This window comes from Silene latifolia, chromosome Y, assembly GCF_048544455.1.
Source record: "Silene latifolia isolate original U9 population chromosome Y, ASM4854445v1, whole genome shotgun sequence".
Classification (NCBI taxonomy): domain Eukaryota; kingdom Viridiplantae; phylum Streptophyta; class Magnoliopsida; order Caryophyllales; family Caryophyllaceae; genus Silene; species Silene latifolia.
Genome location: NC_133538.1, coordinates 99,497,122 through 99,569,210, shown reverse-complemented (window position 1 = coordinate 99,569,210; position 72,089 = coordinate 99,497,122). Strand labels below are relative to the sequence as shown.

At 37.7% G+C, this 72,089-nt stretch overlaps 2 protein-coding genes and 1 non-coding gene across 3 annotated transcripts; all 3 read left to right on the top strand.

Moving 5' to 3' along the window:
• The first annotated feature begins 28,448 nt into the window (after nucleotides 1-28,448).
• On the top strand, nucleotides 28,449-28,982 carry LOC141628597 (putative mitochondrial protein AtMg00860). The gene has a single exon (XM_074441716.1). It carries the CDS (start codon nucleotides 28,449-28,451, stop codon nucleotides 28,980-28,982), a length of 534 nt encoding a protein of 177 aa, XP_074297817.1.
• A 1,422-nt stretch (nucleotides 28,983-30,404) lies between these two features.
• Nucleotides 30,405-30,993, top strand: LOC141628596 (uncharacterized). Its single transcript, XM_074441715.1, has 2 exons — nucleotides 30,405-30,751; nucleotides 30,897-30,993. Exons 1-2 carry the CDS (start codon nucleotides 30,405-30,407, stop codon nucleotides 30,991-30,993), a joined length of 444 nt encoding a protein of 147 aa, XP_074297816.1.
• Nucleotides 30,994-55,625: 24,632 nt separating this feature from the next.
• On the top strand, nucleotides 55,626-55,732 carry LOC141637117 (small nucleolar RNA R71). The gene has a single exon (XR_012541679.1). It is a non-coding gene; the product is annotated as a small nucleolar RNA R71 (small nucleolar RNA).
• The last annotated feature ends 16,357 nt before the right edge of the window (nucleotides 55,733-72,089 follow it).

The window sequence follows — 72,089 nt, the reverse complement described above, 5'->3', positions numbered from 1 at the left end:
TCTTCATGAGATTCATTTTTGCTTGTTGAAACAAAAAGGAATGTAAAAGCGAGTGGGAGTTGAGAAGAAGCAACTTTAGATGTATGCGATAGGACAAAGTTGAAGGAGACATCTACTCAAAGGATAGGCTAATTCCACTATCTTGGTATGAGATACCAAGTATGGGTCATTTCTTTGTAAATAAGTTTACATGAATTGATAAAACGTAAGACGTCTAGCATAGGACATTTTTGTATCGAAATAAAGCTAGAGTAGCAATGATCTCGATAGGAAAAAATGTACCTAAATTTGGTTTTAAAAGAATGTAATCATCTATGTTTATACATAGAAGGCATCACTCATGTGATTTAAAACAAAAGCTTGTACCTACTCCTATGATAACTTAGTGGTTGGTTTAGACCACATAAGTTAGAGGTATTTTACATTCTTCACAAAAACTAAATATTATACTATCTTGTAGATTTTAAAGTCTCTAATCCGGTGAACCCAATTAATCAAGCCTCAAGTAAATTCGTTTAAAATGAGTAAACGATAAGCACATCAAACAACAATTTGATTATGAATCTTATGGTATGTGTGCACATATTATGTTTTCTTTTGCAGAAAAGAAACACAATAGTGAGGTGATTGACCATATACATACGGATGTGTAAGGCCGATAATTGGTTATATATATACTTTGTTACTTTTACCGTAATGTTATGTAGATATGAAAACCTCGTATCTATTTAATAAGACATAAAAGTGATTTTTGAAACGTGGAATATTTTCAAAATGAAGTAGTAAACCAAAAGTACGACAAGTTCAAAAATGTTGATCGGAAATTTCAAAGTAATGACTTAGAAGATTAAATGGGTAATATCAAGTAATGACCTTGATCATCACTAAGAAGATTGTGAATCATAGAGTATGGTGTAGTCAAGAAGATAAACCGAACTTTATGAGATATAGTTTGAGGTTTTTCGCAATTTTGTAAGCTATTTTCTCACTAAAACTTTAAAACCCGACTATAATAGCCTAAATGACTCCATATGAGATATGGAAAGGGAGGGTCCCTAACTTGTCATTTTTATACATTTGGGACCATAAATGTTTATGTTCAAAACCAATTTATGTATTTGTGAGGGTTATCCAAATTTTAACCATTTGGTTTTTACTCCTCCAAAATAAGAACAAAGAGTTTGTGATTCGTAATGTTGTCTTTTTAGAAAGATTTTCATTTTCTGAAAGACAGAGTGGGAGAAATTTTGAACTTACGGAAGTCCAAGACCCACAAGCTGAGTACAATGCAAGAAGACGCTCTTTATTGAGGCTCAGTGGTTATAAGGAGATAATTTTGCGATAAGATTGCGTTACTTTTCGGAAGTGACGAATCATCAACCCTCATCAAAGGCTTTTCTGTAGTATGAACTCTATGTGATGGCATGTCACCATGCAATTCGAATTGGTCTTCTTGCACAAGATGCGATAAGGAAGGAAACATGAGATGTTTTCGAGACTTGATTTGGGGCGATAACTTTGCAACAAATTAGGTTACCTTGATCTTGTCATAAAGGTTACATAAGATGTTTAAATTTTGGGTTCGTTACAGAGAGTTTGTGACAACCCAAATGCCTTTATCAATTCGAATGTTCTTAGCAATATAGCCTCTCATGAGGATGAGATTAGGCAAAAGGATAACGAAACTTTCTCCTTGAATGTAACTCATGAAGAGAGACGTTTTGTTGATCTTGTCAATGCTAAGAAGCTTAGCATGCTTAAAAGATCCCTTTTGTGATCTTACATACGTCAAAGAGTTGGAACATTGGGTTCAATCATGTAGTCTATCAAAATGGTATTACTCGTGTGTCGAGGTACCATGATGATACATGGAGTTTAGTGGGAGCTAAAGTTATGTGCTTGACATTGACTAGAAATGTAGCTAAGGTGATGTTTCTTAGTCTAAATATGTGTTTGACATATTAGTGACTAGAAATATTCTCGGGTGAATAATTGAGAGTAGCATGGCGCATCTTAAACATCCGGATCTAATGAGATAGATCTCCATGGATATTAGCATTATAGTCAAGAGACTTATGTCATAAAATTCTTGACTCGTTCAAGTTGTTGAATTATTAATATGATCTCTTGTGGTTCCGCTGAAGGATCTATTAAATATGCTAAAAGCTTCTCTCGTCGGGACTTATCATGTTGAGAATATGAGAAGTCATTACCAATCATTTCCTAGTGAGTGTCACTATATGATTATCAAGCGCATCCTTGAGTACTTGAGAAGCACTAAGGATTTACTCTTGTAGTTTGGAGGAATTAATGAATTTCGTGTAAAAGGGTTACACGATTACATTCCTATGCTTATAAGATGTTATGGGCCTAGTTAAGGAATGATTAGCATGTGAAAGGGTTATGTGAATAAATAATAACATGTATAAGTGTGGACATAGCCACCTATACGCCAGGCCAATCTGCGGACGTATAGCGGTCTTTTTGAAAGGCACGCTCGGCGGCGTAAAAATGCTTTCGACCGGATCGTTTTAGATCGGTCGGTTTCATCTCGGTAAGGGTCTCGAAACGATTAGAGATGTTCGGAGTCGCCACCAAGCATTTGTGGGATGCCTGGAACCCGTTCGAAATCCACTTTATGCCTCGGTCAAATCAAAGCACAAAGCAGCGTTTGACATAGGTACTAAATATAAGGAAATCGTCCCTCTTTAGCATCCTATCTCTAGAATGACTCTCGTACGCCCTGGATAAGGTTTTCCACTATCCAAAGTTTCTTAGTAAGAGGTGAAGGTATGTATTGGGAAGCCCTTTAATCAGACACCTAATACCGCCCGCGTTTAGCGGCCTCTACTGTTCGATCTTGGTTGGTTGAATGCAAAAGTTGATAAAACAGTTTAAATGCATGAATGCGCATCCAATGATTTAAACCTAACATGTGAGAGCTTTCTAAGTCCGTTGATTTAATCCAAGTATCCAGTATAAGATGTCGAGTTGGATTAATGATTGATTTTCCTGCAAGACGAAAATTAAACATCCATTTACCGTATTAGGTTTAGGGTGCATAACATGATCCATATGTCTTAATAAGGAATTTTGCAAATATGGTTTGAATAGTCATCTGATCCGTCGTATATCCGGGTTAATCGGAGTCGGGATCGTCCTAGACTAATCTTTGGAAGGAACAGCCCTGTACAGGGACGGCTATATGAGGCGCGAGCCAGCCGGTGGTGAAAGGGGCCTCCCTTGGGTTTTGAAAATGAGAAATGGGGAGCCTGTTTAGGCGCGGGTTAGCCCACGGTTTATGTGCCGTGTTCTGACCTTTTAGAAAACGTTATAAAACGTGTTGAAAATGGGTGTTTGAACCCGGTTTAATTTGAAGGGGTCGTTTAGACTGCATTTGTTGATTTGAAGAACTAGACTCGAATAATCATCATTATTTGATAATATCCGGTGTCGGGTTCGATTTGTCAAACTTGACATGAATAGTTTTGAAAATGATTATGGACTAATTGTTTTAAGTCCATTTGAATGTAATTAGTCGATACTCGTCATCGTACCCGGGTTAAAATCCGGCATGGTATGTAGAACCAAGGATGATTTTGTGTTGGTGACTAATATGTTTCTTTGAAAATGTAAAGAAATGAAATAAACGTCTTTAAAATACCTTTTAAATGTCATTAACCAAATATTATCACCGAAACACAGATTTAACCGTCATGGTATGAGGAACCAAGGGTGAAAAATGTTTTATGGTTAAAACATGTGAAATAAAACAACAAAGGTTCGAAAATACTTGAAATGGTGAAAACCGATTACAAATATGAAAAATGGATTAAGGGAAATGACGAGAACAAACACGGTTGATCTCTGGTCTGAGCACCCCATTTAGGCGCGGGCCAGTTGGCGACCTAAGGGGCTTCTGCCTCGGACCAAAAACCAGTTTTGGCTCGTTTATTCCATGTTTTGGTTCATGTTATGCATGTTTTAGCAAGTTATAGTCATGAAACAAATGAAAACATAATAAAAGAGGATTTTTACACCCTCATACTTACATGTTTGGTTATGGCGAGTGACCGACGTAAGTGTAACAACTCGTTTGATCAGAAAAAACTCGGTTTAAAACCGTTTTGGTAAGTAAAAAGAGTGTTTTAAAAGTTTAGTGATGGTGTAGTGGTCGAAATGGTCGGTCAAGTGATTTAATGCACGATGACGGTACCAAAAAATGTGTAAGGCTCGTGTTTACGATCGGTAGGTCGTAAATACGTGTCGGATTGTGACTTTAGAAGTCGAGTCGAGAATTTTAAGGGAGAAAAGAGGGGGCAGACACTCGCGTAAATCTCAAATGGGTTGCATTTGAGGGGTATTTATAGGAGAATGAGTGGTTGTGTGAGTTATGAGCGACGTGGCCAACTGGGCTGCTCAAAGAGGCACGAGCCACGTCGCGGGCCTTCGAGCTGTGTTGTCACTTTCACAACAAACGCAATCATGATTTGTTCTATCCTAGGTTTTGTAGTCACATGTTTGGTACTTGACCAACATGAATCCGGGAAAACTTAAGGTAGAAGGTTTGAAATGTTTGTTTTTTTGTGGTTGACTCGGTTTGACTCGTTGTTGTAGTCGTGATTTGAATTTTTGAGTCGGTTTTTGTTCCGGTGCCGGTTGTGACTCTAGTTAGTGTCATTGCGACCCTGTCGTCGTGTATTAAACACTCCAGGTATTTTTGAAATGTTTTGAAATTCGAAATCGTTTTAAGTTTTCGGACGTAAAGTTGTACACAAACTGTCGATCAAACGCCGCGATTCCAAAACATGTTGTAGGCCGATAATCATCGGGTGTTTGTTGGAGTCTCAGCAGATACTGGGTATCTACAGAGCCCCCACTTTGACTGAGGCTTGGACATGGCGAAAGTCAAAGTAGAGCCCCCAGGTCAATCGAATATTACAACCTGGAGACCCAAGCGACGTCGAGGCGGCTCGAAAGGATTCGGGCCAAGGACCTTCCGTCGGGAAGGGCGATGCCAAGGCGACTCGAGGGTATGAGTCAAGGACCTGTCGTCGAGAACATTTTACACTCTGACGACTATCCGTGCGGGTCGTTTAAAGTCCATTAGACTACGTACAAAGACTCGCCAGCCATAGGAAGGAGTCATACCTGAGGCATCTTCGGATATGTCCTTGCACGTTTGCGGATAAAGGCTCGCCAGCCATGATAAGGAAATGTACCCGAGGCATCTTCAGGATGTGTCCTTGAAAGGTTTGCGGACAAAGGCTCGCCAGTCAATGGTAAGGAAATGTACCCGAGGCATCTTCGGGATGTGTCCTTGAAAGGTTTGCGGACAAAGGCTCGCCAGCCAAGATAAGGAAATGTACCCGAGGCATCTTTGGGATCTGTCCTTGAAAGGTTGCGGACAAAGGCTCGCCAGCCATGGTACGGAAATGTACCCGAGTCATCTTAGGAATCTATCTTAAAAGGTTGCGGACAAAGGCTCGCCAGCCATGATAAGGAAATGCACCCGAGGCATCTTCGGGATCTGTCCTTGAATGCTTGCGGACAAAGGCTCGCCAGCCAATGGTAAGGAAATGTACCCGAGGCATCTTCGGGATATGTCCTTGAATGCTTGCGGACAAAGGCTCGCCAACCATGGGTAAGGAAATGTACCCGAGGCATCTTCGGGATCTGTCCTTGAAAGGTTGCGGACAAAGGCACGCCAGCCGATGGTAAGGAAATGTACCCGAGGCATCTTCGGGATCTGTCCTTGAAAGGTTGCGGACAAACGCTCGCCAGCCAATGGTACGGAAATGTACCCGAGGCATCTTCGGGATCTGTTCTTGAAAGGTTGCGGACAAAGGCTTGCAAGCCATGATAAGGAAATGTACCCGAGGCATCTTCGGGATCTGTCCTTGAATGCTTGCAGACAAAGGTTCGCCAGCCAATGGTAAGGAAATGTACGCGAGGCATCTTCGAGATCTGTCCTTGAATGCTTGCGGACAAAGGCTCGCCAGCCAATGGTAAGGAAATGTACCTGAGGCATCTTCGGGATGTGTCCTTGAATGGTTGCGGATAAAGGCTCGCCAGCCAATGGTAAGGTCGATTAATGGACCATGGGAGCAGCCGTGTCGAATGAGCTTGTTTTGAAAGTAGCGAACTCGTGATGCCGCTGTGGGAATAGTGAGTATGGATTTTCACTATCACTGTTTTTGGAATGAGCGGGTTCCGCGAGGAAGCCCCCTGCTGGTATTTGAAATAATTGTGAATTTGGCATCTTCACCGTTCGTCGTTCTTTTTTGAACTTGAAGTGGCGGTTTTGATCGCCGTTTGTTTTAATTTTGAAGGACAATAGCAAATTTTGAGTTTGCTATTGTGTTTGAAGTGACGGTTTATATGCCGCCGTTGACATTTGACTGAAATAGTGAATTAGGAATCTTCAATATTGATTGAAGTGACGGTTTATGTGCCGCCGTTGACATTTGATGGAAATAGTGAATTTGGAATCTTCACTATTAGTTGAAGTGACGGTTTATGTGCCGCCGTTGACATTTGACGGAAATAGTGAATTTGGAATCTTCACTATTGATCGAAGTGACGGTTTATGTGCAGCCGTTGACATGCGTGGTGAAAATAGTGGAGTTCATTTCCAACTATTATTTTGAAAATGACGGTTTTAATTGCCGTCGCTTAAAATTTGGAGAAATAGCGGTTTTTGAATTTTCGCCATTATTTTTGAAATTTTGAAGGGTAATGGTGAATTTTGATTTCACCATTATTTCTGAAATTGGCGGTTTTGATCGCCGTTTGCTTGAAAATTCCCGAAAATAGTGAATTTAAATTTTCACTATTCGATTAGAGGGACGGTTTATGTGCCATCGTTTAAAGCTTTCGAAAATAGAGAATTTGAATTTTCACTATTTGTTTTTGAGAAAAATGATGACCTTTAATATCGTCAAATGAAAATTTGAAGTTTGTCACGGGAAATTGGGCTAAAGCCTAATATCCGCTGAAAGAGCAAGGGGGAGGCCGAGTTTAGGCGCGAGCCACCTGGCGAACCAAAGGGGCTTCTCTATTTTTCTGTAAAAGACGCGAGTTTAGGCCGCATACCATTCATCATCTCGTCTTCTTTCTCTTCGACAAAACAAAGCCAAATCCGCCATTGTTGGTCCTTCTTGCTTGTTCGAATTCTTGCCTTCATCAACAATGTCATCTCAAGGTAAGTATTTCCTCTTGAATCCATTCAAATTTGTTGATCTTTAGCTTGATTGAATTAGGGCGAATTTTGCCCTAAAAATCGAATTGGGCGTTTTTGATTGAGCCCATTTCGAGTGAAATTGATGCTTGCATTAGGTTAGAAACCTGTTTAGGAGTATAGGGGTGCTTTTAGTTTGTATTTTGGTCCCCGTTCCCGCTCCCTATGCTCGAAAAACGTGAGTGAGGCGAGAAACCGTCTCATTTCACAATGCCAAGTTTACTTTCTTGGGTAGTGGGTCCCACTAGGTTGCATTGTAGTTGGGGAAACCCGTATTTTCCATTTAAGGACCTTCGTTGGATGTTTGTGGGCAAAATTGGATTTTCTCCCTTTGCGACGGTCTTACGTCTGACCAAATAAGCGCCTGTTTGGGCTTGAATTGAGTCAGTTTGCCTTGAAATGGACCTCATTGGTATTTTAGGTCGTTTTGAGGCGTGATAAAATCACGTTCACCTTTTGTGATCGTTTTCGAATTTTTGACCGGTTTGGGCTCAAATTAGCGTATGAATTGCCTTTTTGAGTCGCAGAAAAATACCCCATTGTGTCGGGAATGTATTTTGGTTTGTAGGCGGACCTTGTATGGGTCTTGAAATGCCGTTTTTATGGTTTTGACTCGTCTTTTGCTTGAAAAGAGGGGCGAGTCGTTTTTGTGTTTTTTTGTGAACCGTTTTGTTTGGTTGGATTTTAGGCGGGATTGCCCTTGTTTTTGCATTGCAGGTTGTGTTTTTTTTTGTTTTTTGGATTTATCCATTTCATGCCGTCGTAATGCCGAAATTCCGACTGACGTTTTTTGTTTGTAGGAGAGTGTTTGGGGCAGGCCGAGTTCATGGCTGCGACTCTTGAGGAGTTGTTCGGGACGGGCCTGGTTAGCACTCCGGTTAGCGCGCCCGCCGTGGTTGTGGAGGATGTCACTGAGGAGGAGACACCTCCTGAGCAGACTGTTGGGGCCTCAGGGGCCGTCGAGGAGCGTCAGTTACGCTTACCGGAGCCCGCGGCGGCCGAGGTGACCGATGTCGGCATGGAGTGGAGGTTGATTGTTCTGAGGGTGAGTTCCTGACTTGAACACTTTCTCCAATTATACTTTGCCTTACATTGTATTGAAGGACATTTTTGTTTTGTAGGTGACGACTGTTAGTCACCAGAACTTGTGGCGGATGGCTAACCGCTGGAAGGCGCTTGCTGGTGACCTGGCTACGAGGGAGGCTCGGCTTTCTCAGGTACGTTTTGTGTGTTGTTTTTGTGTATTTGGTGTTGTATTTCACATTTTTAGATCTTGAGGATCTGTTATGGTGTTTTGTAGGGCACGGCGGATCCGACGGAGCTTGCTCGGGTCTGTGCTGAGTTGGAGGCAGCCAGGTCGACGATCGCGGGCCAGGAGCTGGGGATCATCCGTCGGGACCAGGACTTGAGGCGTCATGAGGACGAGCTGCGGAGTCGAGACGCGGAGATTGCCTCCCTCACGGCTCAGTTGGCTGCGGCGGAGGAGGTTCGCGTCGTGATGGAGGAGGAGACGCTGGAGAGTTCTCCGGAGAGGGAGCCCGAGCAGGTGGTGGTGTCCGCGTTGGCGGCGACTCCTAGTGAGACCAGGACTGGTCCGACGGGAGACGTCGAGTAGTTGTTGTAGTTTGTCCGTGTCTTGGACTCTTGTCTGTACATATTTACATTTTGCGTGAGGCGGTTTGTATATATGTGTTTTTGGATTGTGGTTTATTTTGTGATTTTTGGCCTTTTGTGTTGTGTTTCGGAGGAGCGCTGTCGGCTGTTTGATTCTCCTTTTGCTTTGCACCAGTTCCTGCATCGTTAGTGTATAAAACAGGCAACAGATTTATTGCGATAACTGGAATACAAAACAAGGAAACAATTAAATTTTATTAATAAATATCAAAAGTACGTGTACAATCTCTAATGTATCCTCTGATTCTAATATGCCGTAAGGGGTACGTGTACGGGGTACACGTGAGGGGTACGCGTGTAGACAAATTTAATTGCTCTACGCGCGATGTAAATTTGATTTCTTGAGAGGGTCGCGATGACTTGAATCTCTCTTGAAGGTTTGAACTTGTGATTGAATCTTCAACGCAGGCGGCACGATTTGATGTGCTTGTTGACTGCTTGCAATGATTTTGACAAAGAGGATTTGTAGGAATTTGTACCTTGTTCTCTCTAGCTCCTTTGCAATTATGAATTTCCAACCCTTTGCATGAATGAGGAGAGCTCTATTTATAGAGTTTCAAATCTTCTTGTTGGACTTTGGTGGTCACAGGCCCATTTGTGGGTTTATTAGCAACCTTGGCCCAAATTTGATTCTTTCTGGGTTTATTGATCCGAACAACTCCTTTGTAATCCGAATCGGCCCATATTTCATTTAATCGGGACCAAATAATTAAATTAAGTTAAAATTTTGTATTAACTCAAAATAATTAATCTATTTTATTTATTCGGCACATTAATAAATTTTCCGTGCCTACAAATTGCCCCCTCGGGACCTTGTCACGTGCACCTCCCGGTGTCTTGACGTGGCGGGGTCTCGATTTTGCTTTGACTTGGAAGTCGATGATGACCGCCCTTACTTGTCGCGAAGGGCTCCTTCACTTGGCTTGACCTGGAAGTCGATATTGAGCACCCTAACTTGTCGTAAGGATAACCCATTTTTTGTCACCCTGGCATTATCTAACTTGGCGGGTGAATTTTTATTTGACTTGGAAGTCGAGTAGCGTACCCGACCTCTTCGTAAGGGTAGTAGCTTCTGGAATTTTTTGACGTCACCCTGTCATTCTTTTTAGACTTGGCGGATAACGCATTTCTTTTTGACTTGTCTGACTTGAAAGTCATTAGGTACCCGAACTTATCGTAAGGATGACCAATTTTTTTTAAACGTCTTCGTTAGTATCTAACTTGACGAGGGACCCACAGACGGATCCCTTAATCCAAATTGTGTACACATTAACCATACCATCTAATTCCCAACAGAATTACACTATACAATTTTTAGGAAAGTCCCGTGTCTGCCGAAACTTTCCACTTTAGGTAGAATTTAGGGAACCCAAAACTTATATATATATATATATACTAATATTCCGTCTGTCCGTCCCAACATTAATCAGTGCAAGCCTTTGTTTTTTAAGGTATTTTCTTTCTTCTGCAACCTATTGCGTGCTTTCTTCTTTTTTTTTTGTCAATATCTTTGTAGCACACATCACCATACTCTTAACTTCTTTGCCTTTCTTTATATATATGACACAGTTCCATTGTTATCGAACATCGTCTTGCATTAAATCCTCCGTGTTCATCTTCATCGTGTGACAAATCCGACTGCTTTCGGTAAGTTTTTATTGCCTTTTCTTCTTCCCTGCTCTTGGTCTTGCTGTTTTTTTTTAATTTCCTCTCTGAACATGATTTCATTAAAGGTCACTCTTCCATCTGTTTTGAAATACGCACCACATCGTCCCCTGATTTCGTGAAAAACAGAGCGCGTGGACAGCCCCTGTTGTCGACCAATTTTACATCATGGAGAATGATCTTTGACCCTAAAGCTTCCCATATTCACAAAATTTGTAGTCCCACGATTCCGAAACATCGAATAACTCGGATTTTCGTTATCGTTTGACCCCCCAACGACCTCAGCAAAGACCGTCTGAAACAATCACCCTTTATTTTGTATGCGTCATGTAGCTTTAGTTTGCCATGTATGTGCATAATTTTACAACATATTGACGATTCTTTCGATTGAATTCAATTCCTTAACGCAGATAACTATTTCTTCTGAGTTTTCAACTTTTGCGACGATCCGAACTAAAGAGCCGCTGAGGTATGTGCATCTCGTCCTTCTCGCCTTTCAATTCAGCAACATGTTCTTGTCATCTCACAGCCTTACTCCATGATGATTTGTTTTGTTTCCTCTTATTACCCTTGATGGCTACATGGCTTTTTTATTAATTAGTTGTCTTAACTCCACCTTTACTTTCTTCTGTTTCTTTTGCAGGTCATTATTTCATTGCCATCGAACATCGCTTCGTCTTGATTTCTCGCGTTCAACTGAGACCAATAGTTTTAGCATGGAACCTGTAATCGATTTCTAGCCAAATTACCCAACCTTTGTCGGAAAATTTCGAAACTGATTTGTTGTTTTTGGTATAACAAACTCCAAGTAAGCCATCTTTCTTGTTTACCCAAAACTCTAAACTTGTTCAGTAGTTTAGCAGTAGAATTCAACTTCAGGCTTGAATTTCTGTTCGGATTTCTGAACAGAATTTAGTTACGATTTTTTTTCGAAGTTAATTTTTTTCACCCGGAAACTTTGAACTTCACTGCAGATTCAAAGTTGGTCTGATTTTTTCGTCCGGAGCTGCTGCAGGAACAATCAGAACCACCCACATCATGTTACAATAACGAGATCAACATTGTAGCTTTTGTATTCTTTCACGGCAATGACGATCTTATTAGCGTTGGAGAGCGGAGATTATGAGCCTTATTGTTGGCTGTCATGGTTCCGTGGAAAGCTCAATTTTTATCTTCTATCTTGATGAAGACAGGAAGCTTTAGTGAAAAAAATTCATAAGGTTGTTTCCTTTTTTGGCAGGGAAAGACAAATTTGATACATAAATGGTTATGGGAATGCCATTCATTCTCATTGAATTTTCATTTTGTCTTTTATAGTCCTAGTTATTGAATGCCATTTACCACGTTTTATTTCATGTTTTGTTAGCTTTGCAGCAATAATTTAACACTTTGCCATTAGCTTGTGAGTGGTCATCTCGAAGTAACTACGGGTAAAATAACATTCACATCTCCTTTTTTGCTTGTATATACAAACATTATTTGAATAACGGTCTATATTACGCCTTCTTTACTTGTATGTCCGTGCGTCCATGATTTCATGCAGCAGGGATTACATATTCCGTCTTGTCAGCCAATTTCAACTTGTCGATATTTTCATGCGAGGCAGTCTTATTTGTCTATCGTTGAAGGCTTATTACTTGTCAGGGTGAACCCATTTTGGGTCATCGCGATGGGCGAAGACTTATTACCTGTCAGGGTGAACCCATTTTTGGGTCATCGCGACAGGTTGTGTCAGGGTGAACCCATTTGGGTCATCGCGACACAGTTTTGAAGACTTATTGCCTGTTAGGGTGAACCCATTTTTGGGTCATCGCGACAGGTTGTGTCAGGGTGAACCTATTTTTGGGTCATCGCGACGGGTTGTGTCAGGGTGAACCCATCGGGTCATCGTGACACAGTTTTGAAGACTTATTGCATGTTAGGGTGAACCCATTTTTGGGTCATCTTGGGTTCCCTTTGGAGTTACCATGCAATGAACCTGCTCGTTGATTGTAAGGAAGTTCCAAGCCTTGATGTGCCAGATTGCTACACCATTTCATTACCCTTATGCGATGTGTCCCCCTCTTTTTTTAAGAGCCATCCAAGGTTAATCGTAAAGCAAAGAGTGTGAAAACCAAGCTCAAGCGGAACTCACCATCAATTAACATGGTCTTGGTCTTTTACAAACTTGGTTGACGATTGACTGTTATTTTAGCCGTACACAGTTTAAGCTCTTGCGGGCTAGGAGCAATTATTTTGCTGTAATTTTTTTGGTTTTTTTTTTGGTGTGGCTGCACTTGAACAAAGTATTTGCTCAAACTGCCTACGTACTCGCAAAGCTACCAAGATGACAACTTGCAAGATCAAGCCAACGTAGTTCAAGATATGGATTTTTTTTTTTTTTGTGGTGTGGCTGCACTTGAGCTACATGTTCACCCAAGCTGCCTACGTACCTGTGAAGCACAAAATGTATTTCACAAGATCAAGCCGACGTAGTTCATAAAGGAAGGAGTATTTTTTTTTTTTTTTTTTTGGAGATTCTATTTTTGTTTGTTTGTTTTTTTTTTTTTTTTGTATACAGTTTAACCTCTTTCTTAGGAGCTTGGATTTGCAGTTTACGCTCTTGCTTAGGAGCTTTCACTGTTGGGATTTAAGAATAGTAACGCTTCAAAAACTTCCCATTGATTGGGCCTATCCGAATGTCGTCTTCATCCACGATTTTGTAAGCACCATTTGTATAGACCTGCTGTACCACGTATGGACCATCCCACTTAGAGGTGAACTTGCCAACTGGCTTGTGAGAGGTGATGATTGGTCTTCGTACTGCAAGGACGAGGTCTCCTACTTGGAAAGAACGAGGGCGCGCCTTTTTGTTGAATGCGCGTGACAACCTTACTTGATAACACTGGAGCTTTTGTTGAGCCTCTAATCTCTTTTCATCGAGAGCTTCCAACTCTGCTAATCACAATTTGTCATTCTCATCATCTGTGAGTCCCTCCTGAATAGCAATGCGTAAGGAAGGGATCTGCAACTCCAAAGGCAACACGACCTCCACTCCATACACCAACGCGTACGGGGTTGCCTGAGTAGGTGTTTTGTATGTGGTACGATATGCCCACAACGCCTCACCAATTCTTTCATGCCAATCTCGCTTTGACTTTGCTACTACTTTTCTCAACAAGTTGCAAAGAGTTTTATTAAAGGCTTGACCAAACCATTTCGAGAGGCATTGTACATGGATGACTTGTATTGTTTGAACTTGAATTTTTCTCCCGGACTTGTCATCGATGGTTGAAAAATTGTTTCCCATTGTCAGTTGTGATACGTTGAGGTACACCATATCTGTAGATGATTTGGGTTCTAATGAAGTCCACAACATTTTCTTTCTTCACTTCCCGTAGTGTGATGGCTTCTGCCCATTTTGAGAAGTAGTCAGTGGCAGCGAGGATATACTCGTGTCCATTTGAGGCCTTTGGAGTAAGAGGTCCCACAACATCGAGTCCCCAAGCTTCAAAGGGCCATGAAGAAACAGTAGGATGCAACGGCTCCGGCGGTTGGTGTATGAAGTTTGCGTAGAACTGACAAGGTTCACATTTTTTCGCAAAGTCCATACAATCTTGCACCATGGTTGGCCAGTAATACCCCATTCTCTTTACACGATCATGAAGTTTAGGCCCAGATTGATGAGCACCACAAATGCCAGAATGAGCTTCATGAATTGCTTGATAGCTTTCGTCCTTGCTTAGACACCTCAACCATTGGCCGAGAAAGAACATCGTAGAGTGTCCCTTTATAGTGAATGAACTTTGGAGCACGTCGACGTATTTCTACCTTGTGTCTGGGATCATCGGGTAGTTTTTGGTGGTCCAAAAATCAATGATAGGTTGACGCCTTGATCATCTTCATCAACTGTGTAGACGCATATCATGTTGGTTGTATCTACATTTTCCTCTCCTTCAAGCAATGATACTACCCAACGATTGCAGATTGGGACTTGCATAGACTCTTCGCCCCAATTGCCAAAGTGGCCGCAAGATTAGCAAGCGCGTCAGCCAACTTATTGGCACTCCTTGGCACATGACCAACATGGATGTCGTCAAGTTGATTCAGCAGTTGTAATGCCTGTTGATGGTAGGGAATCAAGTCTTCCTTTTTCACTTCATATTCACCAAGGACTTGGTTGACCACCAGCTTTGAGTCTCCATATATGTCCATATCTCTGACACCTATTTCGATCGCCATTTGAAGACCGAGTATGAGAGCTTGGTATTCTGCCATATTAATTGTACACAACCGAGTGAGCGTAAAGAAGTATGGCATGAGATGCTTTTGTGGAGTTACGAATACAACTCCGGCTCCAGCTCCGTCCTTCCTTGCAGCACCGTCAAAGTACATTTGCCATGGAGGTAAGACGTCCACATAGAAAATTTCTTCTCCTGGGAGGTCATCTGAAATTTCCCACTCTGCCGGCACCGAATGATCGCAAAGAAGTCGGTGATAGCTTGACCTTTTTGACCTTTTGAGGCACGAACACCAAGTCATACTGCTTAAGTAACATTGCCCATTTCGCAAGTCTTCCAGACAAGACTGGTCTTGAGAGTATGTACTTGATTGGATCAGCTTTTGAGACCACATGTATGGTATGCGCCTGCATGTAGTGCCTCAACTTCTGGATGGCGAACACCAAAGCATGACATATCTTCTCTATGGGCAAGTAATTCAACTCAGCTCCAACCAAGGTACGACTCAAGTAATAGAGTGCTTTCTCCTTACGGTCTTCAATTTCTTGAGCACACATTCCCCGGTGAGCGTTCTTGTCTTTGCGATGTAGAGGACAAGTGGCTTTCTGGAATTGGTGCCCCAAAGACCTTTGGTGCTTTGGCCAAGTACTTCTTGATGCTATCAAAAGCATTTTTGCATTTTTCATCCCATTGGAATGGAGCATCCTTTTTCATGAGATGGCTGAATGGTTGGTAACGTCCTGCTAGATTAGATATGAACCTTCGAATGTATGCCAAACGTCCTTGCAATCCGCGCAACTCTTTTAACGTCTTTGGTTCCGGCTTTTCATTGATGGCTTTAATTTTTGTTTGGTCAATTTCAATGCCTCTATGCCTAACCACAAACCCCAAGAACTTCCCAGATGTGACACCGAACGCACACTTGAGTGGATTCATCTTGAGTTGACATTTTCTAAGTCTTTCAAAGACGGTTCGAAGGTCTTTGATATGGTCTTCTCTTTTCTTTGATTTGACAACCACGTCATCAACATAACACTCTATTATTTTATGCAGCATATCATCAAAGATCTTTTGCATTGCACGTTGGTACGTAGCGCCATCATTCTTCAATCCAAACGGCATGACTGTGTAGCAGAAGATCCCTTTTGGGGTTCGAAAACCTGTTGCTTCTTGATCTTCGGCTGCCATATGTATTTGATTATAACCAACAGTACAATCCATGAATAAGAGGGCTTCATGACCAGTGGTTGCGTCAATCATCAACTCTGTAACTGGCAAAGGGAAGTCATCCTTCGGGCATGCATCATTAAGGTCTCTGAAGTCGACACATATGCGCAGTTGTCCATTCTTTTTTCTGACTGGGACAATGTTTGCTATCCAGGTAGAATATTTGACTTCTCGAATGAAACCTGCTTCAATGAGTTTATTGACTTCCCTTTCAATTTCAGGTACAAGCTCCAGCCTGAAACGACGTTGAGGTTGCTTTTTGGGACTGGTGCCTTTCTTGATTGCTAGACGATGAACTGCAATTTTTGGGCGGAGTCCAGGCATCTCTTTATAGCTCCAAGCGAAGACATCCTTGTACTCGACCAATAACTTGTAGTACTCCTCTTCTTCTTCTTTAGTCAGCAGAGCACTAATATAAATGGGTCGAGGATCTTCCGTAGTTCCCAAGTTGAGCTCCTTGAGTTCATCCACAGTCGATTGCCCCCCCGTCTTCAAGTGTTTCCGGGGCCTCATCGGCCTCAACTTCTTCAGTCTCATCAGGTACCTCTTCTACTATGATGTGATATGACGACGTTGTAACTTCTAAATCTCTTGGCTTGTTTACACCAGAAGGTCGTGAAGATGAAGGAATAGGCTCAGCATTTTTTGACTGGCCTGTGAGAACTAGTACGCGTCTCCTTGCTTTGAGTGGCTCATGCTGGATGATATCCACTACTTGCATACGCTTCATGCGAGATGGTATTGCGCTTCTCAGGTCATCGCTTACTCTTACTTCTTCTTCATTTTGTGTTGCAGAAGTTGAGAGAGGATGACCCTTGCCACTATTCTTCTTGGGAGCCCCTAGTCGACTGAAGACTTTTTTTGATGGACCGCCCAAGCGTTCATGTATTGCACCCTTCTTGTTTATGCGCAACGAAGGTGTTGACACTTTGACTTTACTTTCTCCTTGATTGCCAAGCCTGGTAAAGACATAAATGTGTTTGGTTGAAACACTTGGTCTCCCTAGCCTTGTAAATATAGAAGGACGACACTTCTCTGCAGGTGGACTTATTCGATCGAAGACTGAAGATGGATGCATCTTTTCCTCTCCTTCATTTTCTTCGACCTCTTCTACTGTGATGTGCTGAGAAGACGCAGTAGCCCCTTTTCTCTGAGGCACCAATCTTCACAGCGCAGAGACTCATATCCGAGCCCGGCCCTGGTCACCATGAAGCTCCCATCTTTCTTGAACACTTCATGTTGCGCTTTGTTCAGACCGTACGGCTCAACTTCTATAACTTTGCCGAGAGGAGTCGGATTTGTAAAGTCATATCCAGCCTTTTCCAGTAGCTTGTAAGCATTGGAATCAAATATCCCCTTGTTTCCCTCACTTGACGATTGACTGGATGAACAGACAAAACCATTCGGAGGAGGTCTCACAATCTTCGTTTGAGATGAACTTGGTAGAGGTGTAACGACTTTGGCCACCCATTCCTGCTTGAACATCAGACTTGACTTTTTATCCTTAGGCTATGTCTTTGGTGTTAGACACTCTGCAAAAGGACTCTCCCCATCTTTGCGGCGAGACTTCGGGATGTAGCGTAGTACTGGTGGTGTAGTTTTCTGCGTCGTCTCTTGCTTCTTGGGTGATGCGGCAGGAGTAGCTGTTTTGCTGGCCTTGTCTACATCTTTCTTAACATCATTTTCTTTAGCAGGATTTGCAGCACTATCTTCTTTGATGATGTTCTTTTCCCGCTTACCCTCTTTTCCTGTTGAAGAGATGGTGGTTGGCATGAACTCACTAGAAGTACCATTCTCTTCAAAGAATTTTGCATCAGCGAAGAAAGAGTCGACCTTAGAGAAAGGTTTGGCATCTCCGTCTATCTTTCTTTCACCACCACGATAATATTTCAAGCATTGATGGAGGGTTGAGGCGACAACTCCATTCTCATGCTTCCAAGGTCGTCCCAGCAATAGTTTGAACGATGTCTTGCCATCCATGACATGGAACAATGTGTCGGAAGAAAGATCACCCATGGTAAGGTTCACGCGGATCATGCCAACTGCGCGCTCCCCATTCAAGGTGAAACCATGAATCATTGTTCGACTACTGGAGAGTTCGTCCATCGTGATCCCTAATTCGTTCATGGTTGCTTTTGACTCCTGATCCTCCATCTATTAAGATGCGCTTGACCTTTTGCCCCCGGATGTATCCGGATGTATCCGGACACATAAAGTGGCCTGTTGTGAGGCTTGGATCCAAGAAGTAAATCCTCATCTGAAAAACTCAAGGCTGCATTGCATGAGACACATCTAGTTGATTGCTCAAGAGGCTCAATTTTTTCTTTCATCTTGCCCGCATACAACTCGGGCTTCTCAAGTCCTTGAATTATCAGCTGACGCTTCTCTTTAGGTAGATGAAAGATTTGCTTCCATCCCATGTTTGTAGGAAGGGCGTCAAGAGCAGCCACTATTTCGTTCTCCTTTTCAGAATGCAACTGTTGTGGCAATACTGCATCATCTGGGCCTCCTTCCTCTATCTTCTTTTTATCATCACCACCTTCCGTAGCTGAGACGGTGCACACGGTAACCTTGTTTAAGAAGTCTTGTGGGAAGAATTCTTTTAAGGTGACGGGACTCGGTGGTTCTTGCTCAAGTACATCGATAGGCAAGACATGTGGTTTGATCACTGTTTTGGGCTTTTTCTTTCCCTTCGTCTTACGAGGTTTAGTCTTCTTTGATTGTTTTTTTCGACGGTGAACAGGTTGCGCTATCTGTCTTGTTTGTTTCTTTGACTTCTTGCGCGTAACCAAAGTCCAACCTTCATCGTCATCTTCATGCTTCTTTTCCTCATTCTTATTCTGAGGAGGTAGTTTTTCTTCCAATGACATTGGAGGTAGCGACGGCAATGACCCTTGGATCTGTAATGCCACAGGCTCAAAACTTCCGAACTGCAACATATACACACATTGTCCTTGCCGTATAATTGGCTCGTCAAGTTGTTCAGGACTACGTAGTTTGATTTGTGGTTCTTGTGTCCTCCAAGTCAAGAATAATCTTCCCTTCCTTGGAGAGCTGCATGATCTTCTCCTTGAGTGTTATACACTTTTCAATAGGATGACTCACCAGCCTATGATAACGACAGTAATTAGGATCGTTTGTCTTGTTTGCTTGCTCAGGGCGCTTGGACTCTGGCAATTGTATAACCTTCTTTTCCAAGAGGTCATCAAGCATTCCGGACAAGTCAGAATCTGGGAATGGATATTTCTTAGCCTGCAACTCTTTCAATGTAGGCTTGTCTCGTTGGTAGTTGTAAGAGAATGACTCTTTCTTCTTTTCATACTTAGGCTTTGACGAGATTTTGACAGGTGCACTGCTGGTTTCGACGACCATTGTTTCCTTTGTCGACGATTTGGAGTTCTTATCAGTTTTATTGAACTCCTTCTTTTCACTTGGCACCTTAGAAGAACTTGGTCGAGCACTACCATGTTCTTTGATTGTGATCTCCATGTCATGGGCGCGGGTAGCCAGGTCTTAGAAGCTCTTTGGCATGATCCCTTTCAGGATGTAAAGAATGTCCCATTTCATCCCGTTGACGCACATTTCAACTGCTGACACTTCACTTAAGCGATCCTTGCATTCCAGACTCAGCGCACGCCACCTGTTGATGTAATCGACGACAGGTTCATCTTGCCATTGAGTTGCTTTCGTCAACTCGCTCATGCCGACTACGCGCCTGGTGCTGTAGAATCTGTTGAGGAATTCATCTTCCATGTGACCCCAGCTGTCAATTGACTCAGAGTCTAGATCTGTGTACCAGTCGAATGCGATCCCTTTGAGCGAACGAACAAACTGCTTCACCAAACGATCACCTTCTGTTCCAGCATTGTTGCATGTCTCGACGAAGTGGGCGATGTGTTGCTTTGGGTTCCCCTTCCCGTCGAACTGTTGAAATTTTGGAGGCCGATAGCCGATGGCATGCGCAGATCGTCAATCCTCTTAGTGTAAGGCTTGATGTAGCGTCCACTACTTGTCGAGCTATCATCCAACTGACACTTGATCGTCTTGGCTATTAACTCCTGCAGCTTCTCTTCGGTGAAGTTCCGATCTCATTCTTTGGCTTTTCCCTATCTTCGCCAACTTCTCTATCGCTATCAACATCCCTATCGGTGTCACCATGCTCGCTCTCGGCCTTCCTGTCACGGAGTGCCACCACCTCTTTTTGGAGCTCATCAATTTTTTTGTTCTTTTCTTCATTCTCCTTCATCATCTTCTCAAGGAGTTCATTCATTTTCTGCATTCGATCCTCAAGAGTATCACCACTTATCACCATGACTGAAGCGACGCTAGGAGTTGATGTTTCTTTCTTCTTTGGCGACGCCTTGATTTGCGGGGAAGCCTTTTTGTCACCTTAACATTTCTACCCTCCTCGCGTGAAGGAGATGAGGCAGCCAAGAGTCTTTAGCGGCAGCTATGGAGGCGACAGAGAACTTGCGCGGCCTAGTTGGGACGTGTGCTTGGCGTGAGCGTAGACGGCGGAAGCAAAGATTTGGCCCGACCTTCTTCGCCATTCTTCTTGTGGAGATGCCAACCGATGCGTAGCGAGGGGAGGTAGCGACCATGGGGGTACCCTGCGGGATATCTGCGTAGGTCTTCTTGGATGGACTGGAGGAGGTGCTTTGCTTGGTAGACATCTTCTTGTTTTGGTAGACTTGAATAAAAAAAGAAGAGAGATGAGAGGTAGAGATTTTCACGCGGGTTCACCAAAATTTTAACAAACAAATTTTGTATTGCGATAACTGAAATACAAAACAAGGAAACAATTAAATTTTATTAATAAATATCAAAAGTACGTGTACAATCTCTAATGTATCCTCTGATTCTAATATGTCGTAAGGGGTACGTGTACGGGGTACACGTGAGGGGTACGCGTGTAGACAAATTTAATTGCTCTACGCGCGATGTAAATTTGATTTCTTGAGAGGGTCGCGATGATTTGAATCTCTCTTGAAGGTTTGAACTTGTGATTGAATATTCAACGCAGGCGGCACGATTTGATGTGCTTGTTGACTGCTTGCAATGATTTTGACAGAGAGGATTTGTAGGAATTTGTACCTTGTTCTCTCTAGCTCCTTTGCAATTATGAATTTCCAACCCTTTGCATGAATGAGGAGAGCTCTATTTATAGAGTTTCAAATCTTCTTGTTGGACTTTGGTGGTCACAGGCCCATTTGTGGGTTTATTAGCAACCTTGGCCCAAATTTGATTCTTTCTGGGTTTAGTGATCCGAACAACTCCTTTTGTAATCCGAATCGGGCCATATTTCATTTAATCGGGACAAAATAATTAAATTAAGTTAAAATTTAGTATTAACTCAAAATAATTAATCTATTTTATTTATTCGGCACATTAATAAATTTTCCGTGCCTATATATATATATATATATATATATATATATATATATATAGAGATGGGATCATGTAAGTCCTACTATTTAGGTTGAGTCCATAAGTCCTAATTTAAGCCATTAGATCATACAAAATGGGTGGCTGAGATTAAAAGAAAAAACACAACTCACTATGTAATCATGTGTATCAGTGTAAACTTTTCTCTCTCATAATGCAATTTTCTATGCACTAATTAATCCTCCATCTAACTTTATTATTTATTATTCTCCTAATTATCCAAATCTGAAAACCTAAATATATATTCTTCTCCATGTTCATCCATGTCGACCACAAATTTGAACATTAATTTGTTGCTTATGTCATAGATGATTTGACACCCTCAAATTTGGTAACAATGAAGTGTTGCACGGTAATATTTCTTCCTCTACTATTATTTTCATATGTTCTAGATGATGTTTGAGATCAATTATTTTCACATTTTATCGTTTCTACTCTTTCTTCTGGTTAAAAAATAGTGTTTTTTTTTTCTTTCATCTTTATTATATAAGATGGATATAAATATCGGGCTAAAAAAACTATCAATTTCATCATCTATATAATTAAATCAATTGATTCCTATATACAAAACTTGGGCGTTCTTTTGCGATGTTAATTGATATTGGCTAATTGTTTGGGTTTCATGTATAGTTAGTTAAAATAATCAAGTTGTAATTATTAGTGACTTTTTTTATGACGGTTTTTCAGAAGATAGAGTTGTTGTACGAATTGTTTCACCTGCATATAGTTGCAAGTTATGTTTACCAAACTATGAAGGGCCTAATTTTTCTCTTTTATTTGTTGTTGCAGACTGAAGTTTGCAAACACAACAACAAAATTAACAACGGAAGCAAGGGTTTGAAGAATAGTAACTATCTTTTCGTTTCTAGGATCACATATCTTTTTGTGTGTAATTTTAATTCTCATGTCCTTCGTATAACACATTAGCAGCTATTATTAAAGGGTGTAACTTCGAGTTTATAAGAGTGTAATTTTATATTTTAAAGGGTGTAACTTCAGTGTTAAAGAGTGTAACTTCAAGGATATATAATGTGTAACTTCAGTTGTACAACATGTAATTTTAAAGGTTGGTAAGTGTAAAGTGTGTAATTTCAATTGTTAGAGGGAGTTGCTTTGAAAAATATCTATGTTAAATCCAAGAGGTAATTTATGTTGTTCATATACTTGTATGTCCGTATAACATTATGTACTCCGTATAACACAATAGTAGCTATTAAAAGGTGTAACTTCAAGTTTGTAGGGATGTAACTTTAACTCTTAAAGGGTGTAATTTCATTTTTAAAGGGTGTAATTTCAATTAATAGTGTGTAACTTTAATTCACAATCAGTGTAACTTCAATTTACAATCAGTGTAACTTCAATCACAATTACTGTAACTGTACTACACAATAGTGTAACTTCAATTCACAATTAGTGTAACTTTACTTCACAATCAATGTAACTTCAATACTCAATCGGTGTAACTTCAATACACTATTAGTGTAACTTCAGTCTGCTATGAGGAAACTTCAACTAGATGGATGTAATTTCAAGTATATGGGTAAATTGATTAATTAATTTCAAGTAAATTGAGTTTAATTTCAAAGAGATGGTGTAATTTTAAGCAAAAAGGGTAATAACTTCAAGCAAAAAAAGTTGTAATTTCTCTTAAATAACAGTACTCACAATTTTGAAAACTCAATGGTATACGAAAATATTACCATTGCAACGGGCTCGAAAAAATAATAAATTTAGGATTTTGTTTCACCTAAATCGGAGTCCGAACGAAGATTTACGGAGTCTTTTATAAACCCGATATTATTATACGCGGGTTTGAAATTTGATTTTTAAATCAAATATATTTTAATATTTGAAATATAAAGTACAAGATGTTAATTGAATAAATTAGTTGATAAGAAAGAGAATGTAATGATTAGGTAATTGGGAATTGAAACTATGAGAAAGAAGCATTAATTAGTAGTAGGTGAGTGTGTTTATACTTTAAATCTCATCCATCCATCTTATAGGATCTAATGGTTTATATGAGGACTTAGGGACTCAACCAAATTTGTGGACTCATTTGAACCTATCTCTATATATATATATATATATATATATATATATATATATATATATATATATATATATATGATCATATGAGTTGGGTTTTTTTGGTGAGTTACCCCTCTAAATCTGAACCACTAATCTAATCTAAAGATGGATGGCTGAGATTAGATCTTACTCAACCTACAAATACCCACTTTTCCCTCAATCTCCCCCATTATTAGAAAAAATCACTCTTTCTCCTCCTTCAACCTCTAAAAAACCAGAACAAAAAAAAATAATCGATAAAAATTATGAAATTCAATCTTCATCAATTTTGTTTAAGTTGCAGCTACAAACTCAGTCTTCATCATACTCGTTCAAATCGTCATCAATTAAGGAGATTTGGTCGTCACTTTCGCTTCATCTTCGTATTTCTCTTCAATTTCACAATAGGTAAGTACTACTTTTGTTTTTGTAGATCTGATTTGTGCGTTTTCATTATCGTTCTTATCTAATGTTCGTTTCATTTTCGTTGATTCGTTGTATATTTGCTTGTTCTTATGTCTTTGTTGTTAAATTACTTGTTCTCTCATTGTTTTTGCCAATAATTTATAAGGTTTTGAGTTTGAGATGAGAATTCTAAATTATTTGTGCATTTTCATGTTGTTTGTAAGATGTTTGAGTATGTTTTTTTGTTATTCAATTCTGTTTTTGTATCTTTGATAATATCTCAGATTCTGTGGTTAATCTGTTAATAGCAGTTATTGTATTACTTTAACCGAGTTATTGTATTATTCAAACTCAGTTATCGTTATTTGTATTTACTTCTTGTTTTTATGTTTGAATATATTCTGTTAATAATAGTTATTGTATTGCTTTAACCGAGTTATTGTATTATTCAAACTTAGTTATTGTATTGTTTTAACTTAGTTGTTTTAAATTAGAGTTGTTGTAAGATGGCGTATTCTTATATAATCTGTTTAAGTTGGTTATAATAATATTACACCTCAATTATTGTATTGTTTTAACTTAGTTATTTCAATTTGGAGTTGTTGTAAGATGGCGTATTCATATATAATCTGTTTAACTTGGTTATAATAATATTACACCTCAATTATTGTATTGTTATTGTGGTCTCATATAATATGCTTATAGTCGGTTATAATAATATACTTTACTTCTCTAAAATATCCAGTTATTTTATAGTTGTTTTACGGTTATTTCAATACTTATAGGTGGTTATTGTATATCAGTTGCAAAGTTATTTATAACTTACCCCTTTTTTTATTTCTTTCAGTGAGCTTTTGTTGTCTGCTGGTTCAACCCTCATCAATCGGCAAGACATGGTTCTCGTTGGGAATAAATACTGGTGGAAGAAACGTGGAAACAACAGCAATACACGGTTCTCGTTGGAAGAAATATTTTAGAAGTTGTATTGTAGATAAATAATGTAATATTTGTGATGCTACTATTGTTAGATATATTATTTGAAATGCATAGATGTAATTAAGATGATGCTTAGATATAATTTGTTAAAGATGTTTAAATGTAATGTGTTGGAAACAAAATAGTTATATAATGAAAGTAAGTGGTTTTTTTTACCTTGTTATATATATATTATTTCATTTTTCAGATTTTGCTACTGCATTAACCAATCTCAGTTATTGATTGAATGAAATGACTAGTTATGCAATTAAACAAGATAAACAAACACAAGATATAAATTTGAGTATATTTGAATTTTATCTCAATACAATAACTCGATTTATTCATTACAATAACTGACTTTCTACATTACAATAACTACAAATACCAAAATTTTACATTACAATAATTGAGTTTCTACATTACAATAAATAAGTTTCTACATTGAAATAACTACGAATACTAGAGTTTCTACATTACAATAATTGAGTTTCTACATTACAATAAATACAAATAACAAAGTTTATACATTACAATAAACTCAGTTTTCTACATTACAATAACTATAAATACCAGAAAAGATTATTCTCAGTAAACAACTAAGTTAACTATAAAATAACTACATTCCTTCATTAAAATGACCAAGTATAGACATCAGTTTTTCCATTGAATGTCAATTATCCGCATCTATCTTGATTCCACCTGCAGATCACCAAAAAAGAGACTATAACTTACCATAACACTCATGAATCAACTACAAACTACAATACATGAGTTTTGATGATACAATAACTGAGTTAAAGTAATATAATAATTGAGATATAATGTTACGACAACTAACGAATGAACATGAAATTTGAACATATTTGAGTTTCATCTCAATACAATAACACAATTTATTCATTATAATAACCGAGTTTCTACATTACAAAAACTGGATTATTCAATTAAATAAGATGAAAACTAACAAAAAATGACCAAGTAAATGCATCAATTTTTCCATTGAACGACAATTATCCGCGTCTAACTTGATTCAACCTGCAAATCACCAAAAGGCTAATTATAACTTAACAGATACAATAACTGAGTTTTAATAATACAATAACTGAGTTTATACATTAGAGTAACTATAAATACCAGAGAACATTATTCTCAGTAAACAACTGAGTTAACTATAAAATAACTACGTTTCTTCATTACAATAACCGAGTTTCTACATTAAAATAACTATACATACCAGAAACCTTATTCTCAGTAAACAAGATATTTTATTACAGTAACGTAATTATTCTATCATACAACATCAGTTATTCTATTACATGACTTCAATTATTCCATTAAGCATCAATTGTTCGTGTTCAACGTCATTCCACTTGCAAATCACCCAAAAAAATATACAATTAATCGAAATACTAATGTTATTAATCACGAAAAAAACACATAAATCATAAGAATTTGTTATTTAATTCAAATATTGCAGTTATTCGAGTATTAAATATGAAATCGTAAGAAATATTCATACCTTCGTTTTGATTTGAAGAATTAGGGTTTTCCAAAATTTGAGTATTAAGAAAAAACTGAGAGTTTTAATTGAATTAATCGAAATTGTTAATGAATTTTGTGTAAACCTCTGGAATTTACAAAAGAAAACGTGATGAGTCGATGAGTTTGTTCATCGATTTTGAAGAATTTTTGTGCGATTTTTTTGATCATAATAGCGTAGGAACAATTTTGGTAGTAAAGGAGAGAGAGAGAGAGAGAGAGAGAGAGAGAGAGAGAGAGAGAGAGAGAGAGAGAGAGAGAGAGAGAGAGAGAGAGAGAGGGAGTTTAGTTTATTTTGTGACGTATGATTGTGATTTGTGAGTTATTGGTTTTGTTAGGTCACTTGTATATATATGTAGGGGTAACTCACGAAAAGTGGCAAACTCACTAGGATCTTGCTATATATATATATATATATATATATATATATATATATATATATATATATATATATATATATATATATATATATATATATATATATATATATATATATATATATATATATATATAGTCGGGATCCGGTGAGAACTCCTAAATATTTGAGGATTGAGGATTAGTGAATACAATATCACATGTTCTTCAATACAATATCACGAAAAATTTGACCTTTGCCAAAAAAAAATTTTTTTTTTGGAAAAAAAAAATTTATAATTTTTCTTTTGCACAGGTGTTTTTTTTTTCGTGATATTGTATTGAATAACCTGTGATATTGTATTGAACAACCAGTGATATTGTAACGAAATTCTCAATCCTCAAAAAGATAGTGTATCCTCACATGATCCCATTCCTATATATATATATATATATATATATATATATATATATAGTTGTGTGAGTTTGTTGAGGTCAAGTTTAGAACTCGAGTCAACGCAAGTTTATTATTCAATTATGCGATAATTGACTAATGAAATTTTATCTTATTGTAATGTGATTAAATAAGATTTAATTTAATGATTAAGCGTTAATTTATTAAATTAGTCGAGGTATTGTGTTTTTCCGAGGTAAAGGTAATTGGTTGTTATATTTACACAGAAATTACAAATTAATTTAATTGGGCATTGTAGAACCCATTATATGTTGATATAATGGTAAAATATCACTTAATAAATAAGTGTACATTACTTAATAATTTGTATCATATAAATGTTACATGATCATATTAATACTTAATTATACAAGATAATTAAGCATACGATTTAAAGGTGTTTGTGGGACAAATACGGAAAATAAAAACGGACCTATATAGTGCATAGGTAACCGGTTTTGTGGACCATTAAACACAATGATGTTTTGTTCTTTTCCACATGCACACTATACCATATGATAATGACATGCCAATGCACTTTAATCATGATTAAAGTATCCTACACTCTACCTACTTTTGCATGGAAATAAAATAAGAACAATATTGACCCACTAAGCGGTGGTGGCCGTGTGATATGCTCATTAGAGAGAGCATTTTTGTTGTTCTAATTGTTCAACCAATTTACACATGCAAAAAACTCCATCTTCTCTCTAAAACTCACATGCAAATTAATATTTACCTTATATTACTAGACTAGTAATATTATTAATATTAGTAAGGTCAAGATCTCTTCTTGTTATCTAGTTAATAATAAGTTGAGTATTTGGGTGAAATCTTTGGTGCAACTAAGAGGTGGTGTTCACATTATTGAACATATGGAGTTTTGGAGGATCATCCCATGTTAGTGAGCTCAAGAACAAGCATAGGAAGGTGTCCTTGCTTGTCCCCATTTCCGTCTCATCACCATTGTAAGAAAACCATTTTCTCCTCATTCTTGTTTTAAGTTATGCATGCACTAGATCACATGACATAAATTTTTAGTAATTTATAAAAACTATTAAATAAGTTTAATAGGGGTTTTAAGAAACTTTCATTATGTTGATGACGTGGTTCTCAAATCAAAGAAAAGAGAAGATCATATCAAAGACCTTCGAACCGTCTTTGAGAGAATTAGAAAATGTCAACTCAAGATGAACCACCTGAAGTGTGCGTTCAACGTCATATCTGGGAAGGTTTTAGGGACTGTAGTCAGGATAGAGGCATTGAAATTGACCAAACAAAAATCAAAGCCATCAACGAAATGCCAGAACCAAAGACACTAAAGGAACTGCGCGGATTGCAAGGACGCTTGGCATACATTCGAAGGTTCATCTCTAACCTAGGAGGACGTTGCCAGCCGTTCAGCCATCTCATGAAAAAGGATGCTCTATTTCAATGGGATGAAAAATGCAAGAATGCGTTTGATAGCATCAAGAAGTACTTGGCCAGTGCACCACTGCTGTGGGCACCAATTCCAGGAAAGCCACTTGTCATGTACATCACAGCACAAGAACGATCACTGGGGGTTATGTGTGCTCAAGAAATTGAAGACTGCAAGGAGAGAGAACTCTACTACTTGAGTCGTACCTTGGTGGGAGCTGAATTAAATTACTCTCCCATGGAGAAGATATGTCTTGCCTTGGTGTTTGCCATCCATAAGTTCACGCACTAAATGCAGGCGCATACTATACACGTGGTCTCAAAGGCTGACCTAAATCAAGTACATACTTTCAAGACCAGTTTTATCTGGAAGACTTGCGTAATGGGCAATGTTGCTTAAGCAGTACGACTTGGTGTTCGTGCCTCAAAAGGCTGTGAAAGATCAAGCTTTTGCCGATTTCTTTGCTGATCATCCAGTGCTAGATGAGTGGGAAATTTCAGATGACCTCCCAGGAGAAGAAATCTTCTACGTAGACGTTCTACCTCCATGGCAAATGTACTTTGACGGTGCTGCAAGGCAAGATGGAGCTGGAGTTGAAGTTGTATTCATAACTCCACAAAATCATCTCATGCCATATGCCTTTACACTCACTCAGTTGTGCATAAATAATATGGTAGAATACCAAGCTCTCATACTTGGCCTCCAAATGGTGATCGAAATAGGCGTCAGAGATATGGACATCTACGAAGACTCAAAGCTGGTGGTCAACCAAGTCCTCAATGAATACGAAGTAAAAAAATAAGACTTAATCCCTTACCATCAACGGGCCTTGAAAATGCTTAACCAACTTAACTCCATCAAAATTGGTCATGTGCCAAGGAGTGCCAATAAGTTGGCTGACGCGCTTGCTAATCTTGCGGCCACTTTGGCACTAGGGGCACAAGAGTCTATGCAAGTCCCAGTATGCAACCATTGGGCAGTATCATTGCTTGAAGGAGAAGAAAATGTAGGTACAACCAACATAATATGCGTCTACACAGCTGATGAAGATGACTGGCGTCAACCCATCATTGACTTCTTGGACAACCAAAAACTACCCGACGATCCCAGACTCAAGGTAGAAATACGTTGACGTGCTCCAAAGTTCATTCATTATAAAGGGACACTCTACAGACGTTCTTTCTCAAGCCAATGGTTGAGGTGTCTAAGTAAAGACAAAGCTGCTGAAGTAATGCATGAAGCTCACTCTGGCATTTGTGGTACTCATCAATCTGGGCCTAAACTTCATGATCGTGTAAAGACAATGGGGTATTACTGGCCAAATATGATTCAAGATTGTATGGAATTTGCAAAAAAATGTGAACCTTGCCAGTTTTACGCAAACTTCATACACCAACCGCCAGACCGTTGCACCCTACTGTTTCTTCATGGCCCTTTGAAGCTTGGGGACTTGATGTTGTGGGACCTTTTACTCCAAAGCCCTCAAATGGACACGAGTATATTCTTGCCGTCACTGTCTACTTCTCAAAATGGGTAGAAGCCATCACACTACTGGAAGTGAAGAAAGAAAATGTTGTGGACTTCATTCGAACCCAGATCATCTATAGATATGGTGTACCTTAGCGTATCACAACTGACAATGGGAAACAATTCTTCAACCATCTTATGACAAGTTTGGGATAAAAATTCAAGTTCAAACAATACAAGTCATCCATGTACAATGCTTCTGCAGATGGTTTGAGTGAAGCCTTCAACAAGACCCTTTGCAACTTGTTGAAAAAAGTAGTAGCAAAGTTAAAGCGAGACTGGGATGAAAGAATTGGTGAGGCATTGTGGGCGTATCGTACCACATACAAAACACCTACTAAAGCAACCCCGTATGCGTTGGTGTATGGAGTGGAGGCTGTGTTGCCATTAGAGTTGCAAATCCCTTCCTTGCGCATCGCTATTCAGGAGGGACTCACGGAAGATGAAAATGACAAATTGCGTTTAGCAGAGTTAGAGGCTCTCGATGAAAAAAGATTAGAGGCTCAACAAAAGCTCCAGGGCTATCAAGCAAGGTTGTCACGCGCATTCAAAAAAAAGGTGCGCCCTTGTTCTTTCCAAGTAGGAGACCTTGTCCTTGCGGTATGAAGACCAATCATCACCTCTCACAAAATAGTTGGTAAATTCACCTCTAAGTGGGATGGTCCATATGTGGTGCAGGAGGTCTACAAAAATTTATGCTTACAAAATTTTGGATGAAGACGGCGTTCGATTAGGCCCAATCAATGGGATGTTTTTGAAGCGCTACTATTCTTAAACCCCAACAGTGATGGCTCCTAAGCAAGAGCGTAAACTGCAAGTCAAAGCTCCCAAGCAAGAGGTTAAACTGCATACAAAATAAATAAATAAAATCCTTCCATCTTTTATGAACTACGTCGGCTTGATCTTGTCAAATACATTGTGTGCTCCACAAGTACGTAGGCAGTTTGGGTGAACATGTAACTCAAGTGCAGCCATACCTCCAAACAAAAAACCAAAATCAATTTTTTATGAACTACGTAGGCTTGATCTTGTGAAATACACTTTGTGCTTCACAGTTACGTAGGCAGCTTGGGTGAACATGTAGTTCAAGTGCAGCCACACCTCCAAACAAAAAACCAAAATCAATCTTATTTGAACTACGTTGGCTTGATCTTGCAAGTTGTCACTCTTGGTAGCTTTGGGAGTATGTAGGCAGTTTGACCAAACACTTTATTCAAGTGCAACCATACCCAAAAAAAACAAAAATCATAATATGATTGTATTGTGAGTATTTGCTTGCATAAGTCAAATATGATGGAATAAAACACGCTGAAAGTATGTTATTGCAAAGAAACGATTAAGACAAACAAGCATCTTAGAAGCAATTGGTCCATTAAGCTACAAAAACAAAAAAAAATGAATCAAGGATGAAATCTAGATAATCTGAAAAAAAAAAATCTAAGTGCCTATGGATTAACATCAAAAGTACGCATCTCTTCTAATTCAACCCTCCGCTCTTGAAGTAAGGCTTCCTCTTTAGAGTTCAAAACAGGGATATTGTCAAGCTCGGTTAATTCTGTCTCTGAGTTCTAAAGATCATCTTGCAAGGAGATTAAAGATGTATCCCTAGCTTCTAAATTGCTTTGCAATGTCTTTTCCTTCTCCCGCGCTTGCTTGAGTTTAGCTTCAAGGACATTTATTTCTTCCAGAGTAACAGAAAGTTCCACAACTTGCTCTTTATGCTTTTCTTGCGCCTTATCATGAAGTGATTTGGTATGCTCAATCTTTTGATGCAATTCCAGTTTTGTGTCCTCTAACGATGTAGGGTGATGACACTTTGCTTCCTGCTTCTCGAGTGCAAGGTAAGCATGGACCGCACCCACGTAAGAATCCACTCGTGCCTGTAGTGAAGAATAGTCACCTTTAAGTTACCGAATACTCTCATAACACCCGTTAGACTTCATTGCCACTTGTCCTACATCAGAGAAACTTGCATTTTTTAAATCTCCAAAGAGCTGCAAGCGGATCGCTTCTACTGCTCTGTCAAAAATCCCCTTAAGTGAAGAAGGTGCACGAAATGAGACCCCGGAGCATGTAAGAAGTGTGGTAGGTTTAAATGGTATTCTTATAGGCTTAAACACCTTCCTTCGATCGTCAGGCTTGTGAAGAGGAGAAATATGAGCTGAGGCTGGACTATCCACAACAGTCTTACTACCATCGGCAAACGAGCTGCTAGTCTAGCTCCCCTGAGATGCTGGACTGGAAGGGTTTCCTACGGGTGTTGATTTGTTAAGAATGGCGAGCTCCTTCCCTTTGCCAAGCCTGATCTTTGGCGGACGATGCGGAAGATGATATTTCGGAGCAAGCGAGGCTATCTCCAAGGCACATTCACCTTCCTGAAAGGTATATATATATATATATATATATATATATATATACATATATATATACATATATACATATATATATACATATATACATACATATATACATATATACATATATATATACATATATATATACATATATACATATATATATATATACATATATATATATATACATATATATATATATACATATATATATATATATATGTATATATATATATATATATGTATATATATATATATGTATATATATATATATGTATATATATATATATGTATATATATATATGTATATATATATGTATATATGTATATATATATATGTATATATATATATATATATATATATATATATATATATATATTTAAATGCGACCAAGTAAGTCCACCATATATTGTTGAGTCCATAAGTCCACTTATAGACCCTTAGATCTTGAGAAGGAAGGGCTAGGATAGACTGGGATTAAAACACAAAAATGATGATTAATAATCTGTTTTAACCCTCTTTCTTAATCCACCCTAATTAATTCATATCTATCTAAACCCTCATTCTCATAAACACTCCACACTCTTTAAACCCCCCTCTCTCTAAGCAATTTCCCTAAAAAATCCCTCTATCCTCTCCACTGAGATCTGAGAAAAAAAACTCCTGCCACCCCCCCGCTGTCGTGACGCCAACCGACCACTCACCACCAAAGTCCGTCTCACGTGCCTCCTCCCTCCTTCCTCAACGACCTCCACGACCTAACCACCTTCCACCGACATCTAGATCTGCCGCCAATCAATGCCGCCACCACTTCCTCTTCAACCACCACTGCCGCCACCAAAAAAGCCCTTCTCGCCCCCTCACTCAACTCAGATCTATTTTTTAAATTTCGGTTAGTGGTGGTGGTCGAAGGTTTCGTTTTTTTCATTTTTTTTTTATTTTATGTTCTTTTTTCAGATTTGGTCTTGGTTTTTGTTGTTTGTTGGTGCCTTGGTGGTGGTCGTTGGTTTTTGGGTTTTTAACAGAAAAATAATGTTAGGTTTCGTTTTTTTCAATTTTTTTTATTTTATTTTCTTTTTTCAAATTTGGTGGCGTCGTTTTTATTTTTGGTGTTGGTGGTCGTTGGGTTTTTGGGTTTTTTAACAGAAAAATAATGTTAGATTTATGGTTTTTGTATTTTATTATGTAAAATCTTAATTTCCTTTTATCAAATTTCAGAACTACTAAAAAATACAAGTAATTTCAAAAAACAAATCACATAATGACAACCCTTATGAAATTTCAGGTGGTGTGGCTATTAGGGCTGATGGTGGTGGTGGTAATTGGTTGCGGTGGTTGGTGGCCAGAGGTAGGTTGAGTGGTGAGGTGTGAGGTGCGGTAGTGGTCGGTTGTGGTGGTGGCCGTGAGGGCGTGAAAGGTGAAGTAAGGGAGGCTTGTGGTGGTCTGCGACGGTAAGGGCAGCAAGGTGGTCTGACCGGTTGTGGTGGGGTGCTTGTCATAGGTGCGTGGTGGTCGTGTGTAGGTGGGGTCTTATTTTTTCCCAGATTTATTTATTTATTTATTTATTATATATTTCATCCATTTTTAGATCTACTCAAAAATTGTAATTAATTTCAAAAACTAATAAAATATAATCGATGGTTTGTGATTTAGGATGTCGTTTTGTTATTTTATTTTTCAAATCTCGTCTTATTATATATATATTTTTTTCATATTACGATTTTCAAATCTCGTTTTTCAAATACATCACCACATTTTTCAGTTCTCGTTTTTATTTTGTGTGAACCATTTATTTAATCTTAGATCTATTAAATATATTTCATATAATTTGTTTTAATTTTAGATATATTAAATAAAAGTAGTTTTTTTTAAAATAATCGTATTATCTCGTTAAAAAAATAGTCGTTGTGGTTATTGTTGGTTGTTGATTTGGTGTTACATCCATAAAGTATTAAAGTTACACTCCCATTGAACTGAAGTTACACTCTCATTGGACTGAAGTTACACTCTCATTGGACTGGAATTGGACTGGAATTACTCTCTCAATGAACTGGAGGTACACTCGCAAAAGATGAAAGTTATACTAAATTATTTACTCATTGGACTAAAGTTACTCTCTCAATGTGTTAAAATTACATTGTAATAAAAAATTAGACTATTAGGAATTAAAGTTATACTCATTAAAGACTGATGTTATACTCGTAAAATACCTAAGTTACACTTTAAAAATACTAAAATGCATAAAATTACAAAAAAATCAAAATCAATTTTTATTATAAAGTTACACTATTTAAGTTTAAACTTACACTTGTAAAAGACTAAAGTTATACTTTAAAAATATAAAAGTGTCATAAACTTGTCGTAAAATTACAAAAAATCAAAATAATATAAATCAAAATCAATTTTTAGTATAAAGTTACACTATTTACACTTGTAAAATATTAAAGTTACACTTTAAAAATATTAAAGTGTTGAGAACTTGTCTTAAAATTACAAAAAAATCAAAATAATATAAGTCAAAATCACTTTTTAATATAAAGTTACACTATTCACCTTTAAAGTTACACTCGTAAAAGACTAAAGTTACACTTTTAAAATACTAAAATGTCATAAACTTGTCTTAAAATAATAAAAAAAATACGGATAGTTTACGCGGTACCCCTGAAGTAGGCCACTTTGCACAAAATACCCAAATTTTTTATCCGAAAAACATAAAGAGGCCATAACTCGTGTTTACAAACTCAGAAAGTGAAGAATTTTTTTTTCAAATCGATCATCTTTCCGAGTACTACGATTTGAAAAAAAAATTGACGAGTTTGGAACACGTGCCCAGGAGATATGCTCACTCAAAATTTGTTCGGTTGAAAAAACTTTGACGCGCAATAACTCCTAGTAGCGAAATCCAAATGCGACAATTTTTTTTTCAAATTGTAGTTCTCGGAAAGATGAGCGATTTGGAAATAAAATTCGTCACCTTTGGAACTCGTAAACACGAGTTATGACCTCTTTAAGATTTTCGAATCAAAAATTTGGGTATTTTTTGCAAAGTGGCAAACCTTAGGGGTACCGCATGAATTATCCAAAAAAATATATATAATTTAAATCACTTTTTAGTATAAAGTTACACTATTCAGCTTTAAAGTTACACTTTTAAAATGCTAAAATGTCATAAACTTGTTTTAAAATTATAAAAAAATATATATATAATTTAAAATCACTTTTTAATATAAAGTTACACTTTTCAAGTTTAAAGTTACACTCGTAAAAGATTGAAGTTACACTTGTAAAATAGTACACTCCAAAAACATAAAAGTTACACTCTAGAAATATTAAAATGTCATAAACTTAACTATGAGAGAGAAAGATAATTAATTAGTGCATAGGTACTTTAATTAGGTGGGTGTGTGCTTTTTGTTTTTAATCTCATCCGTCCACCTAGTTTGATATAATGGCCTCTAAGAGGACTTATGGACTCAATATATATGGTGGACTCATTAGATCTCATCTCTTTCTCTCTCTCTCTCTACATATATATATATATATATATATATATATATATATATATATATATATATATATATATATATATATATATATATATATATATATATATATATATATATATATATATATATCTCTCTATATATATATATATATATATATATATATATATATATATATATATATATATATATATATATATATATATATATATATATACGATTAAGTAAAAAAAAAGACGGTGGTCACAAAAGAAAAGAAGCTAACCAGTGTTTGCGAAGGCATTCTTGATGCACTTGACACCCCCTCAAAAATATGGGCCTCTAGTCTGATGTCATCTGCATCCAAGACAAACACTTTTCTCTTGCCACGACGATCATGTTTAGGGTCAACTCAGAATCTGCATCGCTGTGATGGTTGTCCTCAACATGGCCTTTCGCCTTCGGGATAACAACTTTGGATTTCACGGGCACTGCTCGCTCTCGAGGTTGATTTCTAGTATCCCCGTGATGATCACGCTTTTTAGTCTTGTGGTCACTTCCGGTACTATGCACGAGGAAGTCGACATTCTTTCTCAGATCCGTCGGGTAGAATTCTTTCCACCATTTAGTAAAACCAGGAGTGATATTCTCATGCCATCTGAACGAAGGACTGGGAAGGTAAACGCGAGACATGCTACTTATAAACAAAAACACTTGCCAATATTTCAATGCCTTAAAGCATGTGACGTCACGTTTGTCAGAACCACGACTCAATACGCCGGGAATGTCTTCACAAAAACCAAATTGTCTACTAAACCGATGTGGATTATAAGGTTCAAGGTGAAACCCATTACTCAGACGTAAACATAAATAGGAGGAATGAAAGGATGCAAGATAGTGAAGCCCCAGGTTATCAAGGTCACCATTGTCTAACAAGACATCTACTATGTGTTTATTCAACATAAAACGCTTTTCATCAAATTCTCATCCCTAATGCAAAAGTTTTCGAGCCTCTTCGGGTTTTCCATTCCTCGCTCCAACAGGACCTGAATACTTAGTCATATGGGGACCTGTCGGTGATGGATTTATAGAATGAGAAGTGTCAAAGTAATTTGGAATCCACCCGTATAAGTAATACGCCGGGAAGAATGACCTGGAGTATCCGGGGTTCGTAGACAAGGCTAACCCGTTCAAACCTTTATAAATGCTAGCTAATACAGGAATAGCCAGACTAAAAACTCGACCTTCTGCCATCATACTTGCAATCTCGAAGGTAGCTAGTCTAATTAATCTGTCGTTATCTTCTGGCAAAACGAATACGCAAAGCCAGCATGATAAATGTGCAGCTAAATAAACCTTTGCCCGGCGAGAATCATCACAATCCAACCTTGCAAATAAGGAGTGTTCCTCCTATGCCCATTCATCAGGTGTTCGAGGCTCAATATCACCACTTGGGTCTTGGGTTGACACTGAAGGATTTTTGGTGGACCTTCGTCCTTTGACAGGAGGAGGATATACAACTGGTCTTTTGCACCACAAATAAATCCATTGTTGGGCAGAAACTTCACCCTTGTCCTTTAATTTCTTCGCAAGGTGGTGGAACGCAGTAAACAGGAAAGTGCACGTAGCCGGGACAGTTAAGTTCTTTTCTTCAGTCGTTGACTTTAGGATGCTAAGCTGAGACACCGTTTCATCATAAATCTCTCCCACAACAGGGAGACCTCCAAGTTTCTTTAGATCCCACAAGGAGATAGAAAATTCACCTTCTACAGTATGAAAGGTATTGGTACCAGGACACCATCCTTCGAAGAAAGCACGCATGATATGTGCGTCCTTATCATAAGAGTATAAGGAAGCATAGATTGGTGAACGGATAGAAGCAGTCGAAAGAATGTCACTAAAGCGAGCAAGTACGTCTTCAGTCCACTCCCAATACTTTGGCATGTAGATCGATTCCCCGTAAATTTTCAGATTGAAGGATCCCCATCTAACTTCTCCTAAAATGATTCTACGTCCAAGTAACTCATAAGTATAATTTGTACCAGGCTTCACTTTAAGGTTATTTTTTAAAAGGTAGCGTGAGCAAGAATCTGGTTCCCGAGTGTCAAGCTTCATGGACATTTCAGTTAGAAAAGAATCTCTCGTTAGATTGGCTGCTCCACCTTCCAGCGTATGAAGCGATTTACTTGTGAGAAAGTAAGTTCCAGATGCAACATCTTGATCCTTGCGGTCAACTACAGAGAGATATACGTCTCTCCCCTCGCGAAACTTCTTCAGGTACACCATTGCAGCCCTGCAAAAAGGACAAATACAAGTAAATATAAAGAATATGAGGAAATATTTTACAAGTAGGAGGGACATCAAATCAAGAAGTGTATTCATCCGGCAGGTCTCATGGGGATAGGGTAAGTTGGAGGTGTGATGAAATAATAATCTTCATAAAGAGGTTCATTGTATGGTTCTTCAAAAGTGCGCCGCGATGACCTGAACGGGTTCACCCTGACAAATAATAAGTCTTCACGCACCCTGTCGCGATGACCCAAAATGGGTTCACCCTGACAACTCGACTGGAGGCTGAAATATCTTGTCTGAAGTAACAAATCTTCCGCGGTGGATAAATTAGATTGTAGTGCGCGAAAATAATAAATTGAAATTGCTTGGCTAAAAGAAAGACGGAACATAATCTCTGCGGGTCATCAAGAAAACATACAAACAACAGAAGAGGGGCAAAATATGTGTAGTCATTCAGTTACGAATACGAACTTTCTTAAAAAAATACATATTACCTTTATAGGCAGTGCAAAGCTTGAGGAGGACAATTATGTTCGTGGCATTCAACCTTGAACCTGGAGAATGATAAAACAAAAAAAAGTTATTTAAAAAAAAAAAACAGAAAGAAATCATTCAACAAATATCCAGCAAATCAAAGAATGGTAGTATGCTTTGCACGAACACGTCCATTTCCCCTTCTGCTCTCATCAACTATCTCTTCTTAATCCAAATTACCTACAGCTTTCAAGCACCTATAAGGTCACCATCCTATATTCCTATATCGAAGTTCGTCCTTATTTACACTAGCAACGTTGAGTCGCCAGGCCTGGGATTCAGCGGTTTCTCGATAAATTTAAGGCAACCGATAGGCGAGATATGGGGACAACTTGGGGAAATTTGGCCACAATTCAGTTAAATTAAAGAAAAGAAACTCAGGCTCGAAGGCGAAGACGTCATTGTACTGTGACTACGGTCTATATGCATGGTATGAGGACTGGCTAAATATTATAGAGTAAAAAAAAAATAATGGGCAACAAAGAGACGTGCGAGCAGAAGGAAAATTGGTTGTCAGTATGAAGCAAGTAGAGCATGGGCCACAATGATAACCAAACAAACAAGATTAAAGTAATAGGGAGATGTCTTAGTACAGCTAAAATAGAACAAAGAAAGCTTCTCATTCCCATGATACTATGGACTACTACGAGATATTTTTCTAATTCGTCATGACAACAAGAGCGATTCTTCACCTAAATTCTCCATCTAATTAAATTGATGGTGGCCTACATTCAACATCGTTGATACTCATATTCGACGCCTGGTTTTAGACCAAGTTGGGGATTTCCAAGCGAAATTATTGATCTAGGCTTGAATCATGGAAACATAATTTCTGGGCAAGACTCAGGTCAATCTAAGTCAAGTGCAAGACAAACTTACAACGGAAAAGTAGACGAAATTCAGGTTTATGCTTGTCAAAACTCAAGCAGCAGTTCAATTCAAATTTTGAGTGAGTAATTTGACAAGGAACAGGAAAAGCAATAAAAACTTAACCGAATCAGTCGGATCTGTCGCACAATGAAGGTGAACGCGAGAAATCGAAGCAAAACGATATTCGGTAACAGTGACGCTGTGTTGCCACACGTTAAAAAAAGAAAAAGAAAAAGGTCAATATGTTGTGTGCTTGAAAGTCACGGACAAACAAGAGAGCAATGCAAGCAAGAAATTAAAGGAGAAAGAACATACCATCAAGAAGAAGATTGCACTGATAACCTGTGCTCACGGTTGACAGAATTGACGTGTTCCGTGTATATATATAGGTTATGGGGTCCCTCAAATCCTACCTGAGTGAAAGAGTTTTAGAAAGGTACTACTTTACTAAACTTGAGAATAATCGGATAGAGTTTTGGTTTCACAAAATAAGCCAATTACTCAATTCGTATTTTTATTAGCTGAAACCTGAAAATGTACCTGAAAACTGAAAAGCTAACTGAAATCTGAAAAGGTAGCTGATAAGGTAGCTGATAATTAGGAGATGATAAGGTAACTGATTGTAAAAAAAATGTTTGAAAAACTAACTGAAAAGATAGCTTATTTTGGTGAAATGACGTAAAAGGATATGATAATTATTTAATATTATAGATTGAAAGGGTAAAAATGGAATAAAAATTAAGATCAGGTACCTGAAATCTCAAATGCTACCGATGCTATACTACCCTGAGTAGCATTTCATTTCAGGTAGCTTATTTGTGCAAATAAGCTACTTGCCAAACACTTCAAAAAAAAATAAGCTGCCTGAATTTTTTTTCAAAAAAGCTACTTCAGTCAGAAAAGGTACCTGATATGTCGTGTCAAACCGAGCCTTAAGCAATATGACAAAGTGTGTGGGCACAAATTTTAAAGAGTCTATTGATTCGAAATACTCAAGAGGGGGGGGGGGGGGGGGGTAATTGAGTATTAAAACTTTAGCCCACTTTTTTTTAATTCCGTATGAGCGTGACTTAATAATTAATTACCTAAAGTTTATTAATTAAATTTTAACTAATTAACTAAACAAAGTTAAAACGTAAAGAAACGAACAATAAAAAACGAGTGACACACGTGACTTAAAGTGGTTCAGTTTCACAAGTCAAAACCTACGTCCACTACTCTCGATTAATAATTTTAGTACCTTTCTACGGATTACAAAATTACTAACCCACTCGTAAACCTAACTCTAGTTGTAACTCAATTGACTACCGTTAAATACTCTGTTTTTGTCTAACTTAACGTTAATAAGAAAGCACTTGATTGTTCTTCTAAGTGTTCACACGATTGAACGAGTAAGAAACAATATTTAAGTACTATTATCTTATGGAATAATAAGCAAATTGAAGGATGACTTTTCGTAAAGCTTTTCGAATTGCAAAAAAAAAAAAACTTTATTAAGAATATATTTGACTCGATTTATTTGCAAAGAAATTTTAATATCACGAAAAGTTGATTTGAAATAATGAAGCACATGTGTGTGTATATATAGTAGAGGAGACAACTAGGGTTTGATTGAACCCCTAGTAGTGCCGTGAGGTATGATGAATTGTTTCATAAGAAGCAAATCTTATCTTCCCTAAATTTAATCCATAAAATATTTCCATGAAGTAAATAGGATAAATCTAAATAATTGTTTAAGATATAAAAATATTTTATGACAATCTATTCTAGATTTAACCTAGTAGATTACTTGTGCAATGAGTATACTCGATATGAGAGATGGCTCATACGCCCAACTCATTCGATACCCCTAGTCGAAATAAAGAATATGGGTTAGGGTTTATGTTTAGATAATTTAGCAAATCCTAGGTAGCATGACGACCCATAAGTCGTTTTACTAACACTACGCCAAATAAGAGCTTCAATAACGGTCAAATAATGCAATTACCGTTTTTAAATAGAAACACGGGACCGTTATTGCAACGATAGTTGTTAAATATATACCACGGTTGTACAAATAACACGCGACCGTTATATAACATCAAGAACCGTTATAAAATCTTTTAAGAAATCGTTATTAAATCTTAAGAACGGTTTCAAATCCATTGTCGTAGTTTACTATTGACAACGTCTTATCGTTCCAAAACTGTTGTTAAATATTATATATGATAATGGTTCATTTCTTTATCTTATTTAATTGAATGTCAAAATTTAACAACGGCTTTATTGCGTGCAAAACCGTTGTTATATTCATCTGTTGACAACGGTTATTGCTTAAATAAACCGTTGTAAAAGTTTTGAACTCGACAACGGTTATTGTTCGTTATCTTATATTTTTGACGGTTTGAATGGGAGGGAAAAGATGTCGACGGTTATTTATCTAAAAAACCCGTTGTCAAATAATTGTTTGCAACGGGTTGTTTTTAACCGTTATCGTTTTTTTTTTAAAAGATTTTAGCTTGTTCTAGCAAATTCTGAATGCTTATTTTTTAGCGTTTGTAGCAAAATTTCTTTGAAATGCTATTTTTTCAATTTGCCATCGAAAAATAGCATTCCAAAGAAATGTGCAAAGTGCAAAAATTCAATCCCGCATCAAAATATTACACCCCGTGATCAATTAAACCCACTTTAAAAACATTACAAACAGGATGATCAAAAGCCAAAACACAACTTCCTCAGAAAAACAAAAGAAGCCAATACACAATGGCTCTATATATATACACACTCGTACATTAAGCAAGTGAAAACTATTGAGACTCCGCTAATGAAACAAAATAACTGGCCCACATATTTCTGAACTAGGTGATGTCCTCTGGCGAATATTCTGGGGCATTGTTGAGTATTAGTGGAAACTACAATTCAAAATTTCATGTTAATCAATCTATAACCACCTCGGAAGCCGTAAAAGACGGTCTTTTTCTTTGAAATGTTCGCCTTGTTCCTTTCATTCATAGCCTTCATCAAATAAATTGTATCAAGAAACGTAAGCATGACCAAACACTAAACTAAGTATACTCCTTTACTTATTATTATTAAGTTACCTTAAACTTGTCAGACTCCCTATAAGCGATATAGCTATCCCAATGGTCTTGACTGACATACGGATACTTGTTTGTTGGTGGTTTCTTGTTCATCTCCCCAGTTCCCTTGTTGAACAAGTGCTTCTCAGCAATCTTTAACTTCCAAGAACTGAGGGCTTCCCCTGTCTTTTTTAGGTACTTATCTCACTTTTCGGGGACAACGTAAGCCACATGCATATATGATGAGCATAGTTGGTATAAGTGTTTCGGCTAATACACATATCAAATAGTAACTTAATTTCAGCTAAAATATTTATTATTGTATATACATACTTTTATTCTGTTTATTAGCATGGTGTTCCGTATTTTACTCAGTTCACTGATACGTGGCGTACCGAGAGGCACATACTGTCTTACACAACAATCAATCCAACTCGCAAAATACCCGGCATTCTCACCATATGGCAACCCCGTATCTTTATCCCATTGTAAAGGATTAGGTATCTTTGAATTTATTGTTTCTAGGGAAACCCTGTGGCGCATTCGACTCGCAGTGTGTTGCAAATTATTCTCATCACCTGAGTCGTCGCCTGACGCATTTTCATCGTTTCTTTTCCGCTTTTCGACCATATCTAAAGCATAAATTAATAAACAAATAATAACAGTGCATACTTATAATAACAAACAAATCTCTACAGAGGAGGGTTTATTACTTCTTTAAAGAGGAGAAGTCGGATTGATCTGGCGGCGGCAATGGCGATGATGGCGATGAATGCGACGACGATGGGGTAGGCTGGTGGTTGAGGGGAAGCTCAGTATTTGAGGATATTATGTGGGGGAGGGGAAGCTCAGAGTATATATGTGTGATACAACATTTGCAAGACCTTGTTTATTGGAAAGTAATAAACACGGTATAAGAAAAACCGATATATTTTGTTTCCAAACAGACAATGGTTTTGTTTGAAACCGTAATTGATTAGGATTATCTACAATGGGTTAGAAATCACCATTGTCTTAAAGATTTTCATTTTGTTTGATTTTCCCGCCAAGAAATAAAGCATCATTTTTATATACATAACAACGGCCTGAAACGTTATAACTGTATACGTCCTAAACAACGGTTTAGATATAATCGTTTTATTTTATATTTTATTATGTTTGATTTTACCGCCAAGAAATAAAGCATCATTTGGTATATACCAGCTAATTACAAGGCATGCATTAGTCAAATCAATACCGTTGTGTTTTTAGTCATTGGACAACGGTTATTTGATAACCGTTTTGTTTTTCTAATTGGACAACGGTTTTTTGATAAGCGTTGTACCGTTTCAACTTTCCAATTCTTAACTTGTTAAGTTTCCAATTCTTATCCTATTATTATACCGTTTCCAATACAACCCAAACTCATTATAAGTAGAATTATAATTTCACAATCTTAACTTGTACCGTTTGCACTTTCCAATTTTTAACTTGTTAAGTCCTCCATTAATTTTCCACATCGATTATGTCATCAAGTTCATCAACTTATAGTGGTTCATATTATTCATCCGCTGATGATGATGATGATGAAGCATCATATAAACCTCTTGAAGGACCCCCAAGTAGATTTATGTACGCTAAACCCTTTACGTGTATCATTCACAATCTCTCGTATACAGAGGACGGGCATGAAAACGCTATACTCTCGTATAGCCTTGACTGGTTAATAGGTTTGATTCAGTTAGCCGGATTGAATTTGGTTCAAACTATCTACCCGGACAATGATGCATATGATGGCTTCGGGCGGTGCGCCCTCATCGAGTTTGGCGGGGGTGAGGAGCGGGAATGCTTTTGTCAGGCTCGTAAACTTGAGCGGGCATTCTATAACAATGACTCTTCGAGACTCTGGTTTGACTGCGATGATCAGCGGGTAAGCACATATTTATGGGTTGCGAATGAATCTGACCGTCTCCTACTACTTTCGATTCTGCACCGCTAAGGTCACATTGCCGAGCATGGGACAGTGTCGTTGCAATGGGAAAATGACTGTGTGGATTGGGTTGAAGGTGAAAGAGACATATATGGTGATATTGTCTCTGAATTCCAGAGGATGGAGTAACAAAAAACATACTCCCTCCATTCACCACACTACACATTTGTTTTTTCATGTTTGTCAAGGCTTGTTTTATGCGATAAATATCTTTAGCTAGATATTTTAATGTACTCCTAAAAACCTAAGTCATTATAATAAAAGTTAGATATTTTTCTGGTGATATTGTCTCTGAATTCAAGAGGATGAGGTAAAAAAAAAAAAAAAAAAACCTTTAATTTAAACCACTACCATAATCCAAATACAACTTACAATGACAGATAATAATGAAAGACTTAATTATTAGAATCTGATGAAGTATTAGGATACTCATCATGAATTTCGGTATAGAGCAAGTCGTAGATCGGCCCTTCATTATCACCGGGAAGCGCAGGTGGAATGGCCTCTTTCTCCCATGACATAGGCACGGTGGGAAGAACGTGATGCTTTCTGCAATGTTTTAACAGATGATGATCAAGATGGGTCACAACCCATAGATAAGGGCCTTGTTGTTTATCATCCAAATAGAAGTCCTATTCCCCCGCATTTTCCCCCGCAAATCAAGCCCCTAATTTTCTTGCTTGACGGCAGTTGGCTTCGTCAAACACGATAAAAGCGAAGACTATAAAACCTTGCTTGTTTGTAGACACAGGGTACACTTTTTTAACCGCGGTGAAACCGCAGTCATGAAGTATTTACGTCAACCACCCAAAATTAGGGTTTAAACCCTTTCCATTCACACCATAATGAACCGGGAGATTATGGAGAATGCCAGTAAAACGCTGTGCGTAACGAGAATGTGATTGTAGCTCCGATACACCAGCCATATTTTTTTTAGAGAGAAATGAAAGAGTAAATGTTTGATAATTTAGAATTTGATCTAAAATATTATGAAGACATATTTATAGAATTATTTTGGTCAAATTGAATATTATTGGTCAAATTGAATATTATTGGTCAAATTGAATATTTATTAAAGTTCTGATAAAGTTTTGAATGCAGTAGTCAAACTGAAATATCTAATCAAATACTGACAACGGTTGAACTGAAAAAACCGTTATTTCATAATAGAAAATAATAACGGTTATAAAAACTCCGTAGCTATAACATAACAACGGGTAAAAAAAACCGTCGTTGGTGTTAATTTAGTAACGGTTTTCGAAATGCCGATTTTATAAACTAGTAACGGTTTTCTAATAACCGTTGATAAGAGTGATTCTATAATGAGTTATTGGAAACCATTAAACGTTTTTGACAATGGTTTGTTAAGCAGCCGTTGTCAAATTATAATAACAACGGTTTTCGAGGGAAACCGTTATTCCTATTAGCGCGGTCTAGGTTTCCGCCAATATTTGGAAAACAATAATATAAGTGTCATTATTAAATGCATTAAACCGTTGTGATACGCTCCTTATTGATTGCCAGATTTGGCGTACTGTAACCAATAGGATAGATGTAAATTATTCAACCTAATTAAACCCTTATCTCATCTCAATCTTATACACACAAATTTTCAAGAATATATAAATGATTTGAGCTTTCGAAAATTGATTTTAAAATCCTAGATTTCGTGCCTTCAAATTGCAACCTTAAGTTATAGAACAAATGACTATGACATTAAGCTTGGTAATTAAAGTTATAGATGAAATAGCTATAACTTTACCGTCCCAATATTACTTCCAAAGATACCGTTATTAGATGATGTCCTATACTAGCTAATCTTCCTGGAGATCTTCAGTAGTAGGATCATATCTTCATCTTGATCACAAGCTCTTCATTTTGAGCTTCTTATAGACTTGATCATGTCTTTTGCTTTAATGATCATCATACTTGTGATTGAAGTAGCCACAATGATGCTTTAAGAATCTTCAATGTTATAGCTCAAGCAGCTATAACATTACTTCAATGATGCTCCACAAATCTTCAAAGTTATAGCCATGGATGCTATAACACTGCTTGCTACTATTGTAACCTTTATAAAACCTAATAAAGATTAACAACCGATTACGAGCAAAGAGTATATACATTATAAAGCATACTTATCATTATCAAAACAAATCATATAACTATATGGTCCAACAAATTCCCCCTTTTTGATGAAAACAAGTCTCAGACGATTTGTGACTAAGTATGAGTTCCCCCTCAACATAATACTGTAAACAACATAGTCAGTTGATGCGGTCCCGCTAAGTGTTCACAAATTAAGATGTGGTCATTGGTGACGGTCGAATCAAAACACAATTTATAGCTCCACAAACAACTCTTTAATTAGTAAAGAGGTAAGTAAAGGTCGGATCCCAAGGGACGGGAGTTGAAATGAGATTTCTATTGTAACTAGTGGTGTCTAAGGGGTTTCACAAATTGGGTTGATGTAGAAGGTTACTAAACTAAAATAACAATGAAAATAATCAAGCAAGATGAATTAAAGGGGTGTAAACAATTGATTAAAGGCACTAGGGTGTCATGGGATCATAGGGGAATCATGGGATATGACCATACAAACATGTTCTCAAATTATAAGCAAGCAATTATTGTTGTGATGGATTGAGTTGGGTTATTTCTTACAATCCTAGGAAAGTTTGGGTCCCGGAGCCGAATCGATTAGATTGTACAACACCTACAAGTCGACTTAATCTTCCCTACTCAACAACATGCATGGTCTAATGAGACTCGAGTTGGGTTATGTCTTACAAGTCTCATTGAAAAGATAGAAGATGATAGTAAATGCAAGGATTCATAGGCTTAGCATTTCATCAAATATAACATGTGCATGAGTTGAGATCAAAACAAGCAAGCAAATAAAACATGAAAGCATATTAATTTAAGCATGAATCATTCCCCATGTTGGTTTCCCCTAATCACCCATTAACCCTAGCTAAGAGACTACTCACTCATTATCATGTTGATCATGCTAGCAAGGTTGTCAATCATACCAACAATATGAAACATGATGAATAAATGAAAATAATTAACAATAATTAAAGAGGGATTAAGAGATTATACCTACTAATGATTCCAATAATAAAGCAAAGATAAAAGAAGTACTTGAATGATTGATTGAGAGGTTGTCAATCTCCCAACAATAACCCAAATAATCTTCAATTATCCAAAATAAAGGATGAACAAAAGAGAGATTAAAGAACTAAAACTTGGATTAAAACTTGATTAATACTTGATTACAATATTAAAGAGAGATTTGATTGATATTAACTACACTAATTATTGATAAGAAGAACATGCTCCTCTAATTAGACTAATGGGGTATTTATAGTGGAAATTAGGGAGGATGCATTAGGGTTAACTAAGGGCTAAACTAGTAATTACACTTTTTAAGTTGAGCAAGGAGGAGCCGGTATTTTCTGAGAGAAGGGCTTCTTTCTTCGTAGCTTGGAGAAGACAATCCGTGCTGTGCTAGAATCCGGGCGGAATAGGGTCGGGACGGGCGGATTCTGGCGTTGGAATCCGAGCGGATTCAGGGTAATCCGGGCGGATTGTGGAGGGGGAATCCGAGCGGATTGTGGCAAAGCCGCTCGGATTGTGCTGCTGCGGGACGGACGGATTGGTGACAATCCGCTCGGATTGTCAGTCAGCAACAAATCTTCTTCTTTTCTTCCCTTTTCTTCATAAATTCCTTGGGGATTTCCTTGGGGACTCAAGGATCTTTTCTCAACATTGCTCTTCTACTATAATATGTACAAAGGCCTTCTAATCTTGTCTCTCCTTGATGCTTGGTCATTGAATTCGATCAATTTAGTCTCGTTTTGCCATGAAAATGCAAGATTCTTACTCCTTTCCTACCAAGGGATCAAAATCTCAAAGAATATGCAAAACAAAGAACTAAAGATAAGAAATGACCCAAATAAGCACTAAAAAGCATGGAAACAAGGCTAATTCGGGGGCTAAATATGCGCCAATTATGGTCACATCAAATATCCCCAAACCGAACCTTTCCTCGTCCAGAGTAAAGAGGTGACAAAGACTAGGACCAATACTAACCTATCCTAATAATATAGAGAATATGAGACAATTAGCGGGTCTCACTCCGCCCCTTCAACTCATAACAAGACAACCATGAGGTAGGATGCCTTCTTGCAAGGCAAGGTGGGTCTTGTCAAAATGGCGACACATCCAAACTTTAAGCACACAAAAACACATAATGGATGCATCTACAAAAAGAATAGCCACTCCCTCATTAAGTGGCGGAGGCACTAAAGAGGAATAAATTTAAGAGCATGTAATCCTTCACAAATACTAGTTCAACAAATTACCAAGTCTAAGAGGATGGCACTAAATCACCTCCAAACGGTGTTAAACTAGACTACTTTCGTCCTCAATTTCCAAACGCTTTCGTCAAGAGCGATCGGATGGTGGTGGAATGATGATCCCTATGATGCTAGTGGCATATGACATGACAAGTCTCGAATTCTCTACAAAAGTAAAGGTCATGGATCGTCCCAAGCTCGACCAATTGGCTTGACAAAAGGCTTTTTGGGAATGAAATGCTCAAATCTTTATTCACAACGGGTGGATATGACTAGTATTCAAAATTGTCCTCATTTCACTTTAGCATTTCAAAAATTTAAGATGGGGTTTGTCCCTTCCGGGCTAGTGTCCTTTGCTTTCGCCAATCGCTTATTAGGCAACCGGTTAACCTCTAGACAATAGCTTTTCGGGGTGATAGTCACTCTGTCTCTGGGCGGCCGAATTCACAACCGTATGGGGGCCCAATTCAATGGATCCCACACCAAAGCACATCGAAGTGGTACGCCTCCATCAAAACAACTTAACTTTCTCAACTTTCAACAATTCATAACATTTGAGGTTTCCTTGGCATTACATTACTTCCACATGACAAAATTTCTTTGAAATGGGCACTTCAAGCTTATTGATAGAAAAATATTTTTGGGTTGCCTTACCACAAGGTCAAACAAGGTCACCTAGACAAGTTAACCAAGTCCACATCGCATCACGGGGTTGGATAGGTGACTCACATGCAAACCCTTGACTAGGCCTTGGGTCATGGGTCAAAAGACACTAGTATGACACTATCTAGGGTGTTTTACAACCATTCTAGTAGGCAAAGTCTTAAGTTGAACAAGTATTTATAATGGCTTAGTTGCTCTTGTCAAAGTTCCTAAATAGGCATTTTTCAAAACATTTCTAACATGCAACTACATGCCATGATGCAACTAATATAAACATCCTAATGCAAGTGATTCTATCAACTATTATGACATATAAACTAAATGCAAGTCATAAATTCACATTGTTATACCGCATCAATCAAAATAAAGCCACATAGTCATTAACATAAAGAGGAAAAAGGAGATTGGAAAGATCATACCATGCGGTCTTCAATATCCTCATGTCTCGGATGTGGCGTAGTCAATCAATGTGAACAAGGATAGAACAAGCACAATATATATACAAGACAATATATACAAGACTACAAAAGGAAATAAACATGTTTTTGGGTTTTCAATTTTCAAATTTTTATGATTTTTGAAATTTTTCAATTTTTTTGGATTTTTGAATAAGAGTTAAATGTTAGAATTCCCATCTCCACACTAATATGGGCATTGTCCTCAATGGCCAAAATGAAGGAAATTATGCAAAGATGATGCATGATTTCTATACTAAATGCAATCTATACTAAGCTACACTACATGATGCATGGTTTTTGTTATGACGGAGAGGATAATTTAGATTACCTCCCGTTGCGTATGCATTAACTTCCCCAAACCGAGTGAGACACTATTGCTAATGTCCAAGGATGGGTATAGTTCATGCACACACTATGCTATGCATGAAACTAATTTGTCATTTTGGATTTTGAAAACGGGAACAATAGAATGAGAACACCTCAATGGTACCGAGGTGTGAGTCCTCTAATGGGGCTAGGACTACTCCAACAATGATCAAAATTAAATATAATACAAAGAGAGAAATAAACAAACCATGAGAGTGTAGGAGTCTCCAAGGCTTGCTAATCTTCCATCATGCTATCATCACCACTTCCCTCATGAGAAGTGGTCACATTACCACTTTCCTTGTCATTTGCTTCTTCACTTTCTTCCTCATCTTCCTCATCATCATCTTCACCATCCTTTTCTCCTTCACTTGCTTCTTCCTCAATATTATCATCAACTTCTTCATCATTTCCAACAACCTCATTGTCACCCAAAACGACCCTAGATGCACCCGGAAATAAGACTTCTCTATCCGCCCAACTAGGCAAAGGACAAGATGGATCAAGTAGTCCTTGCCTAGCTAAATGTAGGAGGGGTGGATATTGAGCCAAGTAGGCATTTTTTCGATCTTCATAGGCTTGATTGTGCATTGCTTGCATGAGAAGAGTCACATAGTCTTTCCCAACTTCAACTCCTTCCGGCTTGAACTCTTCATATTTAAAGGGGTAAGGTGGTATGACAATGGAAGAGGAGGGCATTTCAAGATCACCCTTTTGTTGTTGAATGATATACTCGGCTTCTTTGGAAAGGGGAAGTAGATAATTGGTCCGGTGGACGCTTAGACGGCAAATCTTTGAAGGCAAGGTGAACGATCTAGCTTCACTAGTGAGCCATCCATACTTAGTGTCAAGGGGGTTATGGGCAACCCACTTGAACTTGTGAATCATAGTATGCATATCAACAAGATGGCCACCCTCCTTTGTTTTGTACTGGTTATCCTTATTGAAGTTAGGATCAAAGTGCTTGGCTAGGAGTGTAACTAGGCCGCCATTGACAATAACGGTCGTGCCCTTCCTCCCACAATCGATGTTGAGCCATCTATCTACCAAGAGCCTCAAAGAATTGTAAGGCTTGGTGTGCACTCTTCCGATATTCAAAGCCGATTCAAGGAGAATAAAATCAAGTCTTGTGAAATGGTTGGTATCTTTCCTAGCAATTATCATGTTACCCACGACCTTGTGCCATACTCTTATGCCCGGATGGTGGACCAAAAGAGCACGACTCGTATGAAAATCCTCAAATTTCTTCCCGGAGATTGCCTCCCAAAGAGGTTCGGGGTCATACTTTCCATAACTCTTAAAATAACTTGGTTCATCACTAAAACCCAAAATTTCACCCAATTCCCTAAAGGTTATGCGTCTACTAACATTAGCTAGACGAAACTCGATATTCTCCCTATTCTCAACTTTGGTGACTTTCAAAGAACTTAAAAATTCCAAGGTAAGGGAGGGGTATGTCAATTCCCTTGTTTCAAACAATTTCTTCAACCCCATGGCATTGAAAAAGGCTTTTGTTTGTTCAAGAACACCCAATTTTTCTAAGGTATCTTCACATATGAATTTGGTGGATTGTAATGACTTCATAGCAAATTTGACAAAGGTATTTTTATGGGTATCGGAAATAAAAGTTACCTCCGGATAATGTAAAAGTTGATCAATTACCGGAGTAGAAGGTGTTGTTGCTCCCATAGAAGGTTGTTGTTGTTGTTGCACTTCCAAGTTTGGTGTTGCTACCACCATAGCCAATGCTTTCTTTGTTTGAAGAGCCTTTTGCCTTTGTGAGAGTGCCTTAGCCTTTGGTGCCTTTGTTGCCTTTGTTGCTCCCTTAGTCCTTGCCATTGATGAACTAACCAAGAAAAGAATGAAAAATCTTCAATTTGTAGTATGCCCAAATCGATTTGAAGGTGAAAGGCTTTGCCTTTATGGAAACAAAAATCGACTCAAAGGTTGAATATTTTGTGCTTGGTTTTGATTTTTGTTGAGGAAGGAGTGATTAATTTGTTGTTGGAAGGATGGTTTGATTTGATTTTGGTGAATGTTGTTGAGGGTTTTTGTTTTTGTGATGGAGAGGATGAGGGTTTTTATGTTGTGGGTAGTGTTTATGAATGAATGAATGAAGGTGGGAGGGGTTTTAAAGAGACCGAAATTTTCGAATCTGCAGGGGCAATCCGTGCGGATTCTGCCCAATCCGTGCGGATTCTGCTCTTTCTGAACTTTGCAAAAATCGCCTAAAGACGAGCGGATTTGTGACAATCCGCTCGGATTTGCTGGACACGGGACGGGCGGATTTGCTTAAAGACGGACGGATTTCAGTCCAGAAAATTTTGCTTGTTTTCCTCAGCTGCAAAGACGGACGTCTTTCTTACAAGACGGACGGATTCTTCAAGACGGGCGGATTCTTCACAGGACGCCCGGATTCAGTCACAGTCAAGAATTTTTCAAAATTTAGCTCAGTTCAGGACGGGCGTCTTTTCTGCAATACGCTCGGATTCTTCAAGACGGGCGGATTCTCTGGAATCCGCTCGGATTCTTCCCCTGTGTACACGGATTCAGTTCCATCCGTGCACATTGCATTTCCCATACCGTTCTTCCATTCTTTCTTCAAGTATTGTGTTCATCATTGTGGGGGCACTACTAAGGCATGGATAGCCTAGGCAATTGCCATCCCCACACTAAGCTAAAAGCACTACACATCAATTGAAATCGTTAGTCCCTCCCTCACTTCTCTCAAACATGACAATTATTTTGATCAAAGTAAATAAAAATCCAAAGATGACAAAAATGCAATACAAGAATTGAAATGTAAGTTAGGGAGTTAGAAATATTTACAAGTGGTGGTTTAGGGAGGACTCCACCAAACTCTCATTCTTGATGAGATGTCAAGGGGACATGTCCAAGGTGTTGTTGATGTTGCTCAACACCTTGAAGAAGTAATCAAAAGCTTGTTCATTATCATGGTAGAGGTTCTCAATAGACCGTGACCCTTGTTGTTGGTCTTGATCGATGACATTACCAATGTAGGGATTAAAAATCCCTTCAAATTCATCGTCCCAAAGACCACAAACTTCATTGAGTTGATCATTGAAAATCTCTTGCTTAGATGGAGACGACTCTCCCAATTTCTTCTCTTGGCCAATGAGGCCATCCTCTTCTTCCTTGGTTGATTTTGATGAGCTTTGCAAGCTCTCCTTGTCACAATTCACTTGCTCTTTGAATGGAGCATCTTCAATTTTCTTCTTCTATTGGAGTTCCGTTTTCTTCCTTTCATCTTTTCGGCTATAATGATCAATCATGAAACATGGCTCATGCAAACGAGGAGCTCTCATAGTCTTGTCAAGATTAAAAGTTATGCTTTCATCTCCCACTTCTAGAGTGAGCTCACCATGTTTCACATCAATTACCGCACCGGCGGTGTGTAGGAAAGGTCTTCCTAGGATGATTGGAATGTTGGAATCTTCCTCCATATCAACAATGACAAAGTCCACCGGGATGAAAAACTTCCCAATTCGCACGGGGACATCTTCCCATATCCCTAATGGTGTCTTCGTCGATCTATCGGCCATTTGAAGTGTGATGTTGGTGCATTTAAGCTCTCCCATCCCCAACCTTTTACTCACCGAGTACGGCATGACACTCACACTAGCCCCTAGATCACATAAGGCTTTGTTGATCGTTGTGTCGCCAATGGTACACGGTATTGAGAAGCTTCCCGGATCTTTTAACTTTGGAGGTGAACTCCCTTGAAGTATTTCACTACTCACCTTAGTGAAAGCAATAGTCTCAAGCTTCCGGATCGACTTCTTCTTTGTGAGGATATCTTTCATGTATTTCGCATAGGCCGGAACGTGATTGATTAATTCCGTGAAAGGAATTGAGACTTCTAAATTCTTCACAATTTCCATGAACTTTCCAAGTTGATCATCAAATTTGGGCTTGGCTTGACGACTTTGAAAAGGAAGTCTAATCACAATGGGCTCCTTCTCCTTGGCCTTGTCTTCATTTTTCTTTGAATTTTCTTCTTTTGATGATTCTCCATCTTTGGAGTTTTGCACAATTTCTTCCTTTTCACTAGCTTCCACAACTTCATCCTCAACTTGCTTCTTCGGTGCTTCATATCTTGTACCACTTCTCAAGTGAATGGCACTAACCGTTTCATGTCTAGGGGGATTACTTTGAGGTGGTAATTGCCCCTTTTGTCTTTGTGAGCTTAAAGATGCTAGTTGAGTCAATTGTGTTTCCAACATCTTGGTGTGAGCTAGAATGTTGTTGATGGTGGTTTCCTTTGCTTGGCTATCTTTTTGCATTTGAGTGAAAAATTCTTGTTGATTCTTTTGCATTTGGAGGACCGCTTTTTGGACATCAAAGCCTTGGTCATTTTGGTGATTGTATGGATTTTGATTTTGGTAACCTTGGTTTTGATTGTAAAAGGGTCTTTGATTTTGGTTTCTCATGGGTGGTGGAGTGTATGTTGTTTGAGGGTTTTGAACATTTTGGCTTTTGTATGAGAGATTTGGATGGAATTTGGTGTTTTCATTGTAAAAGTTAGAATAAGGGGTACCACTCTTGTATGCTTGGAAAGCATTCACTTGTTCATTTGTTCCCCTACATTCACCTTGGTCATGTCCCAAAGTTCCACAATTCTCACATATCCCACTTGGGATTGATGAGGATGCCGTCATGGCATTAACATGATGCTTTGATGATTTTGAGTTTTCCTCAAGTCTAGTCGTAGCTTGTTCAAACTTCAAGTTGATTGTGTCAATGTGAGCACTAAGTTGAGCACCCAATTGAGTAACGGAGTCCACTTTATGCTTTCCTCCTCTAGTAGCCTTGCGAGGTCTACTATATTGTGAGTTATGGACCGCCATTTCCTCAATCTTGTTCCTTGTTTGATTGTCATCAACTTCGGTGAACATTCCATTTGATCCCATATTGAGAATGTTCCTAGAATCTTCATATAAACCATTCCAAAATTGTTGCACCAAAAACCATTCGCTAAGTCCATGGTGAGGACATGAGCGACAAATTCCCTTGAACCGCTCCCAAGCTTCATACAAAGACTCTTCATCCCTTTGCTTAAAACCCGTAATTTGAGCTCTTAGCATGTTAGTCTTTTCCGGTGGGTAGAATTTTTTGTAGAAAGCTAGAGCCAACTTCTTCCAAGAATCTATTCCAAGGGTGGCCTTATCAAGGCCCTTCAACCATTGCTTCGCGGTGCCGATTAAGGAAAAAGGAAATCAGACCCATCTAATTTGGTCTTGAATCACGCCCGTTTGAGAGATAGCATCACAATAGTCGCAAAAGGTTTCCATATGAGAATGAGGGTCCTCACAAGGCATCCCACCGAATTGGCTCCTCTCAACTAATTGGATGAAGGCGGACTTGGCAATAAAATTTCCGGTTAGATGTTGCGGTGTAGGAGTACCATTTGGTAGATTCTCCTCGGTGGGTACGGAGTGTGACGAGAATTTTGGCATTGTAGGTGGATTTTGTGGGGTATTGTGTAATGGGTTTTCTTCTCCTTCTATTGCGAAAGGATTGAAAAACTCACTAGTGGGTTGGACAACTTCACTAATACCTCGTAAATTCCTCCTAACAACTCTCCTATTGTTCGTCAAGGTTCTTTCGATTTCACGGTCAAAAGGTAACAAATCACCTTGTAACCTTCTAGACATGCAAAATATCAAACAACTCGAAAACAATTAGAATAAACTTTGAGGAGTTTTACTTCCTCAAGGCGAAGAATGACACAACTAATGACAAAAAAAAGAAATCTAAATCAAACAAACACCGTCCCCGGCAACGGCGCCATTTTTGATGCGGTTCCGCTAAGTGTTCACAAATTAAGATGTGGTCGTTGGTCACGGTCGAATCAAAACACAATTTATAGCTCCACAAACAACTCTTCAATTAGTAAAGAGCTAAGTAAAGGTCGGATCCCAAGGGACGGGAGTTGAAATGAGATTTCTATTGTAACTAGTGGTGTCTAAGGGGTGTCACAAATTGGGTTGATGTAGAAGGTTACTAAACTAAAATAGCAATGAAAATAATCAAGCAAGATGAATTAAAGGGGTGTAAACAATTGATTAAAGGCACTAGCGTGTCATGGGATCATAGGGGAATCATGGGATATGACCATACAAACATGTTCTCAAATTATAAGCAAGCAATTATTGTTGTGATGGATTGAGTTGGGTTATTTCTTACAATCCTAGGAAAGTTTGGGTCCCGGAGCCGAATCGATTAGATTGTACAACACCTACAAGTCGACTTAATCTTCCCTACTCAACAACATGCATGGTCTAATGAGACTCGAGTTGGGTTATGTCTTACAAGTCTCATTGAAAAGATAGAAGATGATAGTAAATGCAAGGATTCATAGGCTTAGCATTTCATCAAATATAACATGTGCATGAGTTGAGATCAAAACAAGCAAGCAAATAAAACATGAAAGCATATTAATTTAAGCATGAATCATTCCCCATGTTGGTTTCCCCTAATCACCCAATAACCCTAGCTAAGAGACTACTCACTAATTATCATGTTGATCATGCTAGCAAGGTTGTCAATCATACCAACAATATGAAACATGATGAATAAATGAAAATAATTAACAATAATTAAAGAGGGATTAAGAGATTATACCTACTAATGATTCCAATAATAAAGCAAAGATAAAAGAAGTACTTGAATGCTTGATTGAGAGGTTGTCAATCTCCCAACAATAACCCAAATAATCTTCAATTACCCAAAATAAAGGATGAACAAAAGAGAGATTAAAGAACTAAAACTTGGATTAAAACTTGATTAATACTTGATTACAATATTAAAGAGAGATTTGATTGATATTAACTACACTAATTATTAATAAGAAGAACATGCTCCTCTAATTAGACTAATGGGGTATTTATAGTGGAAATTAGGGAGGATGCATTAGGGTTAACTAAGGGCTAAACTAGTAATTACACTTTTTAAGTTGAGCAAGGAGGAGCCGGTATTTTTCGAGAGAAGGGCTTCTTTCTTCGTAGCTTGGAGAAGACAATCCGTCTTTGTGCTAGAATCTGGGCGGAATAGGGTCGGGACGGGCGGATTCTGGCGTTGGAATCCGAGCGGATTCAGGGTAATCCGGGCGGATTGTGGAGGGGGAATCCGAGCGGATTGTGGCAAAGCCGCTCGGATTGTGCTGTTGCGGGACGGACGGATTGGTGACAATCCGCTCGGATTGTCAGTCAGCAACAAATCTTCTTCTTTTCTTCCCTTTTCTTCATAAATTCCTTGGGGATTTCCTTGGGGACTCAAGGATCTTTTCTCAACATTGCTCTTCTACTATAATATGTACAAAGGCCTTCTACTCTTGTCTCTCCTTGATGCTTGGTCATTGAATTCGATCAATTTAGTCTCGTTTTGCCATGTTGCAAGATTCTTACTCCTTTCCTACCAAGGGATCAAAATCTCAAAGAATATGCAAAACAAAGAACTAAAGATAAGAAATGACCCAAATAAGCATGGAAACAAGGCTAATTCGGGGGCTAAATATGCGCCAATTATGGTCACATCATCAGTCGAACACAAGAACAACCTACTTATATTCAAAGTTATAGGATCTAAGGACCTTAAGAGATTAAAGGTTCCGACAAGGAGCAAACTTAGGCATATACTTAAGTCACGGTCATTTCTTCCCTTTCTTGACATCTTCGAAAAGATGAGAAAAAGACATAAAACAACTAGAATAATATAGACCGAGGAAAGAAATAAACATGCAAACACATATTATAGAATAAGAAGCAAATCTACGATAAGCAAGTATAATAGAATATGTCTAATACAAACCGAAAGTGTGAAAGCTGATTGGTCAAAAAAACAAAATATGCCAATGGGCCGAATAAAGTTTAAAGTGCCAAAAGGGGCCGAATCAGACAAATAGCAAAATTTAAGTCCAACAAAAGCAAAATGAAATGGAACAAGGAGTAAGGTTAGGCCGGGTTTAAGGAATGTTGTGTTTCATAACATTTGGGTTCACATAAGCGGGACGAGTCCTAAATTCAAGGGAATCAAGACGATCAAAGTAAGACCGCACATGATTTACTTGTGCCGTGAGACACGTCTCAAAATTAAGCACTTTCAACGACAAGGCTTTTGTTGCCTCGAAAATGAGCCCCATCTCCGCATACATAGCTTTCCCTTCTCGCCAAATAGCCCCTTCTTGACTCGCTAAGTTTTCCAACAAGTGAGATTGACTCACTCACTCACGATCCGCTCTATCTGCATCTCGAGCCATAGTCTCAACACGTCCTTTTAACCCACGTAAATAAGCTCGGACCTCGGCGTTCCCCATATCATTAGAAACCGGGGTCACAACCGTCTCCTTTGCCATACCCGCTACCAACTCCGCAATCAACTTGTTTTGAACATCCAGTTTTTCACAAATACTCGTCATAAACGAGTCCAAGTTTTGTTCCACGGCCACCACCACATCCGGCGACTTTTCCACCATACTTCCTTTTGACAAAAAGATTAATTCGGGTCCAACCGCGGCCACTTTCATCAATTTCAGATGCTTATCACACATTCGTCTTTAGCCATTACCCCATAGCTATTTGACTAACAACTCCCTCATGTTCCAAAAATGAGAAATCCACATACCGAATGGCAAATCCAAAGTGGTATAGAATTTGTCCTCGGTTACGTAAATACTTGTTTTTATAATACGATACAAAACGAGTCGGGGAAGACTAACCTTAACACCTCCAAGCCACTTAAAGACCAACACCATCTCATAACTTGACAATTTGTCACGGCCCCCTCTCCTTGGAACCACCGTGTTCCATAGAAAATTTAGAAAGAATTTCAACTTAGGCGAAAACGAACCCGCCAACATATTACTTGACCCCATAGCACCATCATCAAAAGAACACTTAATTTAAAGTTTCTCTTCCTCGGTCACATCTCCCCACTCCGCACTTGGGTTGATTTCCACCCCATCATCAGGGACGGAAAACAGAGTGCGAAAATCCTCCATGGAGATGGTGACTTCGGACTCATTAACAATAGCATGCAACACATTTTTCGTAACCGAAACCGAAGCATAAAATTGGATTACCTTAATGGGATAAACCGGACCGGTCATAGAGCAAATCTTGGTCCATTCTTGGTACGTCAAGAAGTCGGTGAAGAATTGCAAAGCTTCAATCTTTGTATACCAATTTTTGGAATAAGACCGTCCTCCATGGATACCATATCGCAAAACACGATTCACCCGAGTCTTTTCCTCCTAAGTAAAATGGACTTTATCAAGACCCATCACCATAGCATTCGGCATATGTTCTCGAAACAATGTTCTTTGATGATCATCTCGGCTAACCACACTTTTCGTCTCTTAAAACGAGTCCTCAACTCCAATAGACTTCTTTTTACCTTTATTGAGTTTACGACGCTTTCCCTCGATGTTAGTCTCAACCCGGTTATGATTGGGATTGTTGGGTTTTGGGTTTGGTTGAGGTGGGGAGGTGGTTGTGGTTTGGTTGGGCTTATTGCATGGTGGTTTTGGTGACCCGGTCTTAGTAGAGGACCGAGTTGAAGGTGAGTTGAGTTGAGTTGTGGTTGGAGACATGATGATGATAGACGATGAAGTTGAGTGTGGGAGAGTTTTGAGAAGTTTGAAGATATTGAGAGTTGTGAGGGTGATGGAGACGTGAGGGAGATGAAGTATAAATAGGTGTAAAGGTAATTGAGTTTTGGTAGGTATAGGGAAGTGATTATGGGCGGCAAGAATCTTAACAAGATTTACTTTTTTTTATATATATGTAAGGAATTATTGTATTAGGGTAAATCTTTTGAAAAGATAAAGTAATTATATGGTGATAGATATTAGGTAAGTCACATGGGATAGAATATGGTAAAATAGATCACATGGGTAGATTTTAGCGAAGATTATAAGGAGATTTTGGATAGGATTTTCGGCTAAAAGGAATAATAAGGAAATATTGTGATGAAAATTTGGTTTGTAAAGATAGACATATTATATGACTAGCAGACGGAGTATTCTCGTAAAATAATACTCCCTCCTATTCACCATTTTCTTCCCTATTTCCTTTTACAGATTATTCACGTTTTCTTCCCTATTTCCTTTTTCAGGTTGATTTGTGTGGTCCAAATTCAATAGCATGTGGGGTAGTGTGTTTTATGGGGTCCAAATTCAATTTCTTATTTCTTGTGCAAAAAGGAAAGGGGAAGAAAATGGTGAATAGGAGGGAGTATAATATTTAACAAGAGTATAATTGCAGCGGAAAATACGAACACTGTCATATAATCTCGTCTATTTTTAGTCATTCGTAAAGATCGTAAATATTTGTGACAAGTTTAGTGGCCACCAATTTCCAACCATAAAATCTCAAAACGTTCTCTAGCCAAATTCTTTGTCAAAATATCTGCCCATTGTTTTTTTGTACTACAAAATTCAAGTTTTATATTCCCCTTATCAACATGGTCACGTAGAAAATGGTGTCGAATATCAATATGCTTAGTACGAGAGTGCTGTGCTGGGTTTTTAGAAATAATTATAGCACTCGTATTATCACATAAAATAGGAATACATCCTACATCTATACCATAATCACATAGTTGTTGCTTAAGGCATAAAAGTTGAGAACATACCAAAGCAGCAGCAATATATTCGGCTTCAGCAGTAGATAAGGCAACTGAATTTTGCTTCTTTGACCCCACATTATGATACACCATCCAACAAACGTAGCAATGCCTGAAGTACTTTTTCTATCAAGCGAGCAACCTGCGTAGTCTGCATCTGAATACCCTATGAGATCAAGGTTGAACCCAAGAGGATACCACAAATATAGTTTAGATGTACTAATTAAATACCTCAAGATTCTTTTAACTGCTTTCATATGCGATTCTTTAGGGCATGATTGAAATCGAGCACATACGCATACCCTAAACATAATTTCTGGACGACTTGTAGTTAAATAAGGAAGTGAGCCAATCATACCTCGATAAGTCATTTCATCAACAGACGTACCATCTTCGTCTAAGGTTAACTTCTTATCTGCGACCATAGGAGTGGACATAGAATGAGAATTTTCCATTCCAAATTTTCTGATTAGTTCCTTGATGTATTTTTGCTGGTGGATCATATTGCCTTCACTAGTTTGTTGAATTTGAAGTCCAAGGAAGAATTTGTGTTCTCCCATCATGCTCATTTCAAATTTTGAGGTCATCAAATCTAAAAAATACTTGCACAATTTATCATTAGTTGATTCAAAAATGATATCTTCAACATCGATTTGCACGACTAATAAATCAGAATCCTCAGATTTTAGGAAGAAGGTCTTGTCAACAGATCCTCTCTTAAAATTGCTTTCAAGTAGAAATTTTGATAATCTATCGTACCAAGCCCGAGGAGCTTGTTCAAACCATATAGCACTCTATCTAATTTATAAACGTGGTTTTGAAACTTGCTATCAATAAATCTAGGGGGTTGCTCTACAAAGACTTCTTCATTCAAATAACCATTAAGGAATGCAGTCTTAACGTTCATTTGATATAATTTTATTCCTTTGTGAGCAGCAAAGGCTATTAATTAACTGATAGCCTCTAGACGAGCAACGAGAGCGAAGGTCTTGTCATAATCAATCCCTTCTTGTTGATTGTACCCTTGTACAACTAATCTAGCTTTGTTTCATACAATAACTCCCGTATCGTCCAACTTATTTCTAAATACCCATCTTGTCCCAATAACAGATCTATCTCTTGGTCTAGGAACCAAGTGCCAAACTTTATTCCTTTTGAATTGGTGCAATTCTTCTTGCATAGCAACGATCCAATCTGATTCAGCAAGGGCTTCTTTGATATTTGTTGGTTCAATGATGGAGAGAAAAGAGTAGAAGGAACAAAAGTTGTTCATTCCTCTACGAGTTTGAACACCTCTCCTTAAGTTTCCAAGAATGTTCTCCATGGTATGAGAGTCTTTATATCTCCATTTCTTAGAGACTGAAGACGCATCAATGACATTTGAATAGGGCTCACCTTCTTCAAATGATTGGGAACCAAGAAGTGTTCCCCCCTGAATTTAATCCTGGGGTTATAGTAGAACCAGGTATAACATTAGATTCTATACCTTGATTTGGATTTGAAGTTATAGCTTCATCAGGTATAACTTCAGTTTTCAAGTTCTTGTTTTGAGAGGAAGTTATAGTATCATCAACTATAACCCCAGGTCTCTTTTCTTTTTCATTTGAAGGATTTCCATGTTCATAATTTGTGCCTTCAATTTCTTTATCTTCCTCATCCAGCTCTGGGAGATCACCTCTAGATAGACAAAAATCAGGTTCGTCCATATCTTCTTCCTCATCCTGTTCAGCATTATCAAACGTATTATTCTCATAAAAAATAACATGAGCACTTTCCTCAATGCATAAAGTTCTTTTATTAAAAACTTTGTATGCCTTACTATGATTAGAGTATCCAACAAAAACAGCTTTGTCACTTCTGGGATCAAATTTGCTTAAACGGTTTTTGCCATTGTTATGGACAAAGCATTTGCTCCCGAAGCAACAAAGATGAGATATATTAGGTTTTCGTCCTTTTAGAAGCTCATATGGAGTCTTCTTAATGGTAGGCCTAATCAAAACTCGATTATGAACATAACATGCAGTACTAATAGCTTCAGCCCAAAAATTACGAGGTAGATCACTACATAAAAACATAGTAGTGTGTGTCATATCCTCTAGTGTTCTATTCATACGTTCAGCAACACCATTTTGTTGTGGGGTTCATGGTGCAGAAAAATTGTGTTTTACACCATTTTCTCTACAAAATTCTATAAAATCATGATTATCAAATTCGCTACCATGATCGGTACGTATAGAAACTAATTTTGATTTATACTTGTTTTGGGCAAGCTTCATTAGAACTACAAATTCATCGAAAGTTTCATCTTTTGAACTTAGAAAGAGAGGCCAAACGTACCTTGAGTAGTCATCAACTAGAACAAAAACATACCTGGATCCACCTCTACTTCTTACCTTCATTGGGCCACATAGATCCATATGTACTAGTTCCAGTGGTTCTTTAGTGCTTACCACTCTTTTAGGTTTGAATGACGATCTCACTTGTTTGCAACGAGCACATGAGTCACATAGCATCTCTTGATAAAATTTGATTGATGGCAACTCTTCAACCAAATCCCATTTCTTGAGTTTATTCAGTATTGTCGAGCTAATGTGAGCAAACCTCTTATGCCACAAACACGGATCATTTAAAGTAGCTTTCATACATGTAAACGAGTTAGTAGGAATTGCATTCAAATCGATCATATAGACATTCCTTTTACGATGACCTTCAAGAATAACACTACTTGTTCCTTCAATTATTATACGACAAGTATCTGAGTGAAAAATGACTTTATTTCCGTTGTCACATAATTGAGAGATACTAAGTAGATTATGCTTGAGTCCTCTAACAAGATATACATCACTAATTGCATGAGAGGTATAAATACCAACATTAACAATAGCAACAACCTTACCTTTCTTGTTATATCCAAAAGTAACCTTACCTCCATCAAAAGGTTCAAGTGAAAGAAATAGATTTATATCTTCAGTCATAAGCCTTGAACAGCCGCTATCAAGGTACCATAGATTATTTTCTTTCACCACAACCTGCAAAACGATTAGATACAGTTTTTAGGTACCCAAGCAAGGTTGGGTCCTTAATGTTTTTTTTTTCGTAAAAAGGTAAGCTTATATTAATAAGATAACCAAAATACAAATGTTTAGAGCTCTACTAGCTAACAAAGCTAATAAACTGATCAACAATTTTACTCCCTAAACAACAACACAAGGGAGAAGGACAAACATTATATAGCAAAAATTCTATCTTTATCAAATCTGGCTATTAGGAATTCAGGACGCAAAAGGATGCTCTCTATTCTGTGATGATTCCTGCTCCACCATATGGTATAGATGAGGGCCAACAGCAACATTGCACGGGTCCTTAATGTTAGTCACCCTAAAGATTAGATCTTTTCTAACCCAAACTTGTCTAATGCTTTTACGTTTGATAGATGAATGAGTTTGTCTTGGAGGTGTCCTAATCTTAGGGTGAGCTCTAGGTGTTTCACGTGGTTGCTTTTCAGGTTGTTTAGGAGGAGCCTTAGTCTTATAAGACTCTTTAGGCTTTTGTGGTTTTCTAGGTTCATTGTTCTTTTTCTTGTAATCAAAGCTAATATCATAGAACGAACGGAAGTTATTTTTACTTTCTTCATTAAAGTTAGGTTCATCCGTGCGAACATCATCTTCTTTAACTACTATGTTAGATGCTTTAACAAATTGAATGCCTTTGCGTAAATCTTGCATGCGTTTAACACATTTGTCTTGAATATGTCCCGTATGACCACAATAATTACAAATCAAGTATTTAGGTAAATTAACATATTTTATCTTCCTGAAATCTCGTTCAGAAGGAGTTGATTTGCATTTAGAGTGGTCTCTATGACCATAGCACTCATGTCCTAAACCCATTTTCATGTTTTTTTTCTGATTGCTCAGTTAGAAAATTTAGGACTTTTGTGCTTTCTTCCCATTTATCATGAACCTTTCTAGCATGTAAGAGCAAATCCTTTAAAGATTGAATTTCTTTTAAACATTTGGAAGGATATAGTTCAACATCTTTAGAGGGATTATTCTCTTTATAGTTGTCACGAAAGCCCTGAAATCTTTTATTAAGAACTCGTACCATTTCCAAATGTACTTTCTTAGTAACGGATAATAGAGTTTTAGATTCTTTCAATTGCTGATTTAGAGAATCAATTTCCTTCTTTTGATCTGAAATTATACCTTCTCTAGCTGTAGCTTCAGATTTAAAAAGCTCTTTGACTTTTCTCAAGTCTAAGGTTATAGCTTCATTAGCTATAACCTTGGATTGAAGATGCTTAATGTTGAGTTTTAGTTCTGAGGTTATAGCTTCATTAGCTGTAAATTTAGACTCAAGAACCTTTTTCTCAGCATTTGTCGAATCTGAAGTTGTAGCTATATTAGCTGTAACTTTAGATTTAAGCTTCTTGGCTTTAGTCTTTAGAAGATGATTCTCCTCAGCAATATGTAGAATTTGTTCTTTCAAATCTTTTAATTCCAGATCTTGTTCGTGACACTTATCAAGAGATTGCTTGAAGTATTCTATTAACGCACTCTTAGGTAACTTTTTAACTTGTTTCTTAAGTTCAAGATAGCTTACCTCTACTTCTTCATTTTCTGAGTCAGATTCACCTAGAAGACATTACTCTAACTTTGAACTGATGTTGTCATCGTCATTGTCAGAAATCAAGTCCAGACTGACGTTGCTTAGGCATAGATTGGCAACTTCTTCATCTTCATATCCTTCATCTTCTGTGTCGAGGTCTCCCCAATACGAGGCTAACATGACTTGTTTAAATTCATTTTTGTTCTTTTCACGTTTAGTCTTGTCCTTGATTTTCTCCCATGTGGGACATTCCTTGATCATATGACCAGACTCTCCACACTTGAAGCATCCTCTTTTAATGAGTGACATTTTTGACTTGGTTGCTTTCTTATTGAAGGATTTATCATTATAGGAAGGCTTTGTTTGCTTATTTCTAAATATCTTGTTTCTGAAACGTTTGGCAAACAAAACCGTCTCATCCTCAATGTCAGATTCAACCTTTTCACTTTCTGATGCTTGAAGAGCCTTGCTCTTATTTTTGCTTAGCTCAGCATCGTTGTTATCTACGACAATCTCGTGAGCCATGAGAGCTCCAATAAGTTCCTGATAAGACAAAGAAGTAAGATCTCTTGATTCCTCTATTGCCTCACTTTAGGACGCCACTTTTTCGTCAGACTCCTAAGGACTTTTCTAGCAATGTCCTTAGACTCAAACTTCCTACCAAGATTTTTCAATTCATTTATAATACTAGAAAAATGTGCAGACATGCTATCAAGAGATTCGTTTGGCTCCATTGTAAAGAGCTCATATTTTTTAATTAGGAAGTCAATACGATATTTCTTGACGATCGTTGTTTCCTCATAAGCTAATTCGAGACCATCCCATATTTTCTTGGCCGAGGTACAAGAAGAAAAACGATCGAATTCATTAGATGTCATGCCGTTTTACAACAGGCTTATTACTTTCAAGTTTTTCTCAGCTTTCTTGTAATCAGCCTCCACATTGTCTTCTTCTTTTTTCTCATAGGTAGTGCCTTCAGTAGATCCGACCAAAATTTTATTCGGTCCATTTTGTACGATCTTCCAGCACTCCCAATCGTGTCCTTTCACATAGTGTGTCATCATATTTTTCCAAAGTCCATAATTCTTCCCATCAAAGACGGGACACTTAAGATACTTGGAGTCCATTTCACACGTGTAAGGCAGCGGAATAAACAAAAATAAAAACAAAAAAAAAGATAGACGGATCAGCCTCTTTACGGTAAGGCAATCAAGAGCACGAGGCTGTTACACTAATTGAAAAGTCTATCGATCCGAAATACTCAAAAGGTGGGGGGGGGGGGTGAATTGAGTATTAAAACTTTACCCACTTTTTCGAATGTCCGTATAAGTGTGACTTAATAATTAATTATTTAAAGTTTATTAATTAAACTTTAAAAAATTAACTAAACAAAGTTAAAACGTAAAGAAACAAACAACAGAAAATGAGTGGCACACGTGATTTTGAAGTGGTTCAGTTTCACAACTCAAAACCTACGTCCACTATTCTTGATTATTAATTTTAATACCTATCTACGGATTACAAAATTACTAAACCACTCGTACAACTAACTCTAGTTGTAACTCAATTGAGTACCATTAAATACTCGGTTTTTGTCTAACTTACGTTAATAAGAAAGCACTTGATTGTTCTTCTAACTGTTCACACGAGTGAACGAGTAAGAAACAATATTTAAGTACTGTTATCGAATAACGTAATCTTATGGAATAATAAGCAAATTGAAGGACGACTTTTTGTAAAGCTTTTTGAATTTCAAAAACAAATAAATAACTTGATTAAGAATTTGACTCGATTTGTTTGCAAAGAAATTTTAATATCGCGAAAAGCTGATTTGAAATAATGAAGCACATGTGTGTATATATAGTAGAGGAGACAACTAGGATTTGATCGAAACCCTAATAGTAACGTGAGGTATGATGAATTGTTTCATAAGAAATAAATCTTATCTTCCCTAAATTTAATCCATAAAATATTTCAATTAAGTAAAAAGGATAAATCTAAATAATTGTTTAAGATATAAAAATATCTTATGACAATCTATTCTAGATTTAACCTAGTAGATTACTTGTGCAATGAGTATACTCAATATGAGAGACGGCTCATAAGCCCAACTCATTAGAAACCCCTAGCCGAAATAAAGAATACGGGTTAGGGTTTATGTTTAGATAATTTAGCAAACCCTAGGTAGCATAACGACCCATAAGTCGTTTTACTAACCAATATGATAGATGTAAATTATTCAACCTAATTAAACCCTTATCTCATCTCAATCATATACACACAAATTTTCGAAAATATATAAATGATTTGAGCTTTTTAAAATTGATTTAAAAATCCTAAAATCGTGCTTTCAAATTTCAATCTAAAGTTATAGAACAAATGACTATAACATTAAGCTTGGTAAGTAAAGTTATAGGTGAAATAACTATAACTTTAACTTCCCAATATTACTTCCAAAGATACCGTTATTAGATGATGTCCTATACTAGCTAATCTTCCTGGAGATCTTCAATAGTAGGATCATCTCTTCATCTTGATCACAAGCTCTTCATTTTGAGCTTGTTATACACTTGATCATGTCTTTTGCTTGAATGATCATCATACTTGTGATTGAAGTAGTCACAATGATGCTTTAATAATCTTCAATGTTATAGCTCAAGCAGCTATAACATTACTTTAATGATGCTCCACAAATCTTCAAAGTTATAGACATGGATGCTATAACATTGCTTGCTACTATTGTAACCTTTATAAAACCTAATAAAGATTAACAAACGATTACGAGCAAAGAGTATGTACATTATAAAGCATACTTGTCATTATAATAACAAATCATATAACTATATGGTCCAACAAATTTGATTAAGGAGGGATTGGTGTGTGTCACCCGTCGACCCGTGTAGTTACACAGTGGCGGAGACGTTTAAAAAATGGGTCATTTTTGTGACAAACTCGGATACCTGATGACTTTCAAGTTAAACCAAAAAAATGTGTCACCCGCCAAGTCTAAAAAAAATGACAGGGTGATCCCAAAAATCCAGAAGCTACTGCCCTTACAACGAGTTTGGGTATGCCTTGACTTCCAAGTCAAACGCCAATTCACCCGCCAAGTCAGATAATAACAGGGTGACTAAAAAAAATGGATCATTCTTGCGACAAGTTAGGGTGTTCACTATCAATTTCCAAGTCAAGTCAAATCAAGTAGAGATTCCTTCGCGACAAGTGAGGGCACTCATCATCGACTTCCAAATCAAAGCAAAATGAATCGAGACCCCGCGACGTCAAGACACCATAAAGTGCACGTGACAAGGTCCCGAGGGGGCAATTTGTAGGCACGAAAAATTTATTAATGTGCCGAATAAATAAAATAAATTAATTATTTTGAGTTAATACCAAATTTTAACTTAATTTAATTATTTTGTCCCGGTCAAATGAAATGTGGGTCGATTCGGATTACAAAAGGAGCTATTCGGATCACTAAACCCAGAAAGAAGCAAACTTGGGCCAAGTTCACAAATAAACCCACAAACGGGCCTGTGACCACCAAAGTCCATCAAGGGGAATTGAAAATCTATAAATAGTGCTCTCCTCATTCATTCAAGGGGTTTGAAAATTCATAATTGTAAAGGAGTTAGAGATAACAAGGTACAAATTACTACAAATCCTCTCTATGAAAATCATTGCAAGCAGTCAACAAGCACATCAAATCGTGCCGCCTGCGTTGAAAATTCACTCACAAATTCAAACCTTCAAGAGAGATTCAAGTCATCGCGACCCTCTCAAGAAATCAAATTAGTATTGCTCGTAGAGTAACTAAAGTTGTTTACAGCGCACCCCTTATGTGTACCCCGTACATGTACCCCTTACGACATATTAGAATCAGAGGATACATTAGAGACAATACACGTAACTTTTGATATTTATTAATAAAATTTACTTGTTTCCTTTTTTGTATTTCAGTTATCGCAATACAAATTTGCTGTTACAGAAACGACTACACGAACGAGGCCGAACGAATACATATTACACTTAGTAAGCTTCTCTCTCAAGCCACAATGACACGCCTTGTAAGTACATCAGTCCTTTTTTGTCAAAGCAACGAATTCTGCAACAATGGATTAAAAATGTAATCTAAGATGTAATAATCATTGAAATGAAAATGGCAAGTAATATAAGAGGAGGTGAGTACAACTGGAATAAATTTAAGAACAAAGAACACAAATATCATGCACATTATATATAAATTAATCTTTCCTATATCCATCACAAACAGATATCCAACACTTTCCTCTTTGAAATGTTAGAATGTGAAATGTTATCTTATACAATTGTACCTCTACTAATGAAAGCAAAGATATGGATACCCATGCCTAGAACTAGTTTGTTTGATGACCTTCACCCATGAATTTTTATGCTTTGCCAGACACAAATAAGTCTCTTTTAAGCACGTGCCTCCCCCCTGTTATCATGGTTATCAAAGGGCAAATATAGGGCGGCTAAATAATTAGCTCTTATATAAGCTTTCTCAATGAGGGAACATCAAATGTTATACAATCTTCAACATAGACACAAAGAGAAGGTTCTCCGAAGTAATTAACTTAACCACAAGAACAACCAAGCTAAACCTTATCCCCGTTGAAACTGAGGTTTCTCGATCTTGCCTTTTAGCAGTGCTGAGTGCGGATTTTGACTTCTCTTACTTAATCCACTTAGCTATACTATCCTATCCTAAGATATATGAGAAATTTTTTAAAAAAAAAACTCTTGAGATGAAAAAAACAAATGGAGAGATAATCCCTGTGTCATAGGAGACGCTGGCAAAGATAACAAGGTAATTCAGTATTACAAGAAGGGTGTTGACGCATTTTTTTTGTCATGAAGTTTGAGAATAAGCAACTGCACCTAAAGATGTCGTTTCCTCGCTTGATGATGGGGAACCTTGAGCTAGGCATCAATAACCTCTTTATTATTAAGTTAATGGTAGCTAGACTGAATGTTAACTGATCATTTATCTCAATATAGTTTAAAAACAATGGCATTAGGACTTGGCAGAAACTATGCACTTTGTTAGGGTCTTATACTTAATTAATATTTAGATCCTTCTATTACCTACTTAACAAAATAGTATTATTCTCCTACTTTGATGCAATAAAAGACAATATATATCTTCCTCAAGATATTAATATAACGACATATTCAAATATAAGGAAAGCCTGTTTTTCTTTTTTGATTCTGATCACGACAAATATTCACATTTAGGACATTGCCTGAGATTTTTTTTTGTGTCCATTCAAAATAACAGCAATTCTCATTTGTGACGGCGATATCCAACACAAGCTTGTGACGGATACCGTTTCTTCTCACAAAATGGCCATTGAGAGGTGAGTGGGAAGCACATGGGGGGTGCCCCCACCTGTCCCCTCTCCCTTTTTGTGAGAGGTCACAAGCTTGTGACGGGATTGTTGGAGTATGTGTCCTCGACAATAATGCGATCACATGTTTAAATCTCATATTAAGAATACATAAGGGAATGTAACATTTTTTTGCCAACTGATCCACATTAATTTGTACTGATTGGCTAACTAGAGTTTGACATTACTGTCGTGTGACGGTGGTGATTAGTTGATCCCTTAAGGTCATACCTCTAGGGAAACATTCTTAATTGACTAATTAATTAATTAATTGTATGATGATACAAGTTAATTAATTCCTTAAAATTGAACAAATGATTTTGTGAGTTATAATACATATCTTATTGTAATTTGATTAAATAAGATTCGTTCTAAGTAATTAAATTGTTTTATTACTTAAGATTTATTTATTGTTTATGAAACAATTGAAATAAGAATGAATTAATTATTATAAATACAAGTAGTTCTGATTTATAATTTTATGACCCATTTTAAGTAATGGTAATTGTGAATTACTAGTTAATTTTGTATGTGATTTATTTTATTTATATATAATGATTTTTAATGTGTTAAAATGCATTATTTAAACAACATGTCTATTAACATGTCCAATATGTCACACAATACAAATTAACAAATTTAAAAAGTTAAAATGGGATCCATATTAACCTTATGGACCGGGTAAATGGAAGAAGGAAGGAGTTTTTGTGCCTTGATTATTTTAATTAGTGGGTAACATAATCATTACCTACTAATTATAGACTATTATGGCTAGTCTCTTGTGAAGAGCAACAAAAAA

What these genes read in the sequence shown, in the direction of transcription:
- LOC141628597 (XM_074441716.1), top strand. Translation starts at nt 28,449, where the DNA reads ATGTCAACTCAAGATGAACCACCTGAAGTGTGCGTTCAACGTCATATC.
- LOC141628596 (XM_074441715.1), top strand. Translation starts at nt 30,405, where the DNA reads ATGTACAATGCTTCTGCAGATGGTTTGAGTGAAGCCTTCAACAAGACC. An exon ending in CTCCAGGGCTATCAAGCAAG is followed by an intron (nt 30,752 to 30,896) that starts GTTGTCACGCGC and finishes TATGTGGTGCAG; the next exon opens with GAGGTCTACAAAAATTTATG.